We start from the raw sequence: 72,089 nt of genomic DNA, 5'->3' as shown, positions 1-72,089 counted from the left end.
TAACTCCATACGCCGCATATCTGAAATCTGACGGCCAAGGTTGCAGAAATGGAAGCAGCTCACTATGAGTGAGAGACGAGCGGCGGAGGAAGGATTGGAGCGCGAGGTTGGATTTCCCAGAGACAAGGGAGCAGCAGGAGCAGCAGGAGCAGCAGGAGCAGCAGGGCGCCGGCTTCAGTCGCAGTAGAAAGCTAAAAAAAATAAAATAAAAATAAAAAAAAACATTGTGATAGAAAAAAAAAAGAAAAAGCATGTGCGCTCGCTCAGATCCGTGCCAGGGAATCTACACTCTGTGCTTTGATTAAAGTCAAGCCGGCCCAGCAGAGCAAACTCTGATGGCCGTCTCGCATGCGGAGCCCCGGTTTCCCTTTGTGGGCTCGCCAGTGTCGACTGGAACCTCCTGATTGCCACCGCGGCCGTGTGATATTCTGGAGGGGTTTTAAAGTCTCGACGACGACTGCCAGCGAACTGGGTCGCTAGGGAAACTTCCAACCTGCTGGAATGACATGCAGAGCGCCTTTGCTCTCTGTGGCTCCAACGTTCCATCCCTGCTTGATCGTTCCTCGTGTATTCAGATACGAATGAGTGTAAAAGGCAAAGGCCCCAAAACACTCATGAACACGACCAGTCCGAAGTTTGGACAAACTCTTCTCGTTCATCTTCGTGACTATTTTTCTGTGTAGGTTCTGCCCATGACACAAGCATGTCGTCTTGTAGATTTTGGCCTGTGCAGCTCCTGCTAAAAAGCCTGCGAAGCCCCACAATAAGTGGCTTCATTGGCTTTAGCGACGACTGCTAATTTGTCTTAAAACCGCTGCCAGGCCAAAAGCAGCAACTGTACCGGAGAAGAAGGCCCAGCGACGGTGGCGGCGGCTCAGTTGAGTCAGACGAGTGTGAGCGACAGCAGGGCGATGGAAAAGCATCATAAGAAGACACGCGCGTGGGTGGGTTGGAGGATTAAAGTGTAATTTTAGGGACGCAGAGACGTCACAGCAGGTTTCGCCGGCCTTTTTTGGAGGGGGGTGGCGGAGGAGGGGGAGTCGGGGGGACGGGGGGGGGGGGCTGTGTGGGTGGAGTGGTTTTATTTGAATTTGTACGCGAGACAAGAGAACCCTCTTCAAAATGACTATTCTATTCTGACGTCCCAGCGCCTCTCTTTACTTATTTAGAATGTGAAACCCTCTCCAAGAAGTCTCAAAGTCAACGCAATTCTTATTCCAGCGTTGATTAAGCCTCCTGGTGCTCGGTGTCTCCAATTGAAATGTGATGTGAAATGGTTAACTTCTTTTCAGATTGTGTGGTGTTGTTTTTTTGTTTGTTTTTTTTTTACTTTTATTTCTATGACGTGTGATGTCTCAGGGTCAAGGCCGGGTTTGACCCTGGACAAGCGGCTCGTTCAACACAGGGACACATAGATAGAAGACAGACAACCATCCACATTCACAATGTCCTGATCACTGTTTTTGACAATAATTCTTATGAATCATCTGTGACAAGAAAAAAAAAAAAAAAAAAACCCAATGACATTCACGGAAGAGCAAGCATAGCCTGGACTATCAGTGGAGACACTTGACTGATGGAACAAAGATTTTTGAGTTGGACCAGGACGGTTTGAAGGAATAACATGGAAGGATTTGCCAAGGGGCGATGATGTTGGCAGAGCACCGGCTGTACAAACCCTCCCCGCCACAATTCTGTTTTCATGCGAACTGATGTTGCGTCGTTGTGTTATTTGTCTTTTGTGGAAGTCACAAATCAACAATGACGTTCTCAAAAGGACCGTGTCCATACAGTATGAGCAATCAGGCAGTCACGTGACTTTTGTCAGTTCAGTTGGACAAATAATCAGAGTAAAAGAAACTGATGCACACATTTCCGACCCTCGCCTCCCGACTTGAATCATCTTTTCTGAAATCAATTTCTTATTATGAACTTTGGTATTTCTGATGAAACAGTCCAACTGCCCCCCCCCCCCGATGGATTCCACGCCTGGACTTCTGGAGCTGCTCCGCCACCACATTTGCTCGCGTCACCATTTCACTTCATTGTCCGTTCACTCCCAGGCCTAATTATTGTGTAATTAGTGCACAATTAGCACCTTCCAAATTGACTGGAGTTTAAACACTAGAGGGCCAGATTGGCCGCTGTTCTTCCTGCGAGGAAAAAAAAGCAACACTTGGAATCAATGTGCTAAAGTGGCTTATTTGGTGTCTGACAGTGTGCTTTGCTGAAAGGCCCTCTCCTACTTTTCTTCCTAAATTGCTGTTATTTTCAACTTTTCCCCAGCAAGACATCATCTCATTAACCATTCGAGAAAAAAAAAACAGAATGCCTTAATGCGGCCGTGTTGATTGAAAAAAAAAAAAAAAATGCTCTGCCGCCGCAACCTTCCAAAGTATTTCGAGGAAAAAAAAAGAAAACGTTCCCGTGGGATTGTACCAATCAGAGAGGAACAACCTCTGGTCTGACCTGCGGATCATAAACTCCTCTGATGGAAAGAAGCCGTTGCTGGCGAGCGAGTCGAACCCGGGTTCGCTCAGGAAACAGAAAAACAGAAACAACAGCTTGGGTGGTCACTTGGGAATTCAACTCCTAAACTCAGGCGCCAAGGGGACGTTGTGATCGCGGTACGATTTCCATGGGGGCGAACCGACGTGGTGCAATGAAAGTTGGGGAAGTTGAGCGAGACGTCTTTGTTGCCGGGGTGGTCGGATCTTTTTATGACGCATCGGGAGTCACAAGCTGCGTTTCTATGACTCCTAGAATTGCGCGAAAATCCCTAAATATGGCAATATGCAAACAGCTCTCGGAAAAACCTCTCAAAATTTGGCCAAAAGGTTTTGAGGCTCTCATGGGGTGCTTTTTGAGACGCATCCATTAGAGGTCATTCGCAAAAGTGTCATGGAAACACTTTGTTCACATTTACACGTCACTGGATGTGACGTGAAGCATTACTGAAATCCAGATTCATCGCAAAAGTGTTTAGTGCCTCCATCCTCCACAAAGTGAGGTCTCGCGGGACGACACTTGGCAAGAATTACGGCTCCGCACCATTCAGTGCAAACGGCTGTAAATCACAATTGTACTTTGTTGAAATTTTTTTGAAATTTCGCTTTAATTTTGCGGGAAAAAAAATAAACTGTCATGGAAACGCAGCTCGCGAGTCGCTCGCTGCTCCTGCATATGCTGAGTCCTTTGCGTCTCGGGCCTGTCAGTGGAGGACTTGATGGCCTGATGTCTGCTCCTCACCGTCATTATCCTTTCATCTTGACGCCGAGCTCGTTAGAGGTGATTCTCGCGCTGCATAGTCTCGCCCCTCTCTTGCTGTTTACGTTGAGGCTTCAGAGTTCAGAGCGCTGCAGACTCCCGCAGAAGTTTCTTGCAGATTTGCTGGTTAGTTTTTTCCAGACGTGAATGTGTGTTTTGGTTCATGTACTAAAATCATCAAAAGACCATTGAGGTGTTAGAAGGAACCAAAACCAACAAAAAAAAAAGGAACTTTTGTTCTTTGTTCTTTGCTTTTGCTCTGCACTAAATGAAGCAAACTACACCTTTGTGCTGCTCACCGCCTTGGCTTGGGGCTGCTCGGCTGTGTGCACCGGTTGAACACGCAGGGTTGGGAAGAACAAAGAAACAAGTAGAAAGTGTTCAGGTTTTCAACCGTGTACTATGTGTGAAAATTATATATATATACATATATATATATATATATATATATATATATATATATATATATATATAGTCTCAATGAAATTGTAAAGCCAGTAAGAGGGTCGGGGGGGTGGGGGAGAAGTAAATGAGTCATGTGATGGGAAGCAGATGGGCCTATTTGTTCAGACCAGCAGAAGAACTTCAATAACACCGTGCACCAGGTGACTCTTTCAATTCTTTTCTTCCCTTGTTTTTCAGAGTCGGACTTTCCTTCACAAACCCATTATGACGCCTGTTATTTGCCATCTGCACACACGGTTTGCCGAGCTCACCTGTAATTTACAGCCAAATGCATCCCCCAAACCCCCCCCTTCAGTCTGCCCAGTCCCGGTCGGAGCTCTCAATCCCTCAGGAAATTTACCGTCCCGCTGGACCGGAGCGGTGAAGCTCGGCTGTCTGCAGCGGCTGCACGATTTACTGTTTGTTCCCCCGAAACCTCCGAGTGCCTCCCGCCTCGGATGCATTTCCATGCAACTGAGCCCTCAAATATTCAAACTGGCCCTTTCATCCACGCTTTGCTTACAAAATATATTTATATATATATATATGTGTATATATATATATATATATATATGTCTGCATTATAACCTGCTGTGTCCAGGAAATGCTTGTCTGCGGGCTGGAAAACCAAGCGACCAAGGAAGAAAAGTGGACAAACGACAACACAACAACACAACAACACAGCTGCGTGAGCAGAATCCAGAGGTGGCAACAGTATCACCGTCTGAGTAACAGCGTGGATAGTTTGGTCAAAAAAAGAAAAGACAGTGCTCTGGTGAAAGAAAAAGTACTGGTTCTGAAAGTGTAAAGTCAGACCTGTTTTGCCATCCATGACAACAATACATTCAGTGATGATTCTCCAACAATAAAAACAACGCTGGGACAGAAAAATAAAAATAAAAATCTGGACTGAACTGACCATAGTTTTTTCATGAGCATCAAGGTAAATAAATAAACAAATAAACAAATAAATAAATAATTACTTTGAACATCATTTTAAACACAAACGTAAGAAGCAGAACTTGAACAGTATTCCCACCTGGAACGGTGTTTTTGTCTCCCCCTACCTGCCAGAGAGTGTCGCTGTCTTTTGTTGAGTCACCATGTGACTTCAACCACCTCCTTGTGTGGGTAACTTCCTGTCTGTGATTTTTTTTTTTTGCCCGCCTTTTTGTTGACTCACCTGATTGCCATCTTTGGCAATCAGACTACGGTAACTACTGAAGCCCGGCCTTGCCAGTCCTGCTTTGTTTGATCGTCAGTTGATCCTGAAGCAGCAGCAGCAGCAGCAGCAGCAGCAGCAGCAGCCAGTTGGTCTGGTTCCGCCACGCCTGTTCAGACCTTTCCTGTTTTTGACTTCAGAACTTGCCAGCCGATTTTGATTCCTCTGCCTCAGTCCGCCAAAAGTCATCCAAAAAAGGAATACAAAAGAAAAACACATATGTCTGAAAAATCTAGTAGAGTAACAAAGTATTTGTACTTTGTAACTTCCCACCTCTGACATTCTCCAAACTCTGATATGTGGGAAGTGGAGCTCCCCCCCCGCCCGCCCCCCAACCTCCGCCTCCACTGCTGCCAATCCCCAAGTACACAGCCTATTAATTCTCCATCTCCCTCCGTCCCCTGTCTTCCTCCGCTCATTCCCTCTGTTCACATACATTATTAATTAGATCAGACCCAGGTGGCGACAGAGGACGCACTCCGTTCCCCCCGAAGCTCGGTCGTCGGTGTGCGGCCCTGCTTCACCACGCAGGCAAAGCTGGGAAAAAACTCATCTCCTCACATCGATTTATTTTAATTCGCTCTTAATTGAATTGATGTGCATGTCTGGGAGCCCCAGTGTGTCGGGGGGGCATGGATGAGTGAGTGATGCAACAGGGATATTTTCTCCCCCACTTAGCCACCGACGGAACCGACTCGTCGCTCTCTGTGTGTACTTGGAACTTTAGGAACTTTGCTCGTGCATGAACTTGCATTTCTCAAATTTCTCTTATTTTGAAAAACAACAACTTTTTTTTAGTCAGTGTACACACTAGTGTTATAATTTCATTGTTCGTGTACAGCGGGGGGGAAAAAAGAGTTTTTGGGACACCTCGTGCGTTTGTGACAGACCGTATTGTGCTAACAATCAGTAGCTGTGTTTCCATCACACAAAACCTAAATATGGCAATAAAGAACTGCTCATGGAAACAGCAGAACTTGGAAAAACCTCTCAAATATGGCCAAAAACCTTTTGAGGCTCTCATGAGGAGGTTTTTCACACGTATCCGTACGGAGGTAGATCGCAAAAGTGTCACGGAAACACTTTGTTCGCATTTGCACGTCAGCGGACGTGGCGTACGGGGTCACGTGACCAGTTCCCTGACCAGTGCAACTAGCGCGCTATGATTGGATGGAGGAGGAGATGGAACTATAAACTATAATGGAAGCACAGTTCATTTGTTTGACAGAGTATTATCCAGTATTAGCCAGGTCGGAACAACAGTAAAAGTGCAAAATATAAAAACAGCGACTGAACATTTTCCAAAAATATCCATTTAAGGGAGGAATAAGATGTGGACTTTTGGCTGTGGTAAATGCTGCAGGAGTGATCGGAGGAGTTCAGTAGTAATTGTGCAGAACGTGCAGTCTGCGAGTGGGTTGCTGTGCAGACAACAGATTCCCACTGAGGGGCAAAAAAAAGATGAGAAATCGCTCTTTGCCACCAGCGCGGCTTCGATCCGTCTCACGCCAGACTCGTCCCTCTGGCTGCTGGGAACCTTAAAGTCCCCCCCCCCGACTGATAGGATCCATCGCGGCACAACGGTCCCCATATTGTCTTGGCCTAATAGCGGCACTTTAGAACGAGACGCCACCGCGGCTCGGCTGAAATTCAACCAAACATCTGTTTCGACAAAACTCCCGAGGGAATCTTTTCTGTAGATGGGGGGGGGGGGAGGATCTGTAGCCGCTAAATGCTTCTCTATCAGGAGCAAGTCATTGTTCGGAGTAGTGGAGCAGGCACTCTACTGGGGAGAGTGGGCTTTCTTTAGCCCCCCCCCCGTTTACTGTATGGATCGCGAGGTGCTGTTGCTGTGGCAAATATTGACCGTTGCAGCGTCTAATTATCTCATTAGTTTGTTGTTATGGGGTTTTTTTGGGTGTTTTTTTTTTTATTTTTTTTTTACAAGACATTTATGGATGCCGGGGTTGGGAGTGAAGCTGGTGGAATACAAATTTGATCCACAACAATTGACTCTGTCTGAAGCAAGATATAAGCATTGCTATTCACGGTGAACGGATCAACCGGGTATGCTCGTATACATATCTAGGAGTTGTATTTGATCATCTCTTGTCATGGAAAGATTGAATCAGTGTGTAAGAAAACAAAGCAGAGAATCTACTTCCCTCGCCGTTTAAGATCTTTCGGCGCAAGTACAGACGGATCCTTCTTTTGTTTGTTTTTTTACTTCTGTCATGATGACTGTTCTTCAGTACTGTAGTACCACATGCTATGGATGTTTGTCTGCAGCCCTAAAAGCACAACTGTTGCAACAACTGAGCATTTAGTTGGTGTTCCAGCATACAATAAGGTCGGACTGAGAAGGTCTTTTTGTCTACCAGTCCACCTTAAGGCTTAATCAGGAGTTGGGCCAGGGTTAAGAGGGGTGGTGGACTTTGCCCCTGTCTTCATGTCTCCATGGATGTCATTTTTGTGTTTTGTTTTTCTGTCTCTGGTGTCTATGTCAACTGTGTGTATATGTTGCATACATGCTGTTGTCGCAGGACAAATTTCAGCGTAAGCTGACTAATAAAGTATCATATCATATCATATCATATCATATCATATCATATCATATCATATCATAGGAAGCAAGATGTTTAAACCAGCGGTTCTACAAAGTCATTTGATTTTTATCCTGCTGAAAGCTCAACACGCTGCCCAGTCAATCTTTGACGACGCCTCTCGTCGCTCCAGGAGAAAAATCCACTCTCTCCTCCGGTTTGCGGCTCGCCACATTAAAAGCATGCCAAATGGGCGGAAGCGATACGATTCACGCGCACAGAGTCTGTCAGCGGATCGTCGCGAAGAGCATCGCAACGACGAGGAAGGCGCCGATGAAATCCAGGCAAAAGCCGCGTGATGAAACAACAACGTGCCATCCTCTCCTCATCGACGTGAACCCGTGCACTCCCGTCAGCCCGGCTGAGAGAACAATAACAGCGGTGGTGTAATTAGGTCCAGTCGCGTCATTATGTCTGTCAACACCTTTCATAACATGCCGGAGATGTTTACCGACGAGCGCGTGCGGGGGCTGCCGGCGGGGGAATTCTTTTTGCGGCGTGACCTTCGCCGTATCATTTCCTCCACTTCACGTGCGTATCAGTTCAGTGGGTCGGGGGTTCTGGTGGGCCGGTGAACTGGAACACAAACTGTCACCGGGAAGAAAGAGAAACACTCATTTAACCTGATTATACCCTGCTAAATGCTTTTTGTGTGTGTGTGTGTGTGTGTGTGTGTGTGTGTGTGTGTTTGGGCATTTGACAAAGTTGCTACGAGCAAGAACCGAGCCACGTGCGCCCACCGGGTAAAGAACAGCCGCTTTCCATCGCATGCATCTGGTGTGCGTGCAGCTCCACAGGAGGGGTGGGGGGGTTGGGGGGGGGGGGGGGTATTTCCACTGTGCCTTCGGGGGGGGGGGTACAAAAACGAGAGAATAATGAGGTTTAATTCAGTGACCTCGCAGGGAGGCGCTGGGAGGCAAAACGCTGTTGAGGAAGCCGACGGCGCCGCAGGCGCAACTTGTTTGCCTGAACGTTCATCCGTTCTTTGTTCTGTGTCAAGACTTTTACTCAATGTGTTTTTTTTTTTTTTTAAACTGATGTGATTTTGCAGTCTGGTCTAGTACACCTGTGTCTAGGTCAGGCATAGGCAAAGTGCGGCCCGGGGGCCCATATGCGGCCCCTTTAAACTGTTTAATCTGGCCCGCCTAACTTAAATGAATGATATTAATTGTAAGTAAGTTATGAAATAGCCGTATTTCATCCATTTTCTCAGTGTTTACGAGTCGTTTCAATCAAGAGCTGAATACCAAAAGACACTGATTTGGTTGGAACTGACTCTTGTTCGTTTTCAACGCACATTAAAGCAAATTTTTCTGCATATGCCGTGATATGCCACCAAACCAGTCCATTCCATCTGCTGCTGCTGCTCCAGCTCCCTCTGTCACATTTTAGAAGCCACTGTGGCCCCACTGGTCCAAAGGTAGAAAGACTACAGTGTGTAACGCTGTCATTTCCTGTATGATCACACACACTGGAGAAACCCTGGTCGCCTGCGTGTTTGTTTCTTGACGTCTGCCAGTGAGATTATTATTATTATTGTTGTTGTTCTGAGATGGACGCCTGATTTGCCGGCTGTTTTTCTTTTTTGGTCATATATATATGTTATATATATATATATATATATACATATATATATATATATATATATATATATATATATATATATACATATAATATATATATATATATATATTCGGTGCGCATTGCTTCTACTTACGTGTGCACGTTCACCCATCTGCTGCATCCACGCCTGCACTTCAAATACTCACCCCCAGCGACGGAGACAAAGGATACATGAATATGGATCTCGGCTTGCGTTAATGATGCATCTGATAATTAAAACCACCTCGATAGGAGCGCCGCAGCTCCAAACGCAACGTCCCTGAAGGGGGAAAATACCGCAGTTTGGCTGTGGAATATTTCCGCAGGGCCAGACTTCGTGACTGTGTTTAATCTTTGCCGTATTCATTTATTCACTCATTTAATAAACATAAACTCTCTCTTTATTCCACCTTGTCTGCCGCTTTGCGCGTCAAGATCGCGAGCAGGGGCAGAGCGCACGTGGTGGGCCGCTGTCTGTCTGTCTCTCTCCCTCTCTGTCTCTCTCTCTCTCCCTCTCTATGTCTCTCTCTCTCTCCCTCTCTATGCCTCTCTCTCTCTCTCTCTCTCCCTCTCTCTCTCTCTCTCTATGCCTCTCTCTCTCCCTCTCTATGTCTCTCTCTCCCTCCCTCTCTATGTCTCTCTCTCCCTCTCTATGTCTCTCTCTCCCTCCCTCTATGTCTCTCTCTCTCTCCCTCTCTATGCCTCTCTCTCTCTCTCTCTCTCTCTCTCTCTATGCCTCTCTCTCTCCCTCTCTATGTCTCTCTCTCCCTCCCTCTCTATGTCTCTCTCTCCCTCTCTATGTCTCTCTCTCCCTCCCTCTCTGTCTCTCTCTCTCTCTCTCTCTCCCTCTCTCTCTCTCTCTCTATGCCTCTCTCTCTCCCTCTCTATGTCTCTCTCTCTCCCTCTCTATGCCTCTCTCTCTCTCTCTCTCTGCTGCATAATCGTGTCTGCAGGCGGTACATTACAGATACATGCCTGCGTACGCAGCTTCAGGATCGTTAGCGCGATGCTAACGACGCGGCGGCGGCGGCGGGGAGGCAAAAGTTCAGCAGGTGCAAAGCTCAAAGTGGCATTGTTCAGTCACAACTGAGCTGTGCGTTTGTTGCGGTGCGCGCCCTCCCCTTTGCTTTGCTTTGCAGGTTCTACTTTGCGTGGTGTATAATTCAGGAGCTAGCGTACGATTCGAGCATCTGAAACCTGAGTTGGTAACTCACTCTCCTGAATGTTTGACGTGAAAAGCCTCGCTGAAGGCCCGGCGTGTGTAACATTTAAAGGGATTTGCCGATGCCAAAGTAACTAGCGAATTCATTTCGCACGTAATAGGCAATTAAATTGACGGAGCGAGGCCCGCATGTAAGCGGCGGAGCCGCGTTGCATCAACGCACGCCGAGCCGCCGGTAGCCCAAGAACGCGGATCTGCCCGCTGGGTTCTGGTGATTTTCCTTGACAGCTGGCGTGAGGAAAGACGTGAGATCGAGAAGAGCATCGGGAAACTGGCATGGACGTTAATATTGATGATAAATCGACGTTAGATGAAAATTCATTCCAAGGTTCACGTACACGTGGTCGTGTGTTGGCGGAGTTGTTTACACAGTGGTGTTTACTCTGCCGCATCTTTGTTATAGATGTCTTTATGCAGAGCTGCTCAACTATGCAGTCACCCAGACCCTCTAATTATGAGGACCACAAAATCCCAACAAGTCACAACAACATGTTCAACACTTTTTAGTGTAAAAATAACGCACAAATCCTAAAATTCACACGGGACAAACCCAGGGGGGTTGGGCAGGAGTGGCCAAGGTCCACACAAACTGCAGTAGCAGCAATACGGTTGTCATTTCTCATCATGTGCAAAGACAGCGTGACAGTTCTCAGGTCTGATGCCGGTTCTGGTGTCTTTCTACGACTGGTCCAACAGAGATGGTAGACAGAGATGGAGGGAGAAGAGCATCGGAGGGAAGAGGACGGACTGAAAACTGCACTGGCTTCCAGGATCCAGCGCCATCTTGAGTTCCTGGCTCGTTTTGAAAGCTGATGATTTTATATTTGGATGTGTGGGTGGTGTCAGAGGTAAGCAATGATTGGAGCACTGGTTGCAGCGTGTGCCTCAACACCCGCCCACTCACTGGTAAACCAACTGCGACTGGCTACTAAACTGTTTCATTTGTGGCCTTTTTTTTTTTTTACTGGACATGAGACTAAATTGGACAAAACGGACATTAGTGCCTATCTAACGACGACAGACAGTCTTTTATGACACTTTTTGGAGGCCCCCTGTTGGCCAAACAGTACAATGCAGGTTTTTGGCACTTCCACAATTGGCCTCCTTTTTGAAACCGGAGGGTTCGTCCATGTAAACGTACCGTATATGGAGGTGGGAAGCAACAAAGAATGATCCAGATGCTCATGAAAGACCTCTGGACACTTCGGTTCAGACGACCGTCACAACTTTTTCACTGTTGCAAAATGATCAATGAATAATCAATGGTGTATTAGCCTTGCCGAGTCATACGAAAGACTATGAAAATGGGACACACAATGTCTCCTTGTTTGGCTACTCAGCATCAAGAGCTGGCCTTGAAGGGTCACCGTCACTCCTGATCACTGCCACTGCTCACCAATCCATCAGGGTTGAATTTAACATCACCAAGCCTTGACAATCAGAGGCACTTTCACCACAAGCTTTTTGTTCTTTTGTTCTTCTGAAGCGCCCGACACCCTGGTCCACTTGCTCTTGGTGAAGTCCGGGTGGCTACAGTTGGTGAAGATGTATTACTCGTCTGTCACTAACAACATGAGATCTGGTGAAGGTTTCTTCTCACGATATTGCAATATATTGAAAGGCCTCAGGTGCTCAGACCCATGCTAGCAGAAGCGAGAAAAAGTGACGGAAACACTGCACTCTGTTTGAACTTGGGTTTAAAAATGAGTTCACACAGCCGCCTACAGACTCCATACTGTTGGTTTTATCTCCAAAGGTCTAATCCATACAAAGAATATGTTTTTGTTTTTATCTGTTTTGGCTCCATCATTATTTAGTTTCATTTCTACCCTGAGCAGCAACTTTGGAGGTATTTTTTTTTATATATATATATAGATATAGTGAATCCAAAGAAATGTATATTTTATTACAAAAATAATAATCATAAAATGCACTCCCTTGAATAAGCAGTCAATAAAAAAAAATGTAATAAAAGCTGCATATTATGACAAACCACTAAATACATGACAAACTACCGTACACATTATACAGAACGAGAACGTGTACACAGTGACGCACAGCCGACCTTTAGAATCTGGGCAATGAATTTGTCAGACAGATGCAAACACACACGCTGAGTTGTGAAAAAAAAAAAAAAAGTGTGCACCTTTTTAATTTGTTGAGTTAACCGAGTGGGAATTATCTATTGTGTGATGTAGATGAGGACGACCCGACACACATTCGTGAATTAACATGAACACACCTTAAAGAGAACACACGCAACACACACCCGAGGCACAAGGAGGCTTTAGTGCTTAAGCGCGCGCGCACACACACACACACACACACCAGTACCTGCAATTCAGCAAACCACACACACACACATACAGAGGCAGAGAGGAAGGCAGAGGCACTAAAGAGCTGAGGTCTCTCCATCCTGACAGAGCAGGATATGGCAGCTTAGAGACGGGAAATTTGAGTCTTTCACTGAAGAGGCACTGATTTCATTCACACACTGTCAAAACGTCGGGTTGTCTGATTGAAACACAGTTAAGAGATAAGCAGCGGGTAGATACAGATCTGCTCCAGGCCGCAGGGGTGACGACCACATAAAGGTCACAGCGTCTCACGCTGCCACCAGTGTGAAAGGCTATCGGTCCGCGTCGCCATCTGTCGAATCAATGGCGCAGTTCCACCTCCAACCTGAGGGGCAGTAATGCAAAAGAGTGCTGTGCAGCCCACCAGCACAGACTGAAAAATAAATTTCAGTCAGTCGGAAACTACTACCTACGAAGAAGAAGCAGTAAAATACAGATACGTCAAGAATGATGCACTAGGCTTGCGTATTGCTATGCTATTGCTATGCTATTGCTATGCTAGATGCTGACTTGGGCCTTACGGCCATGTGAGCAAACCCTGATACAATTACTGTGCCAGCAGTTTTGAAGGTTAAACTGTGACCTTTGTGACATTTAAAGTCGTGTAGAATTTGGCTTAATTCGCTCGCGTCTTCAAATAAACCAATGAAGAAGAAGGTGGACGAGGTGTCCAGGTTTGTGCTTACAGGCCACTGTAGTTCACTGGCAAGCTTGGGAGAGGGAAGGTACGGTGTTTTCTAAGGGGACATACTGTAAGTGTGGCTGTTTCTTTTTAATAATCTCGTAATATTACACAGTTCACCTTGAAGTGAGCTGGTGTGTGTTCAGAAAGCATATTTTAAGTTTTATACTCGGTAATGAGGTTTTTTTTGCCGCTCACTTTTGGAGGTTTGGTTTCTCAAAAGAATGAAAGAGTGAAGATTTTCATTCTACCAACAGTGCCTCGTATTGCTTTTCCAGATACGTCTTTTTAGCTGCACTTGCCAAATCAAACATTTCCTCAAACACCACTTGATTTGTTTCACATCCATCTATCATCCACCAAGAGTCAAATCTTTTTTTATTATCGTCAATTGCCAGTAGGATGCGACACGAGGCTTCGGCGCTGCAGTTTTTCACCAAACTAATGTGGAGACCAGAGGAGAGTGGAGCAAAACAACATCTTTCACGACGAAAATGATTGTGGCGGAGCACAACAGTAACTCTTACCAGGAAGCATCGGTCCCGCCGGGCTTCGCGAGTCATTGTTGATTGGACGAAAGCACTGTTCATCTTTCAGATAGCGGTTACTGTGCTTCTCAGCACTTCCAGGGCGTAGCGAAAGGCGTCCCAGTGCAATTTACTGCTCAAAACTGTGGCAAATAGCGTCAACAACCGTCCGGTGCCATCGTCCAATCAGCAGTCGGCTGGTAGCTGCCCTTTGCGGGAATCTGCTGTTGTGTTTGGGGTTTTCATTATCGGTTGCATTTCTGTTACATGTTTTTATTAAGTGCAGCACTTTGTGTTGCTCTTTTTTTTTTTTTTTTTTTTTTGCTGTTGCATGAAAAGTGCTTTATAAATAAAGCTCAATTGATAGCATTTTGTCAATCAATCACTGTGTTGTACGTCCAATTTGGGCAGACCTAAATAATACAAGGTGAACATTTTTCACAGCCCGTTATATCAATTTTAGTCATTCTTTTCAATGCGCCGTTGTCATTGTTGTGAAAACGTAATTCATTGCGCATTGGAACTCGATCGGACCACGAGAGGAGCTCTGACAGCTTTAATGAGCTTTCCCCTGGTTTTCCTTTTAGCCGAGCGTCAGAGCCACTTTTAAAAAAAAAAAGTATGATTGCAAGTGCGTTTAGCCGTCACAATACCCGGCTATTCATCTCTCCTCTTTCAGCCTTTTTCCAGGTACGGCTAAATGGGCCCATCGGCAATCTTCCAATATGTCTCAGCGAACCACTGAAATCTCCCCCCTTTCAGTCCAGGCAATTATATGAGCATCAGGTAGGCAACAAATTAGTGGTTAAAAAAAAAGGCAGAACAAGAGTGGGAAAAAAAAAAAAACCCACATTGCGCTGCTATTTGAAAATGTCCCTCCAAATAACCTCATTAATCACCTGATAAATTTCCTTCGGCTCCTTCATGGAATTCGTTGGCTTAGCAGGCGGAGGAGGGAGGGGGAAAAAAAGCTAATTCCACAATTCCCCCGCTGCGGTCGAGACCATTATTGGGAATTTTCACCGCAGAGACGAACCATAAATCCCGCTGTTTTGCGCAAGCCGCCTCCCGGATGGCAGGAAGGTTGAGTTTCCCGCCGCTGCGAGGAGTCGCGCTTGTGAACGCAGCCTAACGATGCATCGGAGGGCGCCGCTCCTCGCTCGCGTAGATCGTGGGAAGGTGCGCGAGCGTTTCCTCACCTCCGTCCCCTCGCACGCAGCTGCAGAAATGAAACCTGCCACCAGGGGTTTTTCCCTCCACCCATTGATTTACAGTAGGGAGCGCCAGAGACAGCGACTGTACAGTTAAAGGTGAGCGCAAGGAAAAAGAAAAAATACACTCATCAGCAAGCCCGCTGCCAAAGTGGGGGCGGGGGGTTGGAGGGATAAGCGATTGACCTGCCTTGGCACGACGCAGCAAACTTAGAGGCACTAAATGCACTGCGGGATCATGGGAGATCAGAGGAGTGCAGGACGGGACAAAAATAAACAAACTGACCACAATAAATCGCTAATAAATGGACAATGAATGAACCTCCGCTTTCGATACGCGACTGACTCATTTTTTGCTTGTTGTCCGGTCACAGCGATCGCTCAGGTCCTCAAATAAACCAATGACAAAGAAGGTGGACGAGGGATTCAGGCTTGTGTGCGCAGGCCACTGTAGTTCGCTGGCAGGCTGAGGCGATGGAGAGAGTGAATGACGCTGCAATCTAAAATGCAACCACTTGATGTCGCTGTTTCTTCTTAAAAATCCGAAAGTGTTGTGCGTCTTATAAAAGATGATTTTAGTACCTCAGAAAAACAAAGAAACCTTCATCGAACCTGCGACCCTGCACTGGCAAACCGTAGTTGTCGTGGTCTCTTGTTTCAGCTTCAACTCCCCCCCCCTTTTTTTTTTTACCTCTTCTTTTTCTTTTCTTTTTTTGAAGAGTCACGTTTGCCACACGTAGCCGAGCTCACCACGCAGTGGAGGCGGTGGACGGGAATAAAAGAGGAGAAAAGGAGCCGAACCATCCTTTCTTTTCTTCTTCGAGCTAATAAATGGAAGGGGAGCTCCGATTATCGTGTTTTTAATAAGTGTCACACGGCGCGGCCGGCGGCAAGAAAGAGAGAAAGAAAGAAAGACAGAATGATAGTCTGGCGGCGAACATCCTGCCACGTCGCCGCGACGGAGCAGCGCAGGTATAATTTATTACCTTAATCACAGCGGCATTAACTTCGCTCGCTGTGCCACTTTTCCTCCTACCGTTCACGCTGGTTGGCTTGCCGCGCTTATCAGAGTGCAGCCCTCGGTGTAAACTCCAGTCTTGAAGGCCGGAGGGTTTGCTGGGGTCGTAGTTTAAAACACACACACGCACATTTGAAATTTACTTTCTGACAGGCCCGACTGGACTGTACTTTGCTCAAGAGCAATCAGGCAGTCGTCCAGGAACCGGGATGCGTGCTGCGCTTGTCTGCCGTTTGAGCCTAATTACTTTTCAAAAAAAAAAAAAACCTAATTAGCATCCATCCACGAATGAGCATCCACGCCCTATTTTTAGATTTACTTTCTCTCTCTCCCTCTCTCTCTCTCTCTCTCTCTCTCCCTCTCTTTGTTGTTTTTCACTTACAGAAAAATTCGCACCCTTCTTTCCCCCCCTTTGCCTATCGATTTGACACTACTGCCCCCCTGTGGCTGCTATCTGTAACTGGTGCTTGAAGCCACAGGTTTTTTTTTTTTGTTTGGCTTCCCAGAACAAGCGGCTCTTCTTGCTGCTGCTGCTGCTGCTGCTGCTGCTGCTGCTGCTGCCGCCGCCCAGAACAAAGCCTCTGGATGATCCCTGTTTCAGCGGACTCAGGGGCAGCGGGTTCCGGAAAGCTGGACGACAGCCAATCACGCTGCTGGAAGATGTGTCACCCTGTCCTTCAATCCTGTCCGCAATCTTTTCCCTTCTTCTTTTTTTTCTTTTCTTTTTGGCCTCATGCAAGGTCTCCCATCGTTTTGTCTCCGGCGGAACGCTCACGCACTCGTCGTCGGCCAAGGATGCCTCCCAATTGAATCTGTCTGGTACTGTCTGGTACTATCTGGTACTGTCTGGTACCGTCTGGTACTGTTTGTGGAAATGCCTCTTAAGGTGGGGAGCAGAGGCTGGGCGGCGGTCAAATTTCTTCGGGTCAATAGAATTTTTCATTTTTCCTGGAGCCCAAAGTCTCTCGTCATAGAAATTGCTTGTCCCACCATGTGACCGAGCTGATCTTTGCGGGTTTTGCCCAGCGTCTGGATGCGGTCATCCCCGAAAAAACACACACGTAGCGTCGGCGGTCGTGGTGGGGTATTTTCTTTGTTTGCTTCTGGGCTTGTTTCAGCATGGATGAGTTTGTCACGTTTCTGCTCGTCACAATCCGCACACCGCGTAACTCACGTTGCTGCGTGTGCTCATGTGCACGCAGCAGCGGCAGCAGCGGCGGCAGCAGCAGCAGCAGCAGCAGCAGACAGGTGAAGCCAACCAAAAAGGCTGCAGCGTTTACAGCACATTTGTTTTCTAGCGAAGTCTGGAGCGTTACGTAATAGCACGAGGCCTCGACTGCACATTGGATAATTGTGCACTGTTTGTACATGAAATGCAAATACAGTGTTTTTTCATTTGTTAAGATCAGCACCACATATATAAATATATATATACATATATATGTGTGTGTATATATATATATACATATATATATATATATATATATATATATATATATATATATATATATATATATATGTATATGTGTGTGTGTATATATATGTCACAACAGCTGGATTCACATTTCAACACAACGCACAATCCTAATATATATATATCTACTGTATATGTATGTGTATCTATGTATGTCTGTATATACATATTTATAAACATAACAGTCCTGATCCTCTAACTCCCTGTTAAACCTCTAATGTGTATCGTTATGTGTGCATGATTCAAAAAGCCCACTTCAGACTGCTTCTATTTGCATGTTGATGACGAAGCTCCAGTTGTGCAAGTAAACACATCCAGTTTCATGCTGTGAGACGAAAACGGGCAAATAAAATATCCGGCGGTCCAATAATGAGACTGAGGTGCGAGGCGCATGGAAAATGTGCTCATTGGTTTCTCGCTTCTGTTCACTCAAAGCTCAGAGCAGCACAGACATTTCTGCTCTGTTGCTGAACACTGAGGGAACGTGGAGGCGCTGGTGTGTCGATCAATCCGCCTCTCTGCGTCTTCTCCCAGCGTCCAAAGACAAGCACGCCAACACGCACCTCTTCCTCCTGCAAGGATGCTGATTGGCCCTTGTGGTCTTATACCTTCTGAGTGTCCTCTCCACGTTCTCGGTTTGGATTGGATTTTTTTTATGTCCAAGCGTAGGTGGAATTTTAGGGGGGTTTTTTTGGTGAGTTGTTCCAGGCGGCGAAAGTCACAGGATTCCGTAACTTTAATTTCATAACTGAATGGGATTCACTGACGAGAAGATTCCCACTCAGTCGCGTATCTTTGTGTATTACAGGCTAAAAAGAATTCCACTTTTGATAAAAGATTTTGGAGAATGTGACTTGAAGATGAGGAAATAGTGAAGTCCAGGTCAAGGCAGATTTGTGAATGCAAATTTACCACTCGCCACCTTTGCCACATTTTCTCATCCTACACAAAAGGAAATGCACCCAAAACAGAGAGCCAGCCAACTAAAAAGTGTTTTTTTTTTATTAAATAAATAAAGAGAAGAAGAAATGGACTTCAGCCATGCGGGCTGTGCAGTGAATACCACAGGGCTGTGCATTGGCTTCCCTTTGTTTTAACTTGTCTGTGATTCAGATCACAGAAAAGAAATCAGACGTAAAAACTCTATCTTCTGCTTCTCTCACTCTCTTTCAGACACACACACACACACACGCACACAGTCGGTGATATAAACTGCAGGGAAGATGTGAGGCTGTGAGAGACGCCCAGTGCATTTATCCACAGGTTTATCACCGCCGCTTCCTGTCTCCGTCTCTTTTCATCAGCATCTTATAAGCAAAACCCCCCAATTCCCCTCTTTTCATCCTCCCTGTCTAAACTCTGGACTCATTCTTTGTCCCTCTTTTATCCCCGCTATCAATCCCTCACTCCCTCTCCACGCCCCCACCCCACCCCTCCCCTAATTCATCCTCCGCTGCCACTATCAGGGACTGGTTTTGGCTGCGATCAGACAGACGGATCTGCCCATTGTATCGCCGTCCGTCTGCGCGTCGTCTAAAAAGCTCATCATCCGCGGTTCAAAGACTCGGCCTCCTCCGTCTCCCCCCTTCGCGCTATCTCTCCCTCTTTCTGCCAGCTACTAGCTGCATGCACGCAGAGATATAGGTATAAAATCTAATTTGCCCGGCCGAAACTAGCATTAACCAGCTCCCGGTAGAGGGAGTGGACTTTAATCCACAGGCTGTTAGGATGCTGATGGGCTGCGTCGGTTCTGAAAGGGGCTGCGGTTCCTGCTGGAGGCCGTAGAGAAGCCGGGCTGGGCCAAGGAGAGGAGGCCCACTTTCATCCCTGCTCTCAGAAGCGCTCCTAATCTAACAGGTTTAAGTGCTTGAGCAAAGCAAGTCATGAGAAAGACTTCAGTCGTTGGCGTGTAAAATTTTACTCGACTTGATTTTGTTTCTTTCCCTGCCGTGCAAAAACATGCTGGCGAGCCGAACTGGGAATCTTAAATTGGCCGTAAGTTGTGAGTTTGTCCCTCTGTGCGGCCCCTGTGATAAACCCTGCGACCAGCATCCAGGGTTTAACCCTGCCTTCATCCTAACACAGCTGGCACAGCATCGTAATCATGTTCAGCCTTTAAAATGTGAGTTCTGTCACGCAGTCCAAACGACAGCCCGGCAATACATTCACCATAGTGCTGGTGAATATATTGAATGTCTTGAAGAGTTTCTCCAATCATAACTCATGAGCAGAGGTGCGAAGTAGCGAAGCACAAATATCTGTTACTGTTTTTGAACAGACTTTCCTGGTATATGTACTGTACTTTGACTTGACTCACTTTGAAACTTATTCACAAACATTTTTCCACTTCCTCTTTTAAAAGCTTTTTCACCAAGTATATGTATCCCCGTTGGTGGCAACGTGATTTTCTGTCTTCGTGATCTTAGAGACCTCTGTCGTGCTCCAATTCAATGGTTCTGAAATCCATGCAAGACATAGTGTCCTGTTGAGTCCAACACTATTTTCACTCCTGGGCTTGTCTCGGCCTTGATCTTGACTTGGTCTTGACTTAGTCCTGATCTTGACTTGGCCTTGATCTTGACTTGGTCTTGACTTGATCTTGATCTTGACTTGGTCTTGACTTAGTCCTGATCTTGACTTGGCCTTGATCTTGACTTGGTCTTGATCTTGACTTGGTCTTGATCTCGACTTGGCCTTGACATGGTCTGTCTTGGTCACCATGCCTCTGGTCTAGGTCATGTCTTCATCTCTATGAAAGTGGACTTGTTTATGTCACTACCAATTAGTCTAATGTGCAGATCTTTGGTTCGAGTCCACAGGGAGAAAACCAGAACACTTCTCACAACTCATGCAGCTCATGCGCATTCAAACTTTACACAAACCCAAACTCGGGCATTAGACGACAGTGCTGACCTCACGCCACTTGCTCCAAAGACACAGACTAGTGCACAAACAGCAAAATGTTATTTGGAGGGTGCATACGTGGACGCACAACAGTTTAAATTGGCCTGTACAGACCAGAAAAAAATCGACAATGAAAAGTGCAATCGGCAGCGGTTATGCAAGGAGTCATCAAGCATTCTTAATACGTAAAATGCTGCGTGAAAACCAAAGTAGCAGGAGTTATGAGATTACGATAGTTAAACTTAAGAAGCGTCAGTATCGCGGCTATTCAGAGAGGATCATTTCATAGTGAATAAGCATCAGCTCCCTCACTGGGCTCGATTGCATTCCCCTTTCCCCCCATGTTGTCAGGCCTCCAGTAGGAAGTCAGCAGTAGCACCGACATTTTGACAGGATTACCTTACATGCAAAGGCTTTGTACGCTGACCCGTAATACCCTTTCAGACAAGGAGAAAGGGGGGATTTGCTGAGAAGCCTCGGCAGTGGGGCAACATCTTTGTTGCCTCTGTCGAGTTTACTCTCTATGCATGCACTAAGCTGAAGGAGCTTTCCAGCCGATCTGAGAGCTGCCAGAATGGTTCAGATCCTCGTTTTTTCCCCTCAGTTTGTGAGTTTAAGAGGAAACTCCACAGTTAACTTATCGCCGCCCGTGGGAAAAGGAGAGTTCGGGGGACATCCGGCTATCAGGCGCTCTGCGTGCGAGCCTGCTGGCCGTGCTCGACTCTGGGTTAGTCTGTTGGGACTGTCTGCTTTGGTTGTTTGTTGTACATAGATTGATTTGAATGTTCTTGGAACTACTGTAATTACTGTGTAGTTTAAGTTTTTGTACTGTGTTCTAGTGCTAGTTTCCCAATTTTTCATCAATAAAGAACATCTATCTATCTAAATAAAAAAGAGACTAGAAAATGAACTCATCTGCGAACACTGAATCTGTGGCCTCCGTCACGGCAGCATGAAGATGATGTTTATGACAATGACTATTTGTGACACCTTAAAAGGCCATCACGAGTCAAGAGGATCACAGCTCTCGCGCTCATGACGATGTAATTGCAGTTGGGGAACACGGTGTGTCTGAGGGCCTGTCGGCTTGAAATGAACTTCTGAATTATTGCAATAGCTCGTCAACCACCCCCACCCCTACCTCCACCCCACATCACCCACCCACCCACCCACCCACATCACAGCGAAACACATGGGGCACTGCGCTGTGCGTGTCAGGCTTTAGTGCGTCTCTCATTCCCACACACTGCCTTTAAAATTGAAGCTGCTGCTTGAGCAAGCTGTCTGTGTCCTTTCACCCCCAAAGCTGTTATCACTGTTGTCTCCTCTTGTTCGGTTTAATTCGTCTGGGGATGCAGCATATTTGTTTTAATTTGCGGAAGCTCGTTCATTTGACGACACCATTTCTCGTCGTGGGAAGCCTGCTTTGATTATTACGCTTGTTGAGATGGATAAACATTTTTCATTGAACAGGAGCCTGAGTGGCAGAGATTAAAAATGACATCCTGGTGGATGTAAATATGTGCTTGTTGATATTCAGGAGATTTAGTGGTGTTTCTCTACACTGTGGTTCCATAACCTCAACAGGTTCCAAATCCACGGCAGACTCAAAGCAACCACGAACCAGTAAATTCCAAGAATTAAAAAAAAAGAAAAAATTGAAATTGTTACTTGTTTTTCCAATGTAATCAACATTTTGATATCCAATTTGTATACATGTGTACATGTGCATGTACATTAATGCATGTATAAATGCTTGACATACCCTTGTACACCACATTACTATTGTGTTTTTGTTCTTCTGTTTTAAAATCTTTTCCATGTTCCCTTCCTTCCAGATCATGTTTTAAGACTAATATTCTAATTTGTGATCTGCATGTGCTGATACCAAATTGGCTTTTTTTATTGTAAAAAATGCCTAATCAAAAAGAAAAAAAGTTGAAGTCATTACCATCATAAGGCAAAACTGCCTTATTGGATGTGAAAGACTTTGTTTTCAACCTCCTAAATAAAAGTTCACAATACAAAACATGGAGCCCTGAGTCCAGCATGGACGCTGTTTAAAAAAAAAACACAAGGATGGAAGGTTGGAAAATCCCCATCTTCAAATATTAATTTTATATCACCCATGTTATCCGCAAAACCCTGCAGAGTCGCGGGAAGCTGTGAGGTCTGCCAGTGTGCGGTTCTTGCTGAAGGATTCCGCCACTTACCTCCTCCTCCTCCTCCGTTATCCCGTTATTCCCCACTCTTCTCCAGCCACAGGAGACGGAAGCGAGGGCGCGTCGAGTCTGGTTAACGGCTTTTGCACGGGCAGCGTTTCCCTGCTGCCCTCCGTCTCTCCCCTCTCAGCGCTTCCCAAGCGCTGAGGATTTAGCTCTGACTAATTGGGTTTTTGGGGAGAGCTGAGACAGAGGGGCTCACGGAAGGGAGACCGTCAGTGGAGAAAAAAAGGAGGTGTGTTGCGAAAGAGGAGGTGCTTCGCTTGATGAAACGCCGGGATAAAGCAGCTGCGGCTCCACGTATCCGCCGATTACCGTTCCCAGCGGGGACGAGCCCGCAGGATCGCAAGATGAACAAAAGCCGATCACGAAAGAAAGCAGCTCGTTTTCTACGTTCCCACAAAGTGTTTTGGAATGATGACTTGAAATGCCTTTAGGTTAAAGCGGGGTTGTCAGACTCAAATACGCAGTGGACCAGAACTTAAAACTTGGTCCAAGTCGTGAGCCAACATTGATATTTATTGAAAAACTCCTCCTCCAGATACAACGGTGAATGTATGGAACAAGCAGGCCAGACTTTGACACCAATGTATTAGAGATTATCATCGTTCCTTTTTTATTATTATTATTATTTAGAGGGACAGAAGCAGTATGCGAGATTTATCAGCTGAAATCTGTGCCATCCAGCTGGTGTTGAAGACTCTCCTCCAACGGACTAGACAGAAAAGTTTTGGAGAAGTCAGACAAACAGAAATTTGCAGTACATATTTGTCAAACTTTTCTCAAGCTCAAAAAAGAAACTTTTACTTCGCTGCCATATTACAAAGCCAGGACTGTCACACATAAAAGGTACCGAACTCTGAAGTTTCTGTTTCCTGCTTTGAATGGCCTGTTCTCCATGAACTCCTTGTACTCCAGCTTCCTATTATCCAAAGATGAGCATGTTAGGTTGGTCTGATGGCACCAGCAACCCCTGTGAGTTGGAAGTGGAAGATGAGTGGTGACAGACTCTAGATGGGTGGACTCTCACGTTCATCTGTGGCCATTACAGTAGCCAACAAAATAATCCATTTCATCAAGGACATTAGATGGACATTGGAGGGGTTTTCTTGCAGATGTACTATTTCTGATGCCCCTCGGTTCTTTACAGAGATGCCAGAAAAAAAGACACAATATTTGTGTCGATATGGTCAGAACCAACACATCTACCACATACAGTCACGCTCATGGTCGGCAAGTCTGAAAGGTTTTGTTCAACATTTTCGCAAATTTGCCTATTGAAAACTACTTTCTTGAGTAAACCACTGGGCAGAGGGACACAGTGCCCACAGTAGTTACTTGGCACCAATAAGTGAGCTTGTGCGACTTCACAGTCTTCATAGTCTTAGTTAGGAAAGCAATCACTAAACATGCAATTTTTAAATCACTCCAAAGTGCGGGTGCATCTAACCCGTAGTTGGAGTGATGCAATTATGTCGTAGTGTTACATTTGTCCAACAGAGCGTTTTGATGGCGATAGACCTGTACTGATCTCAAAACAACTGAAAATCAAAGGCAATGAACCTACTTCTATGACTGTAGGGCTGATGGTAATAGGTGAGTTGGCCAGAACGTTGAACTGTCCCTTTAAACAAAGATAAGCTTTGGTCTTCAGTCTCCACAAGAGGCAGCATGTCTTTGTAAAGACACCCTACAGCTCAATGTGTCCGAACAAATATTAAAGCATGATACAGAAGTAACAGCCTCCTTACCCGCCCTTTTTGCAGATGCAAGTGGGCATTGTTTGTGTCTGTGGGCACAGTTTGGTTTGTTAGCTAATTATAGAAGTGACACAGTTGTTTCCAGTGGTTCTCGGAGTGCTCTGCCTCCCCGATTAAGTGTCTCCGAGCGAACGTTGCCAATGTATTGAGACAGACTTCGGAGAACAAAATGAATGGGAAGAGCCCAGGCCGCATTAAAAAGTTCCGCCATAGCTGCCATCGCTCAGTAACTTTAATTAGAGCTGCATATAATGTGCCTTCTGCTGTTCTGTGCGTGTGTGTTTCTGTCTTTTTGTGCGTGCGGCCATGTGTGTTTGCAGTTATTATCATAATTGTACATTAAGTTGACAGAAAAAGCAGTGGCGACGCAGATGTTTTCCACGGTATAATGACCCCCCTGTAGCCCATTTGGCCAAATCGCAGGAGAATCCGTACATGCAGACAATCAAACACACTCGCACTGTCTCATAATTCTGCAAATTGAGCAGCCCATTATCCGTCTCCTGGTGTTTCATTTTGTCCGATTGCCACGTGTCAGATAAGCAAACGCATGCAAACATGGAAACGTGCAGATATCGATGTCCAGGGACTTGGTGAGGAGAAGTTTAGTGTGAGCATTTTAGCTGTTTAGTCTCCCAGACAGCTGTGGTTGGCTCGTCTGCTGGCTCCTGTTTACTTGCAAAACTTCATCAACAACATCATATGCATCTTTTAACATTCATCTCGAAAAGCTCCAAGTTTTAAGGTCCTTATACACCGAGCAGTAGGCGAAGAGACGCGAATAAACAACACAAAAATGCTAATTTTTCGCCGGCAAATTTTGATTGGTCAGTGGTCCAGCCGCTTTTTCTCTCCGTGGAAATTTGCTGCCGGTGTGTAAGGACCACTACAATTACTTAACCAATCGGCATCCATGAAGCCGGAAGGTGATGGCTGAAGGCAGACAGTGTCCTGGCTGTTGCTAAATAGCAGATTAGCATGGATTCTGCAAGTAAGAGCAGTTATATCAAATCTGGATGCTAATAATGAACAGAGAACGACGCTGATGCCTTTCAACGGTAAAGGGGAAAGCGATGTTGCTTTGTATGGGACGGTGGCATCCATCTGGTGTCTTCTGTCGCACCATTAGGAAGCCTCGAGATGCTGCCGCCGAGCACGAGCACAGCTGGCGCTTATTCCTCCACTCTTAATGTGACAGACGGAAGGTTGCTCCTCTTTCAGACGACTGCATGAGATACTTTTGAGACCCACCATTCAGTGTGGTGACAAGTCCCCAGAATCCATTCATTTAGATGTCACCCAGTCAGTGAACAGTAACAGCTGAGAAGGTATAATGGGGAAGCGGTGCGATTTGTCAAAAAGTGGCAAACTCTGATGAAATCTTGACATTTAGACACTTTCTCGCAGAATATGAATAGAACATCAGGCCTAAATAGTGGTTTTTGCTCTTAAGAGCTTTAGTTTGAGCTGCAATGCAGCACAATGTAAAACTCACTCTGCATCACGGTTCTCTCTCTCATCTCTCATCTCTCTTCTCACTATAATTAGCAAGGTTTTTGTGAACACCGGCCGCATCTCTGACGTGCTTTGTAAACAGACCTGTATCGTCAGAATTAAGATCGGCATTGCAATTCCAACCGGCAGACGAAATGTTTTGATATTGTGAATGAAAGAGGGACCGGCCTTAAGCTTTGTGGAACACCTTTTGACAGGCAGTCCTGCGACCATTTCTGCGACCGTCGTCATTTGACTTCTCCAGAGAATGGTGGACAGTCTATTTTGTTAGATGACGTATATGAAAGCACAAAGGGACACACAATTCTATTGCACCATTCATGCCGCTCGCACTGTCACTGACCAAACCCCAGAATTCACAAAAGTTTAGTTCAAAGATTCAAATTGTCACTGAACTGAATCACTTCCTGGAACAATTTGTTAATTTCTCAGTTCAGATACAATATTGTAACAATTTTGTCATTTTCTGACCTTTTCAGAATTATTCTTTCTTCTTGGCAAAGTGTGGTTAAAGTTGAAGGAATGGCTGACTGAGACAGCACTCGGTGGACTTCAGTGAATGTTCCTTGGAAACAAACACAGTTTCAGTAAATGTGCAACTTGTTCTAATGGTATTGCGATACACAGTTTGGCAGAAGTACGGATCAAGCTTCCGGAAATGCTCATCTGCAATCTACAGCTTGTCATGCCTCCCTGATAACAGACGAGACAACAGCCTACAAGATGAAAAGTGAGGGTATGAGGAGGGTACGCGAGGCACTGCTGCACTGGTGGAGGCAGAACAAGGGCAAGGAGTGTTGAATTGATGGTGGATTGATTCCCTGCAGCACCACAGAGCCAGTTGAAAGTATTTCATATCTGTTCTGCTTGTTAGATACAACATTAAGGAAAAAGAGAAAAGAGGCTTCACTTCAATTTCCATTTGCAGCTTTTCCAGGATTTAGATGAGTGTGAGAAGAAGAAGAGATGGAGACTAAATCTATGCGGTAATTAGCTTTTCTCAGCAAGGAAGCCTATTTATTCCTGGCCTGTTTAAAAGTCAGACAGAGTTCCTCACCAAAGCCCGGGCCTCGTCCTCTGCCCTCAGCATCACTGAGAGGTCTGAGCTTCATCAAATGAAATGTCAAAGCCTGTTTAACTGTTGTTATTTATGATGCATGAACAGTATATTCATCAATGAACATGACAGATGAAATGCTTTTTGTTAAAAATGATCCGGCAATCATGATGTCAAACAGCCAACTGAAGTCTCAGATGTGCTTTTGTCTCCTATAACCTCTGTAAAGTGGTGTTTTACTGTGGCTTTAATTGGCCAACTGTTTTCCTTTTCCTCTGACTTATTTTCTTCCTCTTTTTCAGCTCCCTGCTTTCCTGAGACAAACTGGGAAGCACACAGCGAAAATAAACAAAGATTGAACACAGAATTGATCAAAGACCAAAGCCTTCTCAAGGTACAGGGAAGCTGTCTTTGCTGCTTTCAGTCTTTTGCACTCACTCGCACTCCAAATGGCTTCATAAATCTGCTGCAAATAGCCAACAGCAACAAGGGTGTTGACTGCCTGCGCATTTGTTTCGGCTCATGACGTTTAGTCTGCAGCTGAGACCGAGTTTGGGTCCAAACGAGGAGTTTGGCCGGATTCTACTGCCCTGCACAAGCACATTTATGTTCTTCATTCTTTACGGTTGTACTTGGAAGTAATTCCGATATGATTTCAGCATAGTATGAGTTTTAGGAGCAGAGGGCAACCCTCCAGATTGAAGGAAATGTCCAATGTCCTCACTGCAGCTTTAAATTTCTAAAAAAAAAAAAAAAAATGAATAAATGAGTGAAAATAAAAACATTTCAAACACTGAGTGCATAAAATGTTTTGGTTTTGATAGCTTTTGTTTTTTAAAACTACATGGAACCACCAACTTAATGGCCAACTTAGCCATCACGCAATCAGTCAATTAGCAATAAGTAAGGCCTGCGTACCATGACTTCCTTTATCAATAATCAGCATAACTTTATACTGAGTCACCACCAAAATGACCAAGTGACATTTGACACGACACTGATTTGGTGAATCAACCCGCCACTCGCTGAACAACGATGAGCTCATTCCCTGTGACTAATTTTGCATTTTCTAACGAAATCCAAACCTTTCAAAAGTGAAATAACATCCTGTTCTATTTGCCGCCAAAAAAAAAAAAAATGACGGTGGTATCCCTAAGAATGACAAAGCGGGCGCCTCAGGCATCACTTATCCGCAGCGGAGCACCTCCGTCCCCGCCAGATGACGCGAGTGCTGAGTTGCTGAGCACTTTGAGTCAGTATATTTAGAAATCATGGGTAGATCTGAAGTGCTGCCTGAGTGCCTGTTTTATTCCTGGGCCATTCACTCCACCTACAAAAGGGAAGCACCTTCCTCTGTAATATTTTTACGCGTCCGTGCCCGCAGTCTTGGAGAAGTCCCAAAGTTTTTTTTTGTCAGCGACGACTTGACAGCCGCAACCCTCCCCCGAGAAAAAGGCGTGCTGTCACTTGACGGAGGCAGGAAGTGAGGTGCGCGCTCGCTGGGATGTGAGCGCAGACGCTGAGTGTTGACCGCCATCAAAGCCAGAAAATAGGGCACAGAGCCTCTCAGCAGGTGTCAGGCTTTGCAAAAAAAAAAGAAGTACGAACAGAGGCAAGTCTGCCTCGCCTCCTCGGTGCCTTTTTGTTCTTGTTGTTGTTGTTGTTGTTGTTGTTGTGCAAGTGTCTTTTGGCAAAGAATTGCCTTTGAGGTCAATAATAAATGTTAGTTCTGTTGGCGGCCGAGAGGTTGGAGCACTGGATTTCGACTGCAACTCGCCTCAGCCGGATCGCCAACACTTCTACTCACTTGTAATACTTGTAGAAAGTTCTCCAGAACTTTCACTCACCTTTTGCCCTTCACACCAACAGGAGTTTTGTTAGTTTGTTGTATTGAAGGTTTTTTTGGGGTGTTTTGTGAGGTGACTCTCTGTTCCTTTGATTTGATAGAAACTTTTGCAAAAGCCAGTTGTCACACTGCTTGTATCACATGCTTTGATCTGATTGGCTGCCTTTCTGTCACCCCTTATTTGCAGAAATAGTTTCATTTTAGGGAAATGCCGCCGCATGGTGAAACAGCTACAAAAGCCAACTACTTAATTAGCACTTTTAGAATTAGTCTGGCTGTGCTTTGTTTTCTTAGTTTTGCTTAGTCTCTCTGCAGCAAGGAAGAAAAAAAAAAAAAAGCAAGTGTGATTTCTGATTTTCTGCTTGGTAGGGTCTCACTGGAAAAGCAGGCAGCAGTTGTTATTTGGATGCAGATATCGCCTTCGAACCTTAATCAATCCCAAACAATCTCTTTGGCTCTCACAGACACAAAGACAATCACGCCAAGAGGGGGAAATTAGCAAATGTACTGCTGCAGTGCAGTGAAGGCAGAGAATATATATTTTTGGATTGATGAGCTATAGATATAAAAAAAAAGAAGGTGACAGTGCACTGTTTCAATCCCGTCTTCTACTCATTTAAATGATGGTTATTGCTTTTGCACTCCACCTGCTTCCCTCATCACATCTGCATGCAAGCCCTACTACAGTTATATTCACTTTGACTGTATCATTTATTTACGGGAAATGATAATGCTGCCATTTGACGTTTGACGTTTTATTTGGCCAGATGACACACTCCAACGTTGTCGTGAAGCTCCACTTGCTCTGCCACCATGGCAAAGGTTCAACATCGACTCTTCACGCTGGCGTCTTGTCTCTTCGCTCCGTTCTGGTCTTCAGCACACTGTTCATTGCTGAAAATTGTTATTATGTAGGCCTAAAGGGACAGCTGAAGTTTTAATTGGCAATTTAATGTCTTAGCTTGTCAACAATCATTTGCACCTGAGGCCCCTCACCATGCAATTCAATTACAACTGATTAGTGCTACGATTTTGATTATTCGCCGATTACTACGATTATCACAGTAGGCAGTTATTCCGATTGTAGATGTTTTTTCATTCCCATATGGAATTTTTTTTTTTTTATTCTGTAGCTACTTGAAGTAAACAAACTAATTTATCTTAATTGTTTTTATGTATTTGTTATTTCAATATTGTTTTTCAATACTTATTCATTTATTTATCAGACCACCAAATATTTCCCACAACAGCAGCAATGAATCTAAATGAAAAAACAATCAATCCCCTGGAGCGAGAATATTAAAATCCTTTATTCACAGTTTGAGACCCGACACATTTCGATAGTTCCATCTTCTGAACATAAAAAACACAGGTGTGTATTGGAAAGGTGTGGAGTGGTCACATGGCAGTGTCTACAAACTGTGTGTGTGTGTGTGTGTGTGTGTGTGTGTGGTAAGCTTTGTAGTCCAACTTCTACCTTCCTAATTCGACCTGACGGCTCGTCTCTCTGACATGTCACACACACACCAGAGCTGAAGTTTCTTATTTGTCAATGTCCTTTTCTGAAGTGGGTCACGCAAAACGGAGCAGAACAAAAAGTCAGACCTGCGTATCTTCCGCTGCTGCTTCTGTCTGCAGGTAGGACAGGATGACTCACAGTAATGCACCTTCCCCACTCAGAATAAATTTCCTTTGGCTCTCGTAAGGCCCTTCAAATATCAGCGAAACAGATTTCGATACAGTTGGGTGAGAACCTGGCACAGACATTAGAAAAAGGTCTGGATGAAATTATGAGCTCACTCTACTCCACGCTGCCTATTTAAAATGGGATTTGGGTGCGGCTGCATTCATACAGTTCGGTCCTTCACCGCTGTGACTGGCAGAACTCCAAGCACGGGCATTTAAATTGGATCCATAGAGTTCTCAGGGGACATCGCATTGATCAGAGCCTGTCGGTGGAGAAAACGTCATACACAGCAATTCACTTCCATCCCATTGAGCGAACCAAGTCAAGAGCAGGCACCTGCTACCTGCTCTTTACAAGTTGCAAGAGAGCCACAATTGTCTACAATCCCAACAAGCATCCTAAATTACAGCACTGTTTACCACTCACGCACTCATATGTTTAGCTCCATGCTGCTCTTACATTTGTGTTCCCCCTGTTGCAACTCAGAGGAGTTTTAGTTCTGTGTCACATCAGACTCATCTTGGGTTTCCCAAGCTTGCAGCTGCTCTCTAATATGGATGGTAGACCCTGTACAGCGCTAACATTTATTCATCAAGTATATGTCAGGGGCATGGCATTGGTCCAACTTCCCATTAATCCAACAAATGCCATACATGTCTATGGGGCCAAAAGTAAACTTTGTCCTAGAGACATGGGACCACTTGATTTTTGATCAGGATCCCTCAGGACACACCCACGTCAAATGTGGAGCGTCTAGCACATGAGGAACCCCGAAACCCTAACCCTAATTCCAGCCTTAACCCTAACCCTAATGCCATGCAATTCTATTACAACTGATTAGTGCTACAATTTTGATTATTCGCCGATTACTACGATTATCACAGTAGGCAGTTATTCCGATTGTAGATGTTTTTTCATTCCCATATGGATTTTTTTTTTATTCTGTAGCTACTTGAAGCCACTTGCTTTTTCATCAGGAGGCCCCAAGGACCACGCACGCCAAATCTGGGGCTTCTAGTACTTGAGGAACCCTAACCCTAACCCTAACCCTAACCCTAACCCTAGCTTCAGCCTTATTTCAATGCAAGTCTATGGGGTGAAATTTCAACTTTGTCCTAGAGACATGGGGCCACTTGCTTTTTCATCAGGAGCCCCCAAGAAGCGCCCACACCAAATTTGGGGCTTCTAGTACTTGAGGAACCCTAACCCTAACCCTAACCCTAGCTTCAGCCTTATTTCAATGCAAGTCTATGGGGTGAAATTTCAACTTTGTCCTAGAGACATGGGGCCACTTGCTTTTTCATCAGGAGTCCCCAAGAAGCGCCCACACCAAATTTGGGGCTTCTAGTACTTGAGGAACCCTAACCCTAATCCTAGCTTCAGCCTTATTTCAATGCAAGTCTATGGGGTGAAATTTCAACTTTGTCCTAGAGACATGGGGCCACTTGCTTTTTCATCAGGAGCCCCCAAGAAGCGCCCACACCAAATTTGGGGCTTCTAGTACTTGAGGAACCCTAACCCTAACCCTAACCCTAGCTTCAGCCTTATTTCAATGCAAGTCTATGGGGTGAAATTTCAACTTTGTCCTAGAGACATGGGGCCACTTGCTTTTTCATCAGGAGCCCCCAAGAAGCGCCCACACCAAATTTGGGGCTTCTAGTACTTGAGGAACCCTAACCCTAACCCTAGCTTCAGCCTTATTTCAATGCAAGTCTATGGGGTGAAATTTCAACTTTGTCCTAGAGACATGGGGCCACTTGCTTTTTCATCAGGAGCCCCCAAGAAGCGCCCACACCAAATTTGGGGCTTCTAGTACTTGAGGAACCCTAACCCTAACCCTAACCCTAACCCTAGCTTCAGCCTTATTTCAATGCAAGTCTATGGGGTGAAATTTCAACTTTGTCCTAGAGACATGGGGCCACTTGCTTTTTCATCAGGAGCCCCCAAGAAGCGCCCACACCAAATTTGGGGCTTCTAGTACTTGAGGAACCCTAACCCTAACCCTAACCCTAACCCTAGCTTCAGCCTTATTTCAATGCAAGTCTATGGGGTGAAATTTCAACTTTGTCCTAGAGACATGGGGCCACTTGCTTTTTCATCAGGAGCCCCCAAGAAGTGCCCACACCAAATTTGGGGCTTCTAGTACTTGAGGAACCCTAACCCTAACCCTAACCCTAACCCTAGCTTCAGCCTTATTTCAATGCAAGTCTATGGGGTGAAATTTCAACTTTGTCCTAGAGACATGGGGCCACTTGCTTTTTCATCAGGAGCCCCCAAGAAGTGCCCACACCAAATTTGGGGCTTCTAGTACTTGAGGAACCCTAACCCTAACCCTAACCCTAACCCTAGCTTCAGCCTTATTTCAATGCAAGTCTATGGGGTGAAATTTCAACTTTGTCCTAGAGACATGGGGCCACTTGCTTTTTCATCAGGAGCCCCCAAGAAGCGCCCACACCAAATTTGGGGCTTCTAGTACTTGAGGAACCCTAACCCTAACCCTAACCCTAACCCTAGCTTCAGCCTTATTTCAATGCAAGTCTATGGGGTGAAATTTCAACTTTGTCCTAGAGACATGGGGCCACTTGCTTTTTCATCAGGAGCCCCCAAGAAGCGCCCACACCAAATTTGGGGCTTCTAGTACTTGAGGAACCCTAACCCTAACCCTAACCCTAACCCTAGCTTCAGCCTTATTTCAATGCAAGTCTATGGGGTGAAATTTCAACTTTGTCCTAGAGACATGGGGCCACTTGCTTTTTCATCAGGAGCCCCCAAGAAGCGCCCACACCAAATTTGGGGCTTCTAGTACTTGAGGAACCCTAACCCTAACCCTAACCCTAACCCTAGCTTCAGCCTTATTTCAATGCAAGTCTATGGGGTGAAATTTCAACTTTGTCCTAGAGACATGGGGCCACTTGCTTTTTCATCAGGAGCCCCCAAGAAGTGCCCACACCAAATTTGGGGCTTCTAGTACTTGAGGAACCCTAACCCTAACCCTAACCCTAACCCTAGCTTCAGCCTTATTTCAATGCAAGTCTATGGGGTGAAATTTCAACTTTGTCCTAGAGACATGGGGCCACTTGCTTTTTCATCAGGAGCCCCCAAGAAGCGCCCACACCAAATTTGGGGCTTCTAGTACTTGAGGAACCCTAACCCTAACCCTAACCCTAGCTTCAGCCTTATTTCAATGCAAGTCTATGGGGTGAAATTTCAACTTTGTCCTAGAGACATGGGGCCACTTGCTTTTTCATCAGGAGCCCCCAAGAAGCGCCCACACCAAATTTGGGGCTTCTAGTACTTGAGGAACCCTAACCCTAACCCTAACCCTAGCTTCAGCCTTATTTCAATGCAAGTCTATGGGGTGAAATTTCAACTTTGTCCTAGAGACATGGGGCCACTTGCTTTTTCATCAGGAGCCCCCAAGAAGCGCCCACACCAAATTTGGGGCTTCTAGTACTTGAGGAACCCTAACCCTAACCCTAACCCTAACCCTAGCTTCAGCCTTATTTCAATGCAAGTCTATGGGGTGAAATTTCAACTTTGTCCTAGAGACATGGGGCCACTTGCTTTTTCATCAGGAGCCCCCAAGAAGCGCCCACACCAAATTTGGGGCTTCTAGTACTTGAGGAACCCTAACCCGAACCCTAACCCTAACCCTAACCCTAACCCTAGCTTCAGCCTTATTTCAATGCAAGTCTATGGGGTGAAATTTCAACTTTGTCCTAGAGACATGGGGCCACTTGCTTTTTCATCAGGAGCCCCCAAGAAGTGCCCACACCAAATTTGGGGCTTCTAGTACTTGAGGAACCCTAACCCTAACCCTAACCCTAACCCTAGCTTCAGCCTTATTTCAATGCAAGTCTATGGGGTGAAATTTCAACTTTGTCCTAGAGACATGGGGCCACTTGCTTTTTCATCAGGAGCCCCCAAGAAGCGCCCACACCAAATTTGGGGCTTCTAGTACTTGAGGAACCCTAACCCTAACCCTAACCCTAACCCTAGCTTCAGCCTTATTTCAATGCAAGTCTATGGGGTGAAATTTCAACTTTGTCCTAGAGACATGGGGCCACTTGCTTTTTCATCAGGAGCCCCCAAGAAGCGCCCACACCAAATTTGGGGCTTCTAGTACTTGAGGAACCCTAACCCTAACCCTAACCCTAGCTTCAGCCTTATTTCAATGCAAGTCTATGGGGTGAAATTTCAACTTTGTCCTAGAGACATGGGGCCACTTGCTTTTTCATCAGGAGCCCCCAAGAAGCACCCACACCAAATTTGGGGCTTCTAGTACTTGAGGAACCCTAACCCTAACCCTAACCCTAGCTTCAGCCTTATTTCAATGCAAGTCTATGGGGTGAAATTTCAACTTTGTCCTAGAGACATGGGGCCACTTGCTTTTTCATCAGGAGCCCCCAAGAAGCGCCCACACCAAATTTGGGGCTTCTAGTACTTGAGGAACCCTAACCCTAACCCTAACCCTAACCCTAGCTTCAGCCTTATTTCAATGCAAGTCTATGGGGTGAAATTTCAACTTTGTCCTAGAGACATGGGGCCACTTGCTTTTTCATCAGGAGCCCCCAAGAAGTGCCCACACCAAATTTGGGGCTTCTAGTACTTGAGGAACCCTAACCCTAACCCTAACCCTAACCCTAGCTTCAGCCTTATTTCAATGCAAGTCTATGGGGTGAAATTTCAACTTTGTCCTAGAGACATGGGGCCACTTGCTTTTTCATCAGGAGCCCCCAAGAAGCGCCCACACCAAATTTGGGGCTTCTAGTACTTGAGGAACCCTAACCCTAACCCTAACCCTAACCCTAGCTTCAGCCTGATTTCAATGCAAGTCTATGGGGTGAAATTTCAACTTTGTCCTAGAGACATGGGGCCACTTGCTTTTTCATCAGGAGCCCCCAAGAAGCGCCCACACCAAATTTGGGGCTTCTAGTACTTGAGGAACCCTAACCCTAACCCTAACCCTAACCCTAGCTTCAGCCTTATTTCAATGCAAGTCTATGGGGTGAAATTTCAACTTTGTCCTAGAGACATGGGGCCACTTGCTTTTTCATCAGGAGCCCCCAAGAAGCGCCCACACCAAATTTGGGGCTTCTAGTACTTGAGGAACCCTAACCCTAACCCTAACCCTAACCCTAGCTTCAGCCTTATTTCAATGCAAGTCTATGGGGTGAAATTTCAACTTTGTCCTAGAGACATGGGGCCACTTGCTTTTTCATCAGGAGCCCCCAAGAAGCGCCCACACCAAATTTGGGGCTTCTAGTACTTGAGGAACCCTAACCCTAACCCTAACCCTAACCCTAGCTTCAGCCTTATTTCAATGCAAGTCTATGGGGTGAAATTTCAACTTTGTCCTAGAGACATGGGGCCACTTGCTTTTTCATCAGGAGCCCCCAAGAAGCGCCCACACCAAATTTGGGGCTTCTAGTACTTGAGGAACCCTAACCCTAACCCTAACCCTAGCTTCAGCCTTATTTCAATGCAAGTCTATGGGGTGAAATTTCAACTTTGTCCTAGAGACATGGGGCCACTTGCTTTTTCATCAGGAGCCCCCAAGAAGCGCCCACACCAAATTTGGGGCTTCTAGTACTTGAGGAACCCTAACCCTAACCCTAACCCTAGCTTCAGCCTTATTTCAATGCAAGTCTATGGGGTGAAATTTCAACTTTGTCCTAGAGACATGGGGCCACTTGCTTTTTCATCAGGAGCCCCCAAGAAGCGCCCACACCAAATATGGGGCTTCTAGTACTTGAGGAGCCCTAACCCTAACCCTAATTCCAGCCCTTAACCCTAACCCTAATGCCATGCAAGTCTATGGGGCCAAAAGTCAACTTTGTCCTAGAGACATAGGACCACTTGCTTTTTGATCAGGATCCCTCAGGACATGCCCACATCAATTTTGGGGCGTCTAGCACATGAGGAACCCTTAAACCCTAACCCTAATTCCAAAACCCTGACCCTAATTCCAGCCTTAACCCTATTTAGGGACCCTTTCTGTCATGGGGAGTTGCTGTTTATGTTAACCCAGGATCCCATGGAAGCGGTTGCAAATCACGTACATTGCATAAATGTCCAATTTTCAGGAAGCAGTTTTTCCTCATTCCCACAGGTTTGACCAAATGTAGTTTGAAAATCGAATGGTTTAGTTTTAAAAATGACTCACTCTGTGGTATTTCTGAGCAGGTGGTTCAGTGACGTTTGAATGTTTTGCATGTAGGGCCTTCAAGGCAAGTGGTCGGGTTGGGAAAATGAAAATACAGCAACCTCTCTGATGTGTTTATATGCAGTCACAAGGCAATGATTTAACTCCGCTCGTAAATCCTCTCATATTTTTTTTTTCTTTTTTCGTTGTTGATTTGCAGGAGTCATTGTGCCTTGTGATCATTTTCCAGGTGACAACCATCAGGAGTCAGGAGGCTGTTCACAGAATTATGTTTTGCGCAAGACTTTATACCCAGACATCATTCTGACGGATGTCCCTCCTGGAAAATTTTTACATTTCCATTTGGCAGCGTATTACTGCAGCTACGCTGACGATTCCGTGATTTGTAGCTAGCCCCCCCCCCAGAGTGGATTGCAAGGCTGACGCAGTGGCACTTCTTCCCACAGAGATTGGGCACAAAATGAGCTCATCTAAATTTTGTTCAAAAGCAAGACATGGTGACAGCGGTGGGCAATTCCCTCTTTTTAAAAAAAACGCTTTAGAGCCGTCAAACCTGTCAAAGGCTTGCTGGAAGTGCTGGGATTTTTTTTTTTTGTTTTTACCATTGCGTGCTGTTGTTGAAACAGCTAATGGTAAAACTCCCTCAACTACGTAGAAAAGCACGCACTCTCAAATAAAAAGGACTAAAGAGGTGCAGGGCCGAGGCAGTACAACCAAAAAATGAGAAATGGCTCGCAACACTCAATTTTTGTGAGGGTGTCCGACTCTGTCTTCTTCAGTGAAAACTGAAATGAAAACTCCCTCAACGCCGTGTGCAAACGTTGGTCTTCTGAGCGATCTAATTTTTCAACCTCTAAACTCCCATAAGCCGCTTGCAACAGCGACATCAAGTGGTTGCGTTTTAGATTGCAGCGCTCTTTCACTGAAGTGCCCCCAGGCACTCCGTACCCTCCCTCTCCCCCGAGCTCGCCAGTGAACTACGGTGGCCCGTGAGCACAAACTCCTGAGTACACCTTCTTCTTCATAGGCTTATTTGAGAACGCGAGTGCTCACCCTAAATACAAAACCCTGTCAGGTGGACTGGATTGTCCACACCGGCTTCCTTGGAATGAAAAGATTCTCATTGCTGTTGTTGTTTTTTTGACTGTGCTGGATACAATAATCTACTGCACATCCTCGCCGTGCTGTCCTATGAACACTTTTTTTTGTCGCTTCACCAACTGCACAGTGCGAAAGAAAAGGGGGGGTGGGGGGGGGGGACCAGGTGTACATGGTCGACTCAGTGAGTTAAATCAATTCTATTTGCAGCACTTTAAACTGGCTGAGTGGCCTTGTGCTTCAGAGAGTTCTCTTTTTTCCCCCTCCTCTCATTCTGTTAATATTCATCCTCGCTCTCCGACGTGCTGATGCGCCGTGTTCATCAAGTGAAGCGCGAAAACACATTCTTTGTTCTGCCGCAGAATCGTTTAACCCCCTTTTTTGTTTTATACCACCGCCAAACTGAACACGATTGAATCTTCAGAGATGGGGCAAGGTTTTTTTCTTCTTTTTGAGAGCCATGTGCCGCTCTCTCCGGGGTGTCAAGGTTGCCTCTCGCATGTTGCGCGGCGCTCTCACCTTGTCTTCCCTCATTCTGAGGAAGTGGAAATGAGTCTGATTATTCTGCTCTTTTAAATCCCCCCCCCCCCCCCCATCCCTCCCAAGGTTACGTAGCTTACCGCAACACGGTGTCGCGCCTCACTGCGTTTCCCCACACATGGATGAGCCGCTGATTGTTTTTTGACTTTCAGATTGATGGAACTTTTTGCCGAGCAACAAAGAAATAAACAAGGGGGAAGTTTTTTCCGGCGCTCCGGCAAGTTGCATTCCCAAACGATGACTCGCGTATTCGAGTCACAGTGATGTGAAATAACAGGCGAAGACAAGCAAATGAATGGCGTTAATTGGTGCGAGGAGAGGATGCAGAGGTTAGAGTTTCATGGAGGCAAGACCATCGGTGGCCGTGGCGGTCACGGCTTTGGCTGAACAGCCGACAGGAGAAGAAGTAGTAAAGTATTTTGTTGTAATAATTTCCCAATAACTCCTTATTATCTTAATAACTGCATGAATCCTTATATTTTCTATCCAAATTGGTCGTTTGAAAAGGTTGCTGCTGAAACCATCACACTCGACCCGATCAATGCTGTACAGAAAGTGACTGTTGCACCCTTTATCACCACGCGTCCCATGGAAATCGCCATAAAGAGTTGTCTTCATTTCATCCGCCAGGCAAAACAAGTCAACATCCCGTCCACGTGATTGTTTTGTCTTTTTGCTCTTCCATCGTTGGTCGTCGTCAGCATAATATTTTTGTGAGGAGAGGGACACAAATAAGGGAAAATGCTACGAGCTCAGAAGGTCACGGGGTTGACCGTCGGCAAATGGAACTGAAACCATAACCTACTCGATACTTCACGATTAGCATGTAGCTTCTTCCAGCGGCCTTGGTGTCACCTAGAATCTATGAGCTGCGGTGTGGATGAACCACACAGTTGAACTTTGAGTCTCAAACGCTCCATGTTAAGGTTGACTGGGAGTCGTGCCAGTAAAAGTTTGCTAGCTTTTTGTCATTCAGGCTTCCCGCCTCAGCATCCCAGTCCACCCAGCCAAAAGAAAATACATTAAAAAAGTCAAACAGGATGTTTGCAAATCGTTTCCTTGGGTTTCTTTTCACTTTGCACACAATCCGCCATCAGTCCACGAGCCCCGTGTTTCACTGTTCACGATTGTTTGCGGTTTGTCGTGGTGGAGGTCAGACTGCAGGCTGGTATTGGTAGCAGTTTGCTGCCCGACGTGGTTGGAGTTGTGACGAGTGGTCGTCTGCCTCACGGCTAGGGTTGCCACCCGTCCCCCGTTTGTCCCAGAATTGTTCTCTTTTTTCACCTCCTGTCCCGGGAAAAATAAAATCTCTCCCGGGACACAAAATGACAAAACCTCATTTGATTTCCGTCTGTGGTCTGGATAGGGTTGCCAACCCTCCCGTAAAATACGCAATTGTTCGTAAAATACGCAACTAAAAAACCTGTTCCGTAATGAGCTGATACGGGACGCACTTCACTTTGTCCCGTACATTTCGGGGAGCCCCCCCTCCCCCGTCGAAGCCAGACTTGATGTCCCGGATTTGAAACTCTAGGAGGTGGCAACCCTACTCACGGTCGCTCAGGTCACAAGGCGGGGGAGGGGGTTCAGAGCTGTGACATCAGCGTTTCCAAAAATAAAGATGAGTTTTCGGCATTTACGCGAAGCCTGGAGAGGCAGCGGTTTCAAACTTCCCCTTCTCGAGGATCGTTTTTGAAAATGTGCGGCTTTCAGTGAAAACGCCGGCTTGGTGTGAACGCAAGGCCGAAACGACGAAATATTATTAATATTATAATATTTCTGTCTTGGAGCAAAGTGGGCCTAAAACTGGTCTACCAGCGGCTTCCTCTCACTGCACTGTGTTGCACTCGCAAAGACACCAACCTCAGTCGCAGCTCGCTGCCAGTCTGCTGCGCGCCCCTCAGACAGCACCACTCCTCCGCCCGCGGTCGACATCACAATCACTGTTTTGGAGGGAAGTGCCTTCTTCTGCGGTGAGAGCGCGGGAAGGCGGTAATTACCTGCAGCTCCTCAAAGGTTGTCTGTCAGACACGCGCGCACGTAAGAAAGCCCACGTTCAAGCGCACAAACCTGGCACGCAGACGTGTTCTTCATCTTCTGACAGCTTTCAGAGGAAAAGAGTGCTGCTCAGACTTGAGAGTGTGTTTGCATGTGGGACAGCGGGCTGGGGAATACTCCTGCTACCTGCGCACAGTTGCTCTGCCACAAACGTCTCCCCTCAGCCTGTTGCTCCAGTTTGTAGAACTCAGAACCAAAAGATGAAGTGTGCGCTCGCTGATTTGTCATCTTTGTCTTTTATTCAGCTCACAGACAAAGAGGAAATCTTTGTAAATTGGAGGGATAGAAGTTTTTTTTTTGTTTTTTTTTTAAAGAAGACAAGAAGGTGATTGGATGAGACCTTCTGTCCAGCACAGGAATGGGTAAACTATGGCCCGGGGGCCATATACGGCCTCCTAAACTTTATAATCCAGCCTGTCGAACTTGAAGACATTTTATTAATACGAAGTCAAGTCATAAACTAGCTGTATTTCATCCATTTTTTTCAATGTTTTTCTAAATACTGTGAGGCTTCAAGGGCATTTTTTGTTCATTTTCAGTTGACATTAAAGCACACGTTTTCTACCTGGAGACCCTTCACCTCCGTTTAGTTTACTGAGCAGCTCACATCTCTGCTCCCTGAATTTTAATTTCAGTAGGCACTGATAACTGAAGGAAAGTCCAGTACCTACTCATGGGTCGACAGGGATCGTGGCAATAGGCAAATTTGGCAAAATGTTGGACTGTCCCTTTAAGATGATTTTATTCTTATTTTCAAAGTGGTCCTTGTCTCTCCAATTCACACACTGACCTGTTTGGCTCGGTCGCACACGCACAAAATTAAAAATATCAATATTTCTATTAATAAAAAACCAGGTGGAGTGTTGAGAGACTCTCTGCGGTCTGGTGGTGCAGCAGCAACTCGCGCTTGTGTGTGTGTCTCAGGTCTGACAGGCAGTGAGAGCAGCCAGTGTGGGTGTCGGTCGTCCTCTGGGTCCGGCACAAACACCGTCCTCTCGATGATATATCGCTGATATTGTACAAGTGATGTGGGTGGATTTAATCACTTCCCCCGTCTCTGGCCATGCAAGAACCAAGCAGCAGCACCACTGCCATCCTAACGTCTTTAAAAAAAGAAAAAAAAGAAAGAAAGAAATGTGCCTTGCTTTTATGTTTGGTATCTGTGCTGTCTGCATTCCTCTGTTCAATGCTGTGAAATATTAAGACAGAATTTTTTTTTTTTTTTTTTTTTTGGGAGGGGCGGGGGGGGGGGGTATCTTTACCACCATGTCTGAGTAGCTGCATTTCCATTGCCCCTAGAATTCCCCAAAACTGGTGATGGAAACTCCTAAACTACGGCTAAAAGGTTTCGACGCTGTCATGAGGTGTTTTGACGTATTGATATTGAGGCACATCGCAAAAAGTGTCATGGAAAGACTTTTCCAGCACTTAGCCATTGCTGTGTGAATGTGTGTGTGTGAATGTGTGAATGAGAGACCTTTGGTAAATGGGAAACGGACTGCACTTATACAGCGCATTTCTCAGCGTTACAGACGTGACGCACCGGGTCACGTGACCAGTTCGCTGACCAGTGAGAATGGTGCGTTATGTTTGGACACGGTGGGGCCTCGCGGGATGAGATTCCAGCAGAATTACAGCTTTAGGCACTTCGCACCATTTTCAGAAATATCGCTTTTATTTCGCGAAAAAACCTCGACTCGGCTATCAGACACCCTGAGCCCCGCCCCTCTCCGCCCGCGCGCTGGTATCGCCATTGCGATTGAGTGCGGGAGGCTGGCGGCGCTCAGCCCTCCCCTTTTATTGAGGTCAGGTGCAGGGCAAAGGCAGGTAGAGCGTTAGCGTCGGTTTGATGCGGCTCCATTCCATCAACGAGGCGGCGCCGCAGTAAAAAGGACCCCCTAACAAATGGAAGCGGGGCGTATTTAGATTTTCCGAGAGTGTGATGTGATTGGCTGAACGGGGGTGGGGGGCTGGGGGGGACGTTGGGTGATAGCGGAGAGGTCGATGATTTCCAGAACCCCCCCCCCACTGTCGTGATTACGGCCTGAATGAGCTCTTTGAAACAGATCTGCCAGGTGTCTTGGCGAGGGCGCTCGTCATCATCCCTTCTGATAAGGGCTTATTAAGGGGGCGCACGGGGCAAAGCATGCTGGGTAGGGCAGGAAGACGATAAGAGTCGCGCTGAGAGGAGAGACATTTCTGTCATTTTCACAATGATGCAAAGCAGCAACGTAGGATGCAGACCTGTATTCCTGTGGATAATGAATCACAATGCAAAGACACGAGTAATGTGTTAACGCTGCTGCTGCTGCTGCTGCTGCTGCTGTCCAGAGCTGTTAGGAGCAAAGAACATTGTGACGTGCCTTGAAGGCTCATGCCTAGCACATTATTTTTGCCCAGAAAAAAAATAGAATAACAAAGAGCAACGGGTTATCAGCGAGGAGACGAACGACGGCGCTCTAATGTTGCGATGGACCTTCGCTTTTCAACGTTGACGGCTGCAACAGCGAGGAGAAAACAGCTTCAATTATTCTTCCCCAACAGGAAAAACCCCCAGAGGGGAGCAAAGAGGGAGCGATTGTCAGATACAATCAGCGCAAAAATATGGCGCCATCAAATTGTGCTCTGAAGCTGCAGTCGTCATTTTTTTTTTTTTTTTCATATTATATCATTAGGTTTTGTGATAGCAAAACATTTGTTTTCTGGCCCACTTATCAATTAGGGTGTTTAAAAAACTATTTAGAAGACGTACTGAGATGGTTTTGGGGCTGACAACTGCAGTCTGGCTTCCACCAAAATCATCAACTCACAATTTCTCGCTCTTAATAACTTTTTTTTTGTTTTTTGTTTTTTGTTTTTTTATCTCTATTCAAGCACCGCCCGTTTGCCTGCGCATGCATCATCCGCTGTGGTGAGCGTTCATGCTTAATAGGCACGAAGACCTCCATTTAAATTGTGATCTGTCTCATGCTAAACGATCATAGGAAGGCAATTTTCACTCTGAATTTCTGGGTGCTTTTTTACCCTCAGAATCCCTAAACATGCATCGGCCGCAACGTTTGTTTACTGCTTTTGAGTGTAGTTCATCAAGTGTGTTGAAAGCAGCGATGCATCCGTCCAAATGATCTCTCAAAAATCTATTTTATTATTACAATCATTCTATACATGAATATCTATCTATATCTATATTATATATATATATATATATATATACATATATATATTATATCTATATAGACTTATAAAATTTCTCCAGTGTTCTTACAGTTGAATTCCTACACTATTTTATAACTGGAGTTGTCTTTTGTTGTCATCTAGTCGTATAAACTTAATTTAGTTCATAAGTTTGTATATTTATTTGAGTTTAGGGGTCGGTACATATAAGTTTATACTTCCTCCTGCCCCTTTTCACACATGAATAACATTATTTTAATGTATATTCCACTGGTGTTTGCTTACTTATCCAATCTTTTCTTTCCTATGTTTTGGTTTTGTATCCCTTTTATTTTCTCTCATTTTCCTTCCTGTTCGAAATAAACAAATCAAATCACGAAATCAAATCAAATCAATTGAAATCATTTTCCTCAGAACGTCGTTGATCATTTTTAACCTTTACGAGAATATGAAGCTGAATAAACAGAAGTAAAATGAGCACCAACGCACTCTGCTCTGTCCGCCTCTGCAGCAGGAACACCGTGTCGACGTGCGAAAGAACCCAGGACCAAGTGCAGTTCGGCGGAGCGCAAACCCCCGACTCAGTGTTGCGGACACAAACCACCCCCCCACCCCCTCCGCCGCTCTGACGCTGCTTTACGGCGCGAGGACGGGCACAATGAAATAAAAATTCATTTGAGTATAAAAGTCATAACAAAAACCCTTTTACGGTCCCGCAAAAGCGAGTCGCGGTCGAAAAAAAAAAATTCACTTCCATATGCAGCTCGGTCATCAAGGCCCGAGCCAATGAGAGGAAATGTGAATTAATGAGGCGGCTCGGTTTACCGCCTAAGCGGCGCAGGAATCCGAACGCACTCGCGCACAAAAACACAGCTGGGTGCGCAACGCGCCAGCTGCTCTTGGCTCGACACGCAGGGCGGCCCAATAGGAAGGGAAGCGGCTCCGGCTCAGTGGCATTAGTGTAATTGATGGCGACCGCGCTGTCCAAAAGTATATTTGAGTGAGAGGGGGGGGTAAGGGGGGGGGGGGGGGGGGGGGGGGTTCTTTCTGCTGGCCCAGCAGGAATCACCGGAGCCGCTTTCAGAAACTCTGCACCCGCATCGAATGTGACAAATCAATACTAAAGAGTGCAAAACACTGTGAGGGAGGGAGTGGGGGAGGTGGGGGGGGCGCCGGGTGCACTTCAAGTGAAGACGTGACAGTGGAGAGTGCTGAAAACACACACACACGCACACACACACACACACACACACACACACCGTGAAGGTCAGATTGGCTCACGCAAACCCCCGACAGCTTCCTTAATAATTTTGCAAACAAACTCCCGCTGTCTTTGAACGCCGCACAATCAAACCTGAATGACAGCGTTGAGAATGTCGCTCCGCCCTCGGCGTGACGTCGTTCTCACGTCCGTTAAAACCCAGCGAGGAAAAAAAAATGCTCACGAGCGACGGCTTAGAGATCTTCTGTCAGAACATCCTGACAGGAAGGCCCAGACTGAGCAAGTCCCGCCCCCCCTCCTTTTACCAACAACCAATCACCTGCCTTGTCGCACAGGCCGCATCTGGCCCCCGGGCCGCAGTTTGCCCATACCTGATCTAATTTCACCTGCGATGGTGTAAATGTGATTTTTATACCTGACTGTCACACTCGTGGTCGTGGCCCAATTCATTTAGACGGGACTCCGGTCTTCTTGGGGTTCTTGGTGTCCCTCAAGAGGACCACAGAGTGGCAGGACTTTGGTTTTAGATGGGATGAAGAAAAAATTTAATTAAAAAAAATAAAATAAAAAAACAAAAAAAAACCCTGCCTGCCAGCTTGTAAAGAGTAGCAGGAGCAGCTTGGCTGTCACAATGTTCTGCACTTTGAGAAGAACTGGACAACTTTTTCCGTGTGACAAGAGGAGCAAACAAGAGATTCCCCCCCACCCCCCCATTCAAGTCTGGCTTTGGCGGGAGGACAGTTTGGCATATTTCTGATGTTGGCTCTTTCTGAAAGGAAGAGGACAGTCACTTTCACAGTCCCCTGATTTGGCTCTTTACAGCCAGGATTTTTCATTCGAGAAAAGGAAAAAAAAACACCGCAGAAAGGATGAAGTCAGGTGTGCACATATTCTCTCAAGAACTTGCCGAGAGCGGAGGCATTAAATTTGAAATGTAAGTTAGATTTTTTGAGACATTCCGTGCCCACAACAACAGTCACTCAACTGTGCAGACGGATAAAAGTTTTGTAATCACAGTCCAGCGCACTTCCCTGTGCAGTCGATGGCGCCGTGGACGTTCCGTCTTCTCCGAGCTAAGGATCCTTGTTCGAGACTGACGAAATGAACGGCGACCCGACAGAACCTGAGCGATCCGTCTCCGTCTCGCCCGCAGGTTCTTTCGGCCGACGGCTCGTTTTCTTCGTAAGAAGCCTCGCCGACCGACGGCGCGAGTCGCGAGAAGGGAAAGGAAAGGCCCCTCTGACGGGCAGCTCTGTTCCTTAATGCGGCCGGTGGGAAATAACGCCTGTCTTTGGCACTGCCGCGCTTGCATGCACTCTCACAACATTTCCAGTGTCCACCAGGAAGAGCAGAGGCGGTACGGCTGCAGCCGGAGCAGGAGGACGATCAGGAAGATTAGGAGCCGGACACAAATCACCATCGTTTAAAAGACCACCGGAGGGCGCTCTTGATACAAGTGCTGAATACGCTTACCAGGGTTCACAACATTCCTCTGTGTGTGTGTGTGTGTGCGTGTGTGTGTGAATAGAATATACAGGTACTACCCGAAAAATTAGAATATCGAGTAAAAGTGGTTTTATTTTGGCGATTCAACGTAAAAGATGAAAGCAACAACATGTTATTGAGCCGTTCCACGCAAGTTGGCATCTCAAGCAGTTCCTTGTTGTAACTTACAACTCGCGTGGAACGGCTCGATACAATTTGTTGCTTTCATCTTTTATGTTGAATTGCCAAAAAATAAAACCACTTTTACTCGATATTCTAATTTTCCGGGTAGTACCTGTAAGTGCAAGCGGCCGAGTGCTTCTGTCGTGGTTTAAAAGTTTGAGGTGATTTGTCAGAAAAGCACATTTTTCCCAGCACCAAAAACACATTCCTGCAATTTGGTGGCTATTTGTTGAGACGCGTCATTCTGAGAGTAATTACCGAGGAGACCTAAATGGGCCTTTGGTTTCAGATGAGTCATATAACTTAATGAGCCATATCAAATGCAAATTAAAAATTTAGAAGCCTATTACTACGAAATCGCCCACCCCCACCACCACCCGCCCTCCAAAAAAAATGATGTTAATATCGTGCTTATTGGTTTAATCACGTCTTTTTTCGCTGATGACATAATTAAAAAGGTTGCTGAAGTTTAAACGCATCGGTGAACCTCGACAAAACAGCGAGCTGTGTGGCTCACAGTTGACTTCATGGGGGGAAAACGATAGGCCGAGAAAAAAAAAATTACAAGACGTCGAATTGGAGAAACTTGGAATTCTCCCCTGACGGCAAGGAGCTTTTCAACAACTTTAGCCTCGCTCCGTTTTCCTGCCAGACATCCAGAGTGAGAGGAGCTTAACAAAAAAAAATCACAAGCACCCACATCCAGAGTCATAAACTCCCAGATTAAAAAAAAAAAAAAAAAAAAATGAGAGCATCTAAAATGTCTGGGGTGGTGCAGGGGAGACGGAGATGAAGGAGGAGGAGGGGGCAATAGAATAAAAAGACAAAGCTGGAGAAGACGTTGGGCCAGGATGGATGGATGGATGGATGGATGGATGGATGGATGGATGGGGGAGGACGGAAGGCTGGGAGAGGTTGGAGGATTACAAGAGGTGAGGTGAAGTCATGCATTTGGCTGCTTTCAAAGGTGAGTGAGGTCCTTTTGAACCCAGCGTCTGGGTTCAAAAGGGCAGAAACCTTCGTCTGGGTGGTGATGGTGCCTTGCATCAGCTGAGATTGAATGGTTTCACACGTTTCACGGTCGGTCCACGCAGGATGTTGTGAGTCTTTTTTTTTTTTTTTTTTAGATTTGAGGTTGGTTTTTCACTGACGGCTCCGTTTTCCTGCCAGAACATATTTATATACATATAACGTCACATATTTAGGTATTTAACTTTTTTGTATATATATATATATATATATACATATATATATATATATATATATATATATACATATATATATATATATATATATATATATACATATATATATATATATATATATATATATATATATATATATATATATATATCATAAATTTGATGTCCTCAGTTTGTACCTACAGTGTAGAAAGTCTTGCAGCTTAAAAACAAAAAAAGTCAAATTTTATAATAATTTTCTGAGTTTGTGGCTTTGTGGTTTTAATAAGCTGAAAGTCTCAATCAGCAAAGTTACAACAAGGAACTGCTTGAGACGTCAATTTGCGTGGAATGGCTCAATAAAATGTGTTGCTTTCATCTTTCATGTTAAATTGCCAAAATAAAACAACTTTGACTTGATAATCTCATTTTCCGGGTAGTACCCGTACATCACTGTCTGCATAGAACGGTGGACAGACAGATCCTTCTAATATATGCACAATTTTCCAACTGCTTCATCTCCAGCTGACTTTTGAGATTATTTCAAGGAGCCACAGCAACGGGAGTGCGAAGCCCGAAAATCTCTGGCTGCATTTCTTTTTTCTTTTTTTTCATATGTATGAAAAGCACTGTACAAATAAAGTTGGATTGATTGATTATCATTATGATAGTTGTCGTCCTCCCCCCCCCCTGTCCCCCTCCTGCTGTCTGGAAAGCAGAACAACAGAAGTGTGCAGCAGCCCTTCAGTCTCCACTGCCAAAGCAAACAAATCAATGCTTTGCTTTGAGGTGACGGTGCTGTTAGGAGGCAGCACTGCGCTGATCCCTGCACACGTTGGTCCTCTGCTGGGCCAAGTAGCAGCGGAGGGCGGAGGGTGGAGGGTGAGGGGGGGCGGGCACTCTTCTTCATTAGAGGTCTGAGCTTCCGTCTTGGCCTCTCCTCTCCTCTCCTCCTCCTCCCCTCCTCCCTCCTGTCTGATTCCACAGCCCGCGGTTGCCAAGGTAACTGACGTTAAATAATGTGGCCGTCAGCTCGCTTACTGTTGCCACACAACCTTGTGTGTGTGTGTGTGTGTGTGTGTGTGTGTGTGTGTGTGTGTGTGTGTGTGTGTGTGTGTGTGTGTGTGGGAGGTCGCAGCATGGTGTCTTCAGAAGGGTCAAAGCACAGCCATGATGAATGGGAGGGAGAGGAACGGAGCAGTGTGGAACACACACACACACACACACACACACACACAGTCTCAGAGCCTTGTCGCGTCACTACAGGTTCGTGCACATATGGAGGGTGATAAAATAAAGAGCGCACACGCTCACTGTGAAGTCCCTTCATCTGCTCTCACCTCTCTGCCTCTCTCGCACTCCAACACACACACACACACACACACACACACACACAGCCGACTTCATTACCGGTGCTGTGCCATCACGATGCCTCGCAGCAGCAGCAGCAGCAGCAGCAGCAGCAGCAGCAGCAGCATTGGAGGGAGGAGGTGGGAGAGTGCTGAGCTTGGCTGCCACTTCACACCAACACATCATTAATGTCATTTAAACCGAGCCCACGGTGGCCCCTTCCATCACCCGTCTGCTCCTCCCCTCCCCTCCCCTCCCCTCCCACACACACACACACACACACACACACACACACACACACACACACACACACACATGCCATCACTCCCATTTTACACTTCTTCCTCTCGTGCTTCTCCTCTCTCTCTCTCTCTCTCTCTCTCTCCCATCATCATCATCATCATCATCATCTGCCTCCCTCTCCTCCCCGACTTGTTTTTTCGCAGCTCTGTTGACTCACAGCGTTCAGGTTCCTTCCAATGTACAAACGTGCGTGTGCACGAGCGTCACAACTCGGCCCCCTGGCGCCACTTGTGATCAAGTTCCTACATGTTGCATGTGTGTGTGTGTGTGTGTGTGTGTGTGTGTGTGTGTGTGTGTGTCAACAACAAAAAGGAGCGACAAACAACAACGGCCCGATGAAAAGTTGGACCTGATTTTCTGTCTATTGAATCACTTTGGACTCAGTGAACAAACCGCCGACATCTGAAGCATCGAACATTAATTCTTCTTCAAAGGCTGTGATTTAAAAGCTTTACAATAAAGTTAAGAAGTGCCGATGCCGACGGAAAGTTGCGAGAGTTTGTGAGGCGAGCAGACGGGCGATAGATGATGTTACACCGCCATCTGCTGGAGATAAGATGAACACGAACGGAAGTAAACGTGTGCTGCCGCTTGAGAATGAAAGGTCTAAAAGTGCATCAATGAACGAGTCGTTGATTCGCGTGTACTGCATTTGTTAATCCATCGTTGAAATGATGAATGGGTGCAATGGAAAAAGTCAAATGGTTTGTGCTTTGCTTCACTTGAGGACGGAGCTGACAACACTGCGATTGATGCAATTTGAAGAGAAAAAGGCAAAGAGTCACGATTCACTTACCACAAACCAAGAGGAGACAGACAACCATCCCTCCACACGCACTCTGTTTAGGGTTGCCAGTCTTTGGCCTGTCTTTGGGAGGAAATTGCAGCACCTGCAGGGAAGCCAGACACACACAACACAGCAACAAACCTGCAATATTACCTTTGCAATATTCTTTTGGAATTCATTTGTTTTACTTTTACTAAATGCTATACACATTCCTACACGCATACATTCAAACCACTCTTTAATAATAATCATTATTATTATTCTAAAAAAAAAAAAAAAAAGTGATCAAACTAACTCACATAGTTGTCATTTTCCTTCCTACCCTACATTCATCTAACAGGAAATGAGCTTCTAAGGTTGTGTTCTCATCACATCCTGATACTGACCGGCGGTAATCACACACTCCCATAGCAGATCTCATTTCTGAGGCATTTCCCCTGAAATCAAATTTCAAAAAAAAAGAAAAAAAAAAGTCAGATCGTTTGGAGGAGTAAATAAATACATTTGAAAGAAAAAAAAAGTGCAGAAAGAGAGACAGCAAAAAAAAAAAAAAAAGAAAAGAAAAAGAGAGAGACAAGAGGGCAATTACATTTCAGTGCACAGCTCAACTCGTACAAACTCACATTACCTGTGGTGGAACACCGGGACGAGGAGTCTAACTGGACTTTGTTTTTCTTCTTTTATTACTGTTTTGGAGCGGATGGAGAGAGAGAGAGAGAGAGAGAGAGAGAGAGAGAGAGAGAGAGAGAAAGAAATGAGATCCATGCAGCTTTCAGACAGAATGATTTCCTCGCCTCTTGTGTATTTGTGCCATCACTCCTTTTTTTTCTCCGAGACGGTGCATTTCCCCCCCCGCAGGCCAAACCAGATTTCCCCTTGAGGGGCCTTGGCCATCCTATCTCCTCATCTGTGTTTCCCCATGCTAACGTAACACAATCTGAGCACGTGGCACGCCTGCAAGCTGGTAGGCATCAGTTGCAATTTGTTGTGCGAGGCACTATATTTACATATACATATTTATATACAAACGTATATAAATATATATATATATATATATATATATATATATATATATACATATATATATACATATATATATATATATATATATATATATACATATATATATACATATATATATATATATATATATATATATATATACATATATATATACATATATATATATATATATATATATATATATATATATATATATATATATATATATACATATATATACATATATATACATATATATATATATATATATATATACATATATATATATATATATACATATATATATATATATATATATATATATATATATATACATATATATATATATATATATATATATATATACATATATATATATATACATATATATATATATATATATATACATATATATATATATACATATATATATATATATATATACATATATATATATATATATATATATACATATATATATATATATATATATATATATATATATATATATATACATATATATATATATATATATACATATATATATATATATGTATATATATATATATATATATATATGTATATATATATATATATATATATATGTATATATATATGTGTGTGTGTGTGTATTTGTATATATTTATGTATGTATGTAAATTGGATGTAGTCTCTCCAGAAAATATAGTGTAATGATTTCCCTTCCCTGCGTGTCAACGACTTCTGCTCTGTCATTTCTGGCACTTAAGAAATTCAAAATCTAAACTCACTCATTCTTCAACTGTTGACTAATGTCCGTTTCATAAACTACAAGTGGAGTTTGGTTTCGGAATTAGAACCTTAAAAGACGCCGTCCGCTCCTTGCTCCGTAATTTAGTATTTCGTTAAATTCACAAAGTTTCCACGTCCTTGAGGTGAAGTTGCAGTTTTTACCATTGGACACTAGATGGCATACATGAGTCATTTTACACAAATTTCCGTTCTGCAGTCTCAGCGCCATGTACACTTCCGGTACTGGGAATCGTAATGAATCTTTCTCTCAAGCGTGTCAGTCATTGATTAACTTGTTACTGCAAAGTTGGGTTTATTTTAAAGGTACATTGTGGTGTTGTTCATGTCGACCTAATTAATCCCCCCCCACACACACACACATTTAACTCTAAGGGCGTTACCTCGAAAGTTTCGGGTGCATTTCTCTCTCGTTTCTGCCAAAAGTGAAAACGTGAAGAGTGGGGAAATGGGAAGTGGTGGCAGGGGGTGGCTTCTGAAATGACTCACGCTCTCCTTTTCCCTTCATTCACAGAGTGTTTCGCTACAAGTGATGGTAATTCCGCCTCCTTTCAGAGCACCGGTTCTTTCGGCTCGGCTCTCTTGAAAGATCCGGCTCTTTTGGCTCCTAAGCGGCTGCTTGGAGTTTTCCTGTTTATTTTATTACCAAATTATTTGCTAAAATGAATGACTAACCACTATGCAGCTATGTACACATCAGCGAAGCCTCACAAGATTTAAAAAAAAAAAATGCAAAACCAACAAAAAGCAGCATTCAGCTAAAATAGTTATTGTGTGTGTGTGTTTTACTGTATTTATTATTCTGTTTACCCCGTTTCTAATATTTAATATATTGTAATCTGTCGCTCAAGATTTCGTCATGATTTCGTCGCCGCCGACAGAAAAAAAAAAAACAGAAGAAGAAAGCCGGCTCCTAAATCACGAGAGCCGATTCTTTTCGTTCACTTCAAAGAGCCGAACGACCCATCACTATTTCGCTACGACTTCGGGACTCGAGGTCGCCAGTCGCCGGGGAAACGAGACAACCGTCCACCGGAGTCCCCTCCTCCCCCTCCCTCCTCGCGCCCAGCGGCAGCAGCAGCAGCAGCAGCAGCAGCAGCGGCGGCGGTGGCAAAACAGGAAGTGAAAAATGAGAAGAGCAACTGAAACCGAAAGAGGCTGTTAGCGTTCTGGTTTAGCCGGGTGAGCGGTGAAACAACAAGCCATCTTGCACACACGCACGACTCAAATACAATCTCTCTCACTCTCTCTCTCTCTCACACTCACACACACACACACAGTCTGACCCCGCCAGTCTTCTGGTAATAAACCTTTCTTATCGCGCAGCTTCAGAGTGTGAAGCTTTCTCCTTTTCTTTTATTACCTTGGAAAGATCATAAAAAAATAAGGGTCATAAAAATAAAAAATAAAAAGTGGCCTCTGTCCTTTATGAGCTCACAAGATGAAAACCGCGCAAGTTTAAGAACGAAGGCACGACAGAAACAGGTGGTAATAAATACAAAAATGTTTTTATTCAGATTTTTTTTGATAAGTTCATTGGAGAAGAAACTGCAGATACATGTTGTAGGAAAAATCTTCTTGGCTGCGTTCTGTGATAGGCTTGGCAGGATTTGTTGTTGCTATTGTTGTTGGGGGGTTTTTTTGTTACTGTACAACTGATGTGTAAATTGTAGTATACATGACACTGATTGGTTCTCAACAGTAATTTAGTGCAAATACACACATGCAAAGACAAGGTTTTTTTGATCGCGGTAATACTTTTGGCTGCTGAATTTCTACTTCTTAACCTCTGACATCTCATCCCTTAAACACATCAAGAGGGACTTTTGCAAGAATTATTAGCTTAAAAAAAAAAAAAAAAAGAAAGAAATCAAAAATTAAAAACACGTTCCACTTGTGAAACTGTCACGCTACCTCTTAAGGTGCACATCTTATCGTTTCCTGCCACGCCTTTCCTCAACCAGGCTCGTCAAGGCTGCGGAAATAACGACCGGTCAGTCACTGTAAAACAATAAAGTTCAACACATTTTGATTTTTGTTGAGGAATATGCGGGGTTGTGGTCGAACACAAATTAGGCACATTTCACAGTAAACAGCAGATATTTTGCTCTTTAAAACCAGAGTGTTAGGTGAAGCCCTGTTGCTAGCGCTCAAGCGGGGAGAGGAAAAAACAAAACAAAACGATATTAATAAAAAATTAACGCAAAGCAGTGGTCTGCAGTGACGATCGAGGGCAGCGGCACAGCGCGTGAAAGCTTGTTTGGGAAACTGCATCCCTGCCACCCCCTAAGCGTAAGCGCAAAGAAGCAAACTTTCAGTATGAAAGTGTTTACGACTTTAAAAAAAAAGGCACATGGGGGGTGGGGGGGGGGGGGACATTCGGCGAAGAGAAGTCGGACCGCCCATCAAAGAAAATAAAAAAAATCACCACCACGGCGATGTGCGTCCAGTGTAAATCACTCCAGCGCTTTGGTTCGCAATACCATGGCACGTATTATAGTAGTTGTGGTCCCCCGTGCAGCCGTGTATTTGCTGCACAGTTCTGTGCTTTCTCCAGCTAGGGTAGGCGCTAACCCTAGCGCTAACCCGAGCCCTAACCTTACAGTGGACATGAAACACAAAACATAGTTATCATCATTTTTTTTTTAAAAAAAAAGGTCTCCCACCCCAGAAAACATTACATCTGTTTTAACACTGATGGCAAAAGGTATTTCAAAATACAGCAATAATAATTAAAAAAAAAAAAAAAGTCTTGCTCTTCATCGCAGGTGGCCTTGTCGTCGGGAAAATCGCGGACGTTAACGGGCGTCGTCGTGTCTTTCACGCTATAAAATGAGTTTGGCGTAACTCCATTTTCAGTTTTTGTCTTAGCTAGCTTAGCTTAGCTATTTCCTGCCATTTTTAATCAATCGATTCATTCGTTTTAATTTTTAGTTATTTCCGCGGCGGTGCCACTCGGTGACGTCACCAAGTCACGGAAGTGCGATCTGTCCGTTGGAAGCACAAATGTTCCAAAGTAGGAAAAACTAAAGACGGTGAAAGGGACGGACTTTTTTCATACCCGGGGGAGGGGGGGGGGAATCGTAGACGTGCCGGGGATGCATGTTATTGATAGAAAACCGCACTGAAGTGCATTTTGCATACTGTGGGACCTTTTGAGATCGCCGCGTGGACAAGTTCAGCCACCGATGTACCTGCTGGTTCCTCAGCTAAACTGAAACGGCCCTGTTTTGAAACACCTTTTGCCATCAGGGTTAAAAAACATGTGTAATGTTTTTAGCGTGGTAGACCATATTTGAAAAAAAAATTATAACTTGCGTTTTGTGTTTGATTTCCATTTAAAAACCGTCGACCCGTCGTCAGTACGCGCTTGGTCCCTGCACTCAGGGACTTGCGGGAGGTCCGCTGGAGCCGATCCCAGCCGTCGTAGGGCCAAGGCAGAGGCGACACCCTGGACGAGTCCCAAACCCGTTACAACCAGGAAGGTTTATTTCAGCCGTTGCATCGACAAGTTCACAGCTTGATTCCGGGAGGGACCAATCAAAACTCTTGCCACAGGTACTTCCTGTGCGTGCACTTCCAAACCCCAAAGTGCAAATAGGGTCGGCTCTAAAGACTCGGGGGTGGGGGGGGTTCTGCGGACTGGATGGCAACTCGCTCAGTCGGCCACAAACACGTAGAAAAAGATTCCTGCAAAGTGTCAGTCACAGATTTGGATGGATCGATCCCAACTCTGTGGAAAAAGGCACTCATCCTGATTAAGGCTTTTTTTTCTCTCTCTCTCTTTCTCCACGCACACACACACACACACACACACAAAGAAGACACACTGACACACACAAAACACACAAAAGTTCGGTCCGTAAGGTGCAGAAGAAGCTTGCAGAGTTCACGCGGCGAAGCAGGGGGAGAGTAGACGAAGCATCAATCAATCCATTCTTGGGAGAGGGGGGAGGGGGGGGGGGCGTCGTTCCGAGTCATCCTGGCAGGCGCTCGCTCCAATCGGAGGCGCGCAAAAGTTGCTCGAAAAAACGAAGAAAAAAAAAAACAGAATCCTTGAGCGCTTCGTACGAAATGCGGCAGCACGGTGAGAAATGATTAGAAAAAAAACGAGCGAAAAAAAAAAGAAAAAAAGACAGCGACTGTTTCAGTGTCCGTTTCATCTTTGAGAATAGCTACCCAATACCGTCTCAGTGATTGCCTCTTGTTTTTTTTGTTTTTTTTAGAAAACACGCTCAACTGCAAATTGTGCAAAAAAAGAAAAACATTTAAAAAAAAAAAAAAAAATTTACGCCGCTAAAAGCAAAAATCTTTGTCATTTTTTTTTCTCTCTCATGTCACGACAGCGAATGTCTTTTCCTTTGGCAAAGAGGAAGTGCGAGCTCAAAGCAGCGGGGTGAGGAAGGGGAGGCTCGGTATTCAGGCGCCGTCCGTCACGCTTGAAGCCCCCCACCCCCCCACCCCCCCGCCCTGACGAGCGGATCAAAAGTCTTACGTGAACGTACGTACGATCCGGGGGGGGGGGGGCTTTGCTCTCGGCGGATGGTCCTCAAAACCCCCCCCTTTTTTTTTTCCACGGCCGCCGGTCAGACGACCGCCAAACTGGCGCGTGAACCAACATAAGTGCTCACTTATCAGTGCACGAGGAGACGGTGCTGATTGGACGCCTTTTCAGTGGCAATGAACCTGAATGCAAGGAAGAAAAGAAAGAAGGGGCGGGGGAAAAAAAAAAAAAAAAAGTGGTCCAAGTCGAAGCTTTCTAAAAAAAAAAATAATAATAATAATAATAATAATAATAATAATAATAAAAAACAATAACAATAAGGCGATCTAAATGGGAAATTTCAGGCTTTGTCCTCTTGAAGCCAAAGGTCAAGTCAAAAGGTCAAGAGGAAGTGACGTCCGAGGTTTTCCTAATCACGCTGGCGCGCGTCTCGTGGCCGCCGGCGCCGCCGGACGCCTCCGAGTTCTGGTTGTAGAGGACCGTCCAGCTGTCGCCGCTGTAGCTGATGAGGGGGTTGGGCTCCTGCGTGCACGTCACCCTGAAGTTGGGCTTGCCCGTGCCCACGAAGGTGGCCATGCCGGGGAGGGTGATGGGGACCTTGAGAACCGACGTGCTGTAGTCCCGCCTCCACGCCGCGCTCTGTTGGAACACAGCGGGGGGGGGGGGGGGGGGGGAGAGACAAGGAGCGGCTCAAGAGGGGTACGCATGACGCTCGTCGCTGTGTTTTCATCATCCATAAGATCTGAAACTTTAGTTTTTCCTTTCTTTGCCCTATAAGTGTTTTATTTCTTTTTAATTATTATTCTGTACTTCTTTTTGAAGTTTAATATGTTGCTGCAGTTACGTACATTTCCCCCCCCCCCCAACGTCGGATAAACAAAAGCGTTGTATTGTGTTGTCTGTGCGTGATGTTACGAGATCACGGTGAGGTCCTGAGGACCTCCCATCTGCGCCGATGTGATCTGCGAGCTTTGAGGTGCGTTTGTCCCGATGATCTGCTTTAGAAAAGGGTCGGGGACGACCGGAAAAGGAAAGAAAGAAAAAAAGAGACTCCGCTGAACGGAATGTAGCCAATCGAGACGCGAGCCGACTGAGGAGGAACAAGGAAGCAAAAAAAAATAAAATCAAGCGTTGCCTCATGACAGCGGCCTATTAAGCTTAATTTGAGAGCGGTGCACCTCCAGCTCACTCTGTACATAATAAAGTTCACGTGTGTTGATTTTCTTTTTTTTTTTTTTAACCTGCTTTACTCGTCTTCACTTCTCCTTCTGTCTGCTCAAACGCTTTCTGTTCCCAAAAAAAAAACAAAAAAAAAAAGAAAAAACAAAGCAACATTTCATTACCTGCGCCTTTCCCACAAGCAATTCAAGGTTTGGTCGAGAAACAAACAGGAAATACGATTCACTGCGTTTGCTCGAGGGACGGTATTGTTTGCGCTGATGTACCGTCACTGTTTACTTATGGGATGAATGGGTCACTTTATTTGGAACTTTGCTGCCGAACGATGGAGGAAATAATCCCCCCCCCCCGCACCCCCCCGGCGCCGTTGTTGCTCTTTGGTCGGGATTTCTTCAATATTGAGCGACTTTTCCAGCTTTCTTTTAACTTTATTTATAACGAATAAGGAATGGGAAGGGACAGCTTGGTGACGTCGCCTTTACTCAAACTGGAATTGCAGCTGTATCAGCTTTATCAGCGTTATCAGCGTTATCAGCTCCTCCCATAACCAGCGAAGCACATCGGACCGGCCGTGTTTTCACCGGATCAATGACCGCCAGCGGCCTCGCTCAGAGTCTCAGCAGCGTCAGCTTTATTATTGCTACGCCTTTTCTTCAATGTTCAGTGCGGAATATCTTAGATTGCGGGTGCCGTAGGGGCACTCCGTTACCCTCCCGCTCCCGAGCGCGCCGGTGAACTACGGTGGCCTGCGGGCAGCAAAAACGGACACCCTCGTCCACCCTCTTCGTTTATATATATTGCCTCAGAGGTCACCAAGCACTTTGAACCTGAGAGCTGCTACACAGTTAGCCTCGAGTTGTATATGCATGAAGACAACTGATACTGATCTGTGTGAAGACAATGATCGTGTTAAGCTCAATAATGATCAAGAATGACTTCACGAGGTTGGATAGAATTGCATTTTTTTTAGACACCGGTCGTGACCCCTGTATTATACGGTACTACCCAGAACATTAGGTTGTAGGGGGCGCCGTTTTGGTACCTCAAGCTCCCCAGGGTCCAAGCGAGACGAGGCGAGTTGAGTGGCGACGTCGCGACGAGCAGGGCACTGGATTGGCTCGGTGTCCTCGTCGATTCTCCCTGTCGGAGCGGACACCGACGCCGACTCCTTCGACACGGAACTTCCGTGTTCGCGAGTGTGTTCAACCACGTTCGCGAAAACGACGAGCGGCAAACGGCGAAGTGCTCGGAACAAAACCGAGTTGCTCCTGCGTGAGGCGCGTTGAGCGAGGGAATCCCGGGAGTCTCGAGACGAGAGGAAACACGGATTGGTCGAGAGGACGTGGCGGCTCTTGGCCGCGAGGAAGCCTCGAACACCGCGGCATAAAGTCGTCCTTGGCTCGCTGGGGCAGCTGTTTCAAATAAGGAGGCGTGTTTACCGTCTGTTTGTTTCTAAATAAATGCTATTTTCCCGTTGTGTCTGTCTCGTGTTTACTTTTGGTGAAGAGGTAAAGGTCGAACTTCACCTTTACTCTCCCAGAAAACCAAACCAGAAATGATAAATGTTGCCTGCAGAAATGATCCACTGTGACTTCAGTGGGGGAAACGGTTCTTTCTTGAACAGAGAAGCGACCACAGACCGAGCAGCGGCTCTGAAACAACTTCTACTTTGTCCATCGCTGCGCTGTCGTGTATCGCACAGAAATAATGCCGTCGAAAACATTGTCCCGCTTTACCGCCTAGACTCCGCCCACGGTCTCGTGGAACCCGGGGCTGTGGGGACACAATCGAACCGTGGCGAGGCGAGGCGCGGTGAGGCGAGGCGAGGTGGTGCTATGGGGACGCGCCCTTAGGATCTCCTGAAAAGGTTGTGGTATTTCCCCATGTGGGAACTCCTCTGAGCCAACAACCCAACACAGACTTTCAAAAGGCTCAGGAGCCTTTTGCAGGGGTTTTGGATTCTTTGGAAGCTTTTCACAGTGTTCTGATTATCTGAGGTTGTGGCTTTGTGGTTTCAATAAGCTGAAAATCTTCATCAGCAAAGTTGCAACACGGAACTGCTTGAGGTGGCAATTTTGCGTGGAATGGCTCAATAAAATGTGTCCCTTTCATCTTTGACGTTCAATTGCCAAAATAAAACAACTTTTACTTGATACTCTAATGTGTCGGGTAGTGCCTGCACATCACTTCCTGTGTATGTGGTTTAAGGGGCAGTAAAACCACATTACTTTGATTGTACGGCGAGTATACATTTTTATTGGTGTGTTTACGGCCTGTGTGTTAAGCTTTAACCAATATGCAAAAAGCAAACATTAAGCCGAGTTTTACACACAGGAGCTTTTTTTTTTTTTTTTTTAAAGGGATCTTACGGCTACTTTAGTAAAATGTCAACGGAGCGAAAAGGGGAAACACTGTGAGAAGAAGTGTGTGGGGGCGTGAGGTGGGGGGGGGGTGGTTGTGGCCGCCGCGCTAGAAAACTCTCTGCAGATAAAGGCGCGGTCCGTTCAGGGCGCCGCTTATCTTGGCCCCTAAATACCTCGGCAGGGTACAGGAGTGTGTTGGCAGCGCTGCAAAGAGCCGCAACTGCCGATCAGCCTGTTAATGTTTCACACACACACACACACGCACGCACGCACGCACACACACACACACACACACGCACTCGAGGGTTCCTGACAAGCACCTCCCTTCTCTCAGTTACTCATAATGTTATACAGGAAGGAGCGAACACACACACACACACACACACACACACACACACACACACACACACACACACACACACACACACACACACACACACACACACACACACACACACACACACACACACACACACACACACACACACACACACACAGACAGTCGGAGCAGCAGGTAGAAACCTGTTTGTCTGACGATCCCGAGCCGGTAAATGATTCACCGCGGGTGCAAACTCACCACTTTGCCGTTTTCCACGTCGCTGTCCGTGTCGCTTTCTGCACATGGAGGGAAGAGGAAAAAAATAATAAATAAAAAAACAGAGAATCAGAACACTGCAAAACAAAAGTGACTCGGGGGTGAAATGTCACAACTTTGACTTTCAAGCGGTCACACCCGGCCGGCGAGGCGGTGGAGGGAGAGCAGGAGAGACGGAGGAGGAACAGGGAGAGATCAGCGAGCACAGCCCTGCCTCCACTTTCACTGGAGGATAAACACCACGGTCGAGGGAAGCAAACTTTCTGACTGGTGGAGCCGCAATGAGTGAAAGAGTTTGACAGGGGGGGGGGTGGAGAGGGGGCAGGAGCAGCAGCAGCAGCAGATGGATGGAGAGTTGTTCTGGTGACCCACTTTAGCTGGGATGGAGGATCCAGCAGAGCTCCCCCCCCGCCCGCCCCCCCGCACTGAGAAAGAAATATCAATGTTGCCCAAGTTTTGCATTCAGAGTGTTTTTGAGTTTGCAACAGGATTCCTCTGTGTCGGCTCGAGAGGCAGAACGCTTGGAACTCAAGCGTGTGTGAGGAGGTAAACAGAGTTCAGAGCGAGGGCCTGCGGGCGTCTCGGACCACACGGGCCCTGATGGGACTGATAAGAAGAAGTTGCAGGTTCTCCCGCAGCCACCCCCCCCCCCCGACCTCCCCTTTCCCTCCGGATGATTTGTTTCTGCTGGGCCCAGATGGATGGGTTCAAGTGAAGTGCCACCACACAGAAGTGCCACCCAACGGGGGGGCGGGGGGGGGTGATGTAATGACAGGATGAACGGCAGCCTGTGAGATCGGCCACATCTAATCTGTGCTTTCTTCAGCTGCAAGCGGATGCAAGCACGCGCGTGCGGCAGGAGGAAGGTTTCCGTTTTTGTTTTGCTTTGTTGTGCGTTTTTTTTTTTTTTTTTTTGATGAAAGCGTCGAGCGTGAATTCAAATGAAACGAAAAACGACATCGCAACAGGAAAACTTAAAGGGCCGGTGTGCGAGATTTTTTTAAAGAAGCCCGCCGCCCGACAGCACGTCGAGCAAGACCCTCGCTCTGTGGGTGCATGTATACACATATATGTATACATACATATACATATACATATATATGTATACATATATATAGATACATACGTATATGTATCTATATACCTAAATATAGACACATACATATGTGTCTATACACATTTACACATCTATATATACAGTATATATACACATACTGTATATACATACTGTATTATAACCCATTCCCATCAACATGTGCAATGTGTGAACATGGTACATTGGCCACACTGCCACGATGCTACGGTATCCTGCTGTTTTGTTTACATTGCGTGTTTCTCTTGTGTGTGCACCTTTTATTTTTCATCTATTTCTATTTTTTTTTTTTTTGTAACCTTATTTTATTCTAATTTATTCTATTTTGCAATTTGTACTCTTGTTTCAACCTTGGACTTTGCGTAAACTTGGCTGCTTGCAACACTGCAATTGTCCCCATGTGGGACTAATAAAGGAGTATCTTATCTTATCTTATACTTATACACATACATACACATGCATACATATACATACATACATACACAGGCCGGCGATGATGCAGATTTGCATATCTGGCGCACGGGTGGAATTTCACTCAGTTTGGATTCATACGCGTTGTTATATCTGACGACGAGTACGTCTGTCCAATCCCACGTGGCACTTTCGCACGCCATACGGGACAAATTCCCGAGCAGAATGCAAACAAACGTCCGCCGGCGGCTTGGCCTTACCGCCGCACGACGACACCGGCGAGATCTGCAGCGGGTACGAGTGGGAGGAGGTGACGGTCTGCTCCTCGTTCTCCGTGGTCACCTCGATGGTCTGGCAGACGAACGGCAGCTGCTCGCTGGTGATGACGTGGTCGTCCACCGAGCCGTGAGTGCCTGTGGACGGAGAGGCTGAGCGCACGACCACACGCACAAACGCCGGGGGGGGGGGGGGATGTGAATATTGCAAAACAATTGAACTACTTTTTCATTTTTTTGGATGAATTTCCCCCGATTCCTGGCGAAATAATGCACACTGAATACCTGAGGCATAGCCGCCTGTGACCGTCAGCTCTGCCGGCTCCTCCTTCACTTCCTGTTTGGTGTAGACGACGGGTCCGGCGTGATTCTTGTCAGCGGACGCGGCGGCTGCCTGAGGAGCACAGTGTTTGGAGTTGGACATCGTGTATGCGTGACATCAGGGGTCAAGGGGTCAAGGGGTCAAATGTCTGAGGCTGTTTGACGTTTCAGCAAACTTGGGGGAGAGGAAGGAAAACGAAGCGACTCGAGCGCGTCGCTCTGGCAGTCGACCAGCGGCGAAGCGCAGCAGCAGAATCTGACCGACGTGTGGGTTGATAAATAAAATACACGGGGGCTGCTTCAAAACTCTCCAGTCGGTCCAAGGCCAGGGAAAAGAAAAAACGTTTGTTGAGTGTTTTTTGGGGCCGCTGAGCCCACAACGAAAAACACAAAGACCCCCCCCCCCCCCCCACCCCCACCCCACCCCACCCCCCAGTGCGTACTGCAGGTACTGCAGCCTCGATGGTAAAAAGAAAAATTAAAATGTCACCCGTGGAGCTTTTACCTCTTTGCTTCCCTTTGTCCGTCCTTCCTTGTCCGTCTTGTCTTTCTTCTTTCCTGAGGAGACGCACACACACAGTATTCAATGCCGTCAAGAGCGGTTGTTGTAGTTTTCTCCTCGATGACTTGCGAAAAAAAAAAAAAAATCCTGTCTCCTCGCGCCTCCGATCGCAACGCGCCAATTTTTCCTTGCAATCACGTCCGCCGACGTGCAAGTGCCAAAAAAAAAAAAGGTGTTTCCATGACACTTTTTGCGATGCACCTCACTATGGATACGTCTGGCAAACCACCGGAGGAGAGCGGCAAAACCTTTTGGTCAAATTTGAGATTTTTTTTCAATTTTTATGGGCGACATTGCACAATTCTAGGTGTGACGGGAACGCAGCTGCAGACGCGCGGCCACTTATTACATTTCCCCCAGATGGCAAACGCGTCACAGAGTGAGCCGGCCCGCCGCTCTGGCTCACCTTTCTTCACGCTCCTCTCCGAGGACGACAGCATCTTGTAGACTCGGAAGGCGTTGGTTCCCTTTTTGATGCTCTTGTCCTTCACCTCCTCGATGTCCGGCAGGCTGTTCATGGCACAGCGGAAGTTTGCTTTCCATGTCTTGGGGTCTGGACGGGTCACGCCCGGCTGGTACTTGCCTACACACACACACACACACACACACACACGGGGAGAGCAGCTTCTGAAGTTATTTTCAGTCAAAAACATCCGGAAAAAAATCCAGATTTTTAATTCCTGTAATATTATTCGGTATTTTCTTGCTGCTGTGCAGATATCTAGAAACTCCAAAATGGTAGTTTGCATCTGAAGACTTACTAAAAAAAAATATATTAAAAAAAAAACATTTTGGCTTATTTTCTTTTCAATTGACATAATTTGCCATCTTCTCCCTTTGCCCACGTCGTACCTGTGTGTATCGCCCACTTCATGAAGAGCGGCGCGTCTTTCTCCAGGTCCCAGCCGTGACGTGCGGCATGCATCCAGGGAATCTGGAAGGTTCGCTTCTCCTGGAAACATTGAACACATTGCCACTGAACAAAAAGTCTAAATTTTTTTTTTTTTTTTAATCTTCAACCTTTTTTCTAAAGCCCTGAACCAAAGACCTGCTCTGTGCGCCTGCTGTCATCATCGCATTAAAAGCCATTTAGTTTCCAGTGTGCAAAATTCCGTGTGAACACACAAAAAGTCGGCTTTTTTTTTTTTTTTTTTTTTTTTTTAAAAAAGAGCCTCAAGTGAATTAAATCGACGAGTTGTGTTTTTGTCACGAGGTAAAGTAGCGCCGCGACAAACAAAAACTGGGCAGGTGTCCCACACACACACACACACACACACACACACACACACACACACACACACACACACACACACAGTGTACACTTATCATTCTTGGTCACGCGCGACACCTGTCTATATACTCCGCCGTGCAGGATGTTTGCCCTGTGGAGCGGTTGTGCGTCTCGTACACTTACTTTGCAAACCCACTTGAGGCCCGGAATGAGCGAGGAGTTGATCTGCTCCTCCAGCCACGGCCGCATCCTCATCCTCTCCACTGGCATCTTGTCCTTCAACAACACAACTTTGTGTATTTATTATGTGTAAATACAGAGGCAGCGACGCGTATGACAAAGAAGATCGGGGTTATTGTTATTATTACATATTACAATGGTGCAGTTGTACGGTTTCAAACACTGCACTTGACACTTTTTAAATCAATTTTAACGTATTTTGTAAACTTTATTCTTAATTCTGAACCTCTCTTTATTCCTCATAACGCACAATTCATTTCGAGCTCGACCACACTGACGTTTGGCTGCCACGTAACGAGACGTGACGAATGAAAGATCTTTGAATCTATTGTTTCTTTTGTGTAAAGAACATATATTTCAACTTGATATTGTAAACATAAAATCCCTGCCGTAAAACGACTTTCATGTCGCGAAACGCAAGATTGTCAAAACATATTTTTCTGACAATAACAACGCAGACTGGCACTCTGATTTTATTTGAACTAACTCTGTTTTTCCTCGTTTTCTTTGGCTCAAAGGCATGGGCAAACTACGGCCCGGTGGCCTTAGTTTAAGCTTTTTAATCCGGCCCACCAAACTTGAAGAAACTATATTAATAGTAAGTAAGTCATAAAATAGCTGTAGAAAACATGTGCTTTATTATCTACTAAAAGTGAACAAAAGCAAAAATCAGTGTCTTTGAAGCCCCATGGTATTTAGCTCTTTATTGAAATGACTCTGAACACACTGGGGGGGGGGGGGGGGGGATGAATGAAATACAGCTATTTTATTATTTACTACTACTACTAATATAATCCCTTCAAGTTAGGCGGGCCGGATTAAAAAGCTCCACCTGCCGTACATGGCCCTCGGGCCGTAGTTTGCCCATGCCTCGACCACAAGTAAAAGTCGTTTCCCGGTCAGACAGTTGCAGTGTGACTGCCTGGTGGTGCGACCGAAGTTCACCAGACACGACCCGTTCGCGAGCCAACACGCCGCCTTACATACCGACGGCGCCTCGGAGGGGTCATGCAGGGTGAAAAAGCAAACGCTCCCTGCCTCCTCACCGAAAACGCCACTGGTCGGGGTTGTGAAACATTGCAGCTGCATCCGGCACACAAGTACAGTGAAACCGTTTGGTTGTTTGTTTTACAAAACAGCCATTTCTTTTTTTTTTTTTTTTTTTTTTTTATTAATGTCTTTATAATAGCCGTCAATGCAAAACAGGAAATAACGACGATTTGGGTGAAGCATTAAACGCATCCTGCTCCCTGAACGACGTTACGAGGAAACGTGTTGGTTTTTTTTCCCCCCCTTCGAAACACACACACACACACACACACACACACACACACACACACACACACACACACACACACACACACACACACTTAGCAACTCTCTCTCTCTTGTACAGTTAGTGCATTAGTGCACTTTAAGCCCTCTTTCTGTTCAAACACTGTACATTTACAAGACGGTTAATTGAAATGTTGAGTTTTGTAGCTTTTCAATCAGTTCAAATTAGACGTGGGCTCATAGAAAAAGCCGTCAGTTCAACGGTCGCGTTCGGAGGAAACGCGTCGCAAAGTGGCAAAACGAGTTTTAGCGACCTGCAATGACAATAACGCGCTGTCTTACATAACCGCGATCGACCGTGACAAAAAAACAATAATGATAATGATAATAATGCTGCGACGTTAAAACCAACGCCTTCAAACTGTTCGGATCGCCACGAAACGCACTGAAATAAACACCAAACTACGGCGAGCCAAACGTAAAGTGGTCCCTTTAAATAGCACCGCGTTAACATCGCGTCAAACGCCCAGCCAAAAAAAAAAAAAAAAAAAGTGTTCGCCATGTTACCTCTGACATTTGCCGAATGCTCGGGAAAGTGCTCATTGGTTTTTCTGCAGGTGAAGTTTCAAAAATGTAAAACGGCCAAAGTGAAGCGAAGCGGCGGTGGAAGTGCCGGAGGTTCCGCTACTGCTCGTCCTGGCAGGCGCCTCGCAAAAAAACAACAACAACGAAAAACAAAACAACAACAACAAATGACCAAGCAAAAGTGAAAATAAATGTCAACAAAAACGCAAGGAAAACTACACAAGCGAACGCCGCTACTTTCGCTTGCGCAGCGCGGCGCAGAGGAGGAGGTGGAGGTGGTGACTGCTCGCTAACCCGAGTCAAACAGCGGTGAACATGCGGAAATTCAGACGCTTTACCTGCTCGCTTTGGGACGGGCCTGCGGCTCCAGAGTGCGACGTCTGTTGGCTTTCGCACGCGCTCCGCGGCTCGACGTTGAGCGGTGGGATGTACTTTATTCGGAAAGAGAAAGTGCGACGGGTTCGTCGTTTGTCTTATTTCTGTTTCTGTGGCCCCAGAGCGAAAGCAAAACAACGAGTGGAGCTGCGAGGTGGTGGTGGTGGGGGCTCTGGAAATCCCCCTGCGCCGCCGCCGCCGCCGTCAGTTGCGGAAGTATCGAGGCGTGAGCGCGCCTCGCGCGCTGGGATCTGAAACGGTAACAGGAGGTCTCACTCTGCTACATTTTCTTTTGTTGAGCACGGTTCAACAAAAATGGTGAGTTCATACGTGTATATTTTTTGTTTTATATAAAATTGTTTCTTTGCTGGTTCGAGGGGTCGTGGGTTTCGATTCCTTTCTGTGTGGAGTTTGTATGTTCTCCCTGTGTCTGCGTGGGTTCTCTCCCGCTTCCTCCCACCGTCCAAAAACATGCATGTGCGGTGAATTGGGAAACTAAATTGCCCGTGTGTGTGTGTGTGTGTGTGTGTGTGTGTGTGTGTGTGTGTGTGTGTGTGTGTGTGTGTGTGTGTGTGTGTGTGTGTGTGTGTCTGGGTATTGAAAATGGATGGATGAATGTTTCTTTGTTACATACATTCTGGGGGGAAAAGTTATTGAAGAAATTAATGACTAAATAGAACACTTAATAAAAAGTAAGGCAAACAAGGTCAGGCGGGTTTCTGACAGGGTGTCAAACTCAAACACACAGTGGGGCCAAAGGTTCAAACTTGGACAAAGTCACGGGCCACCGCTGATAGTTATTGTTGAATAAAACCTTTCTCCAGATATAAAAGTGAACCTTTTCATATGGACCCAAACCTTTTTGATTCAACTTGAATATGGAACAAGCAAAAGCTGAATACTGTACAATAAACTTAAACTTAATATTTCACACATGCAAAATCGGATTTTTAATTAAAAAAAAAAAAAAAAAAAATCATCAAAATAAATAAATAAAACGTAAATAAAAATTGTATGTCTGTTTTTTTTTTTATTATTTGCAGCCTTCTGATTTAAAATTTCAACCCGTAACCTTTTTCCAAAGCTGATAAGAAAATTTAAAAAAAACTAAAATGACAACAATAAACCAATTAAGTGATTTAAAAATATATATATATCCTTCCACCTCACAGGAAAAAATATTTATGTATATCATGGGAATCTAATGAATCTAAAGTGTCCCATTTTTAGTTTCCAATTGAATCATTCCCACATCATTGGGCTACTGGTCATTTTTACACCACTCTGCTCTGTTTTCACGACACCGAATGTTTCAGAGGTTAAAACTACTGGGGAGGAGGAAGAAGAACGGTCTCCGTTCAAACTCGGCTCCAGCTGTAAAATAACTTGCTCAATTGCAACCAGCGAATCGGTCACGTCACGAAATCTCCCCTCAATGCCAGCTGACTTTGCGAAGGAGCAATAGACGATCTTTGGACCGTATTTCATTTTCACTTCCTTCGCGTTGCCTCTGCGCCTCCCGAATCTAAAACCGTTTCTGTGCACAGGGCGGTGGAAACGAAACCAGAAACGTTACGCCAACTACGAGTCTCTCTCTCTCTCTCTCCCCCTGTCTCACACATGCACACACACAACCAAACGTCTCACTTGGAAATGATTTGTTTCCCCGCTATTTCTTCCCAGCAGCACTGAACTCGAGGGATTTTTGTGTTAAAAAAAATAATAATAATAATAAAAAAAAATAGTGTTTAGCGGTGCATTGTAATTTTAAATATTACCCATAACGGCAATATTAGATTTTAAGATATATACAATTGAAATGAATGTAAAGGATACATTTTTGAAAATCTGACCTGACGACTTTGTCAGCAGTTGTTCTTAGCTTTAGCAGGCATTTGATTTATGCTAATGTACGCTACACCAGGCGGGAGCAAACTACGGCCCACAGGCCCGCTTTTGTTTTGTTCATTTTCAATTGACATTAATAAACCACGTTGTCTACATATTCCACGATGTGTTTTTTTTTTTTACAACTCACTGTGGCCCCACCAGTCACAAACCTTTTGACTGGTGGGGTCTTGGACTGGTTCGGATTTTAAATCTTGTTGAAAACATTCTTTGTGTTTTGAAATGCTTACACTTAAATGCCATGCGATTAATTTAGGTTCTTTAGATATTGCTCTACTGTGTAGTACTGTTGTTTTCACAGCAGACGTGTCACCGACGACAACTTTGTAGAGTGATGTCATTAAACTGTGCAAAGCCTTGTCCATAACCCTCTTTCGACGTGGTACTTTGTTAACAGCAGCACAAAAATGAATGAGCCTGCTGAGCAAGCTACAGTAGTGAGCTGTTGTTCACCTGCTCACTTTAAATCTACGGACAAGTTGCTGTAACTGTTGAGGACAGTTTGCAGGGGTTACGTCACCGCTGTGTGAGGCCGCAGAGGACGGAACCAAGTCCCTTATCTCTCTGTGACACGTACACCCACGCAGGCACACAATCAGCGTGGCAGAGGGTTGATTAAACTGGACAAACGCCTCCTTCACCCCCCCCCCCCCCCCCCAGCCCCCCCAACGCAGCGGGAAAAGGCCGCAGAACCTGTTTGATTATGAGTGCAGGAGAAGCGTTGACATGCGATATATGGTTGAATGATTTACTCAAGGCCACTAAACGCCTCTCCTGCTTCATCGCTGAGGTGTGTCCACATGCCAGCGCAAAAACTCGTACATTAAAAACCACAGTGAATTGTGCCGCGCCTGAGCTAAAATCATTATTGCTTTGATATTAAAAATTTCTTTCATTTTGTTCTTTTCCACAACCATGTAAAAAAAAAAAAAAAAAATAATAATCCCCTATTGTAGTTTAGAAGGATCTCTGCATAGTGTAACGTGTCTAAGAGCAGAAAGCAGGTATTAAAAAATATGATCCATGTACTGCAATTAGGCTGACACCTTCTGGCAAAAAAGGTGCACGCCAGGCTCAGGTTTAAGAACTAAATATTGAAATTATAGTTAATAATATATATATATATATATATATATATATATATATATATATATGTATATGTATATATAAATATACATATATATATATATATATATATATATATATATATGTATACATATATATATATATATATTTTTTTTTGGGCGGGGGACACTTTGATCCCAAAGTTGTTGGGTTTTTTTTGTTTGTTTTTTTAAGAAAAAGAGGTGAAACAGACTGTAATAAAAACCATTGTCCTCTTCCTCACGTTCAGCCAAAATGCTTTTTAAAATTTAACGTCACACAAAAAGTGCAAGAATTCCCCTTCATGTAATAAAATACACCTGTCGCCATTTGTTTACCTGATACAGTTTCTGTGCTTTCTAAATATATTTTCATTCTGTACTAAATATACCTCTTTGCAAACTTAGTTCTGAGGCCTGGGTCAAATGCTGTGGCCTTGTGGTTTGTCTGCTTTGGTGTTATGTAACCTTTACAGCCACACTGGAACAGTGTGTTTTAACTGACCTTTAACCTTTATAAGAACCCACAATGGAAGCAACACAGGTGTAAAGCGAGATAATATCGCCACCATTATAAGAGATAATAATGATCAGTTCTTTTATTACTATCTTATTGGTGTTACACTGCATTTTGGTACAACGTGACAGATTAAAATAAACAAGACAGTCGTGCCGGTTGCTTTTTCTTTCCATTCACTGAAATTAAAATCTGGAACTGAAATTATATAAAGTTTCATGTAAACCATGAGCATACTTGTCAAGTAAAAGTCCGTATCTGTCACCACGGGTGGCGTCAGACCCCTGAGGCTTATCCAGTGGAAATGCATGGCGAAAACATTTACTGTTGTGTGACACCCGAGAACATTGTTACTTTATTTCCCCACTAAAACATTAAAACCACGCAGCACTAAAAGACTCAACATAAGAACCCGTACAAGACCGTTCCCTTTTCCCCGGAATGTCGGAAGTGTTTTTCTCCTCTCAGTGTTTACAGAAGTGAAATGGGTAAAACCTAAAAACATTTAACAACAAACATGGTGCTGGTTGTCGGGTGGGAAAACACAAAACCAAACTCTGTAGAATCTAGCTGGGAAAGTAAAAGTCTTTGGTCAACATGGAGACGATGCAGGGAATTTGCTTCTTGCTGCTGAAGCCGGGCAGGGTGGAGCAGGACTCGAAGCTTAGCGCCACCCGGCGGTTGACCCGCGTCATGATCTGCATCAGCTCCATCTGTTTGCTGTGCTGCTGCAGCATCTCGCACAGCGACTGCATGAACCAGGAGCCGTTGGAGGTGTTTCTCCACGAGTAGTAGCCTGCGGGACGGTAGTTAGGCACCAAAGCACAGGAATCAGCTCACAGTGCACCAGGGGGGCCCAGGTCAAATACACAGCGGGGCGAAAAACGTGAAACTCGGATAAAGTCGCAAGCCAACATTGATTTTTTTTTATTTTTTTTTATTGAGTAAATCTTCCTCCAGATAGAACAGTGAGTGCCAAAATACACAGCAGGGCATTCTGGGATTTGTAGTATTAGCGCGACGTGCTGTATAATAGCGGCGGGCCAGCAGCATGAAGAAGAAGATGCAAGAACTGAATGGGAGCAAGAGCCTCTAATCTATGTATATTCTTATACATATGTGAGAGTAGAAAATCAAAATAACTTTTATTGTACTGCGATTAAACAAAATAAATAAAATATAAAGAAAATTCAAAAATATATTTATGGGCAGCATATTAAGTTTTTATCGATGCAACAATCATTACACACTGGACCTTTACCACTCCATGAGAAGGGAACTGAAAATTTTGTGCAACTTTGTGTCGCAACTTGAAATTAGATTCACAATCTTTTGCATTAAACTACAGGGGGAAAAAAAAAAAAGTTTCCTTCCAAGATAAGACAAGAGATTCTATTTTAAAAAAGAAACAACCGCACGCACCTGCCGGTCACAGTTTCTCCCTCTCACTCACCTGGAGCAGTGGAATAAGCGTAGAGGAAATCCGCTTCCACAGGGAGCTTCTCTGAATGACAGTCCACACTGTCCGTCTCTATCATCGCTCCATCGTCCAGCTCTGTGCCGCGGCACGCCTGCGTATCAGTGAATATTACAA

At 45.3% G+C, this 72,089-nt stretch overlaps 2 protein-coding genes across 4 annotated transcripts in view; both read right to left on the bottom strand.

Moving 5' to 3' along the window:
* Positions 1-56,237: 56,237 nt before the first annotated feature.
* Positions 56,238-67,063, bottom strand: irf2b (interferon regulatory factor 2b). Of its 3 annotated transcripts, XM_076048079.1 has the most exons (9): positions 66,575-66,733; positions 64,676-64,768; positions 64,114-64,213; positions 63,668-63,844; positions 63,205-63,257; positions 62,664-62,772; positions 62,364-62,516; positions 60,585-60,619; positions 56,238-57,101 (listed from the first exon to the last, which is right to left on the bottom strand). In XM_076048079.1, the coding sequence occupies exons 1-9, from the start codon at positions 66,608-66,610 to the stop codon at positions 56,844-56,846; spliced, it is 1,014 nt and encodes a 337-aa protein (XP_075904194.1). In that variant the 5' UTR covers positions 66,611-66,733; the 3' UTR covers positions 56,238-56,843. The 3 variants fall into 3 exon arrangements, with proteins under 3 accessions (XP_075904194.1, XP_075904193.1, XP_075904192.1); XM_076048078.1 differs by lacking the exons at positions 56,238-57,101; positions 66,575-66,733 and adding an exon at positions 66,931-67,063 and having other exon boundaries at positions 59,991-60,619; positions 62,364-62,531; XM_076048077.1 differs by lacking the exon at positions 56,238-57,101 and having other exon boundaries at positions 59,991-60,619; positions 62,364-62,531; positions 66,575-66,728.
* A 3,462-nt stretch (positions 67,064-70,525) lies between these two features.
* casp3b (caspase 3, apoptosis-related cysteine peptidase b) overlaps positions 70,526-72,089 on the bottom strand; it is a 5,583-nt gene continuing 4,019 nt past the window's right edge. The window contains exons 6-7 of the mRNA XM_076048059.1: positions 71,949-72,066; positions 70,526-71,291 (exon numbers count right to left, since the gene is read on the bottom strand). Coding sequence (XP_075904174.1) covers positions 71,062-71,291; positions 71,949-72,066 — 348 coding nt within the window. The 3' untranslated portion in view covers positions 70,526-71,061. The remainder of the gene's footprint in view (positions 71,292-71,948; positions 72,067-72,089) is intronic.

This window comes from Nelusetta ayraudi, unplaced genomic scaffold (genome assembly GCF_046127955.1).
Source record: "Nelusetta ayraudi isolate G7.1 ecotype Tasmania unplaced genomic scaffold, CSIRO-AGI_Nayr_v1 ptg000097l, whole genome shotgun sequence".
NCBI lineage: Eukaryota > Metazoa > Chordata > Actinopteri > Tetraodontiformes > Monacanthidae > Nelusetta > Nelusetta ayraudi.
Note: the sequence above shows the minus strand (reverse complement) of the source record. Positions and strands in the feature narration are given on the sequence as shown.

Excerpts from the sequence above, each read along its gene's own strand:
- irf2b (XM_076048079.1), bottom strand. The coding sequence starts at position 66,610 with ATGAGCACTTTCCCGAGCATTCGGCAAATGTCAGAG. Across the intron at positions 63,258-63,667 it reads GGAGAGGAGCGTGAAGAAAG|GAAAGAAGAAAGACAAGACG; the intron begins GTGAGCCAGAGC and ends GCGTCTCCTCAG. Across the intron at positions 57,102-60,584 it reads GCGACGTGGAAAACGGCAAA|AGCGCGGCGTGGAGGCGGGA; the intron begins GTGGTGAGTTTG and ends GTGTTCCAACAG.